This window comes from Lonchura striata, chromosome 6 (assembly GCF_050655825.1).
Source record: "Lonchura striata isolate lonStrDom1 chromosome 6, ASM5065582v1, whole genome shotgun sequence".
Lineage (NCBI taxonomy): Eukaryota > Metazoa > Chordata > Aves > Passeriformes > Estrildidae > Lonchura > Lonchura striata.
In genome coordinates this window covers 28,134,601-28,193,932 of record NC_140708.1, presented here as the reverse complement: position 1 = coordinate 28,193,932, position 59,332 = coordinate 28,134,601, and the positions used below count along the sequence as shown (strand labels likewise).

Sequence of the window (59,332 nt, the reverse complement as noted above, 5' to 3'; positions counted from 1 at the left end):
CCTGTAACAAAAACATGCTGCCCCTGTCCTTCCCTGCCCTTGGGGGTGCTGGGACCTGCCCCTGTCTGGGCCTGGGCAGGAGGCACATGGAATCATAGAGTAGTTTGGATTGGGAGGGATCTTACAGGCCATTTAGTTTCAATGCCCCTGCCATGGGCAGGGACACCTTCCACTAGACCAGGCTGCTCAGGGCCCCACCCAGCCTGGCCTTGAACATTTCCGGGGCTGGGGAGTCCACAGCTTCTCTGGGCAACCTATGCCAGTTCCTCAGCACTCTCACAAAAAATAATTTCATTCTGCTATCTGACCTAAACTTACTCTCTTTCAGTTTAAAACCATTCACCCCTTTTCTATCACTATGCGACTTGTCAAAAGTCATTCTCCAGCTCTCTTATAGACCCTTTAGGTTCTGGAACGTGCTTTAAGGTGTTCCTGGAGCCTTCTCTCCTTCAGCCTACTCTTCTTCAGGCCCAACTCTCTCAGCCTGTCTCCAGCCCTCTGAGCATCTTCATGGCCCTCCTCAGGACTCAGTCCAGCACGTCCACATCCTTCTGATGCTGGGAGCCGCAGAGCGGGACCCCGCACTCCGGCAGGGTCCCACCGAAGCAGAGCAGAGGGACAGGATCACCTCCCTCAGCCGGCCGGCCGCGCTTCCTGCGGGGCGTCCGAGGCCGGGTCGGGCCGGGGCCGTGATTAAACAGTGCCACCTCCTGGCAAAGCCACCGCCCGTGCCGGGCCCTGTGTCACTGTGCCGGGCACTGTCACTGTGCTGGGTATTGACACTGTGCTGGGTATTGACACTGTGCCGGGCACTGTCACTGTGCCGGGCACTGTCACTGTGCTGGGCATTGACACTGTGCCGGGCATTGACACTGTGCTGGGCATTGACACTGTGCTGGGCCCTGTCACTGTGCCGGGCCCTGTGTCACTGTGCTGGGCCCTGTCACTGTGCTGGGTATTGACACTGTGCCGGGCATTGACACTGTGCCGGGCACTGTCACTGTGCCGGGCACTGTCACTGTGCTGGGCCCTGTGTCACTGTGCCGGGCATTGACACTGTGCCAGGCATTGCCACTGTGCTGGGCACTGTCACTGTGCCGGGCACTGTCACTGTGCCGGGCACTGTCACTGTGCTGGGCACTGCCACTGTGTTGGGCATTGACACTGTGCCAGGCACTGCCACTGTGCTGGGCATTGACACTGTGCTGGGCCCTGTCACTGTGCCGGGCATTGACACTGTGCCGGGCATTGTCACTGTGCTGGGCATTGACACTGTGCCGGGCATTGACACTGTGCCAGGCACTGCCACTGTGCCGGGCACTGTCACTGTGTTGGGCATTGACACTGTGCCGGGCACTGTCGCTGTGCTGGGCACTCTCACTGTGTTGGGCATTGACACTGTGCCGGGCACTGTCGCTGTGCTGGGCCCTGTCACTGTGCTGGGCATTGTCACTGTGCCGGGCACTGCCACTGTGCTGGGCACTGCCACTGTACCGGGCATTGACACTGTGCTGGGCATTGACACTGTGCCGGGCACTGTCACTGTGTTGGGCACTGTCACTGTGCCAGGCACTGTCACTGTGCTGGGCACTGTCGCTGTGCTGGGCACTGTCGCTGTGCCAGCCAGCCTGTGAAGGCATGCAGGGCCCTGGGCACCCCTGGAGCACCCCAACCCACAAATCCATCCATGCCTGCTCTGTGCCCTTTCCCTGCCCTGGTGCTGGGAAGGGGCATGAGTATGAACTGTCCCTCAGGATGATCCCAGAGCTAGGGCATCCTCTCGACACTGGGTTTGGACAGCTGCTGCAGGCAGAGCTGGGATGAGGCAGAGCCTGAAGATGTTCAGCTGCAATCCTTGGGTGTCTGCGTTGAACTAAGGCTGCAAAAGGGTGAACACCCCTCATGGACACCCTGACAGTACCCCCACCCCATGGGCATCTCCCATGGGAGAACAATGGCTTCTGGCAGAGGCTCACTGAGCCTGAGCTGATCACTGGTCATGCCTGGATGGGAGCAGCATCATAACCTCTGCAAACAGGTAAACTGAGGCACAAAGCAACTATATGTGGAGAGCTCAACCAGACCTAGAGAGACCTTCACAGCAGAGTGACCAGCTACCCCCAGGACTTCTGTCCCCAGCCTGTCCCCACTCTTGCTGGGGTTGATATTTTTCCCCGTCTTCTGCACAGCACCTCTTCACCCTGCTGTAGTGGCTCAGGGAGAAAATAAAACAACAAGACGGCTTCCCTGCCTCCACCCAGCACTTATACTGCCTGATAAACAAAATGGAAATAAATCCTCCTGCGTTTGCAGCAAATAGGTCTCCATGGGGGGTTGCTTTCAATAATTCAAATGCTGTTGCAGAGCAGAGCCCACGCCAATGGGTTTTAATAAACACAGCCGTAATGTGACATGCAATTTATTATTAAGCTTAAAACAGGAAGCAAAGAGTTTAATAAAAGCACCAGGTTCCCTGTATCAGTCACAGCAAGTGGCGGGGTGCTGGCTGTGGGGGGAGGCTGGGCGAGCTGGCTGCAGGGACACGCAGAGCTTGGTTTGCTTTACTGGTGCCCCTCAATTTGGCACTGCAGTGCATGGATATGTGAGCCAGACCGGGGAAAATGGGGGTTATTGTAAGCCATGGGCTAAGGTGTGAAATGCTGCACCCTGTATGGCTGCCCAGCCATCCAGGGAAGAGCTCTGCCCTGCCATCATAGCTTGCTTGCAAGGTCAGATTGAAGCCTTGGCTCAGTCCCTCTCTGCAAAACCTTCTCACCCACATCCCTTCCTAAGTCACCTCCACCTGGGTAGCCCTTTTCTGCTCCACCCTTACCATCCCTGGGCCACCTTTAAAAGGAGGCAGAGGGGAAAGCTGAGCCTCCTGGAGACAGAGAGGCTGTGCAAAGTGAGATGATGCAAGGCATGGGGAACAGCTGGTGCTGCAGTAAGTATGTGTGCTGTGCACTGGGCTGCATGGGTGGCTCCTCCAGACATGGATTTGTTCAAGGGCTAGTGAAAAGCAAGAGCTTGTCAGGGAGGTGACTCAGCTGAGGTGGCTCGACAGGTCTAGCTATGTCTGGAGGCACCTCTGTGTAAGGGCTTCAGGTAAGGGCTGAAGAATGTTGCACCATCCCATATTCATCACCTAGCAGGATCCAGATGCTGCTTTCTCCCTGTCCTTCCTATAGACCTACCTGGACACTTGAATGCTGGCACTTCCCCCCTGTGGCTTTTTTGCCTCCTTTCCTTGATCTTGCATCCTAGCTGTGCCCTTTCTGTTTGGGAACAATCCTGCCAGCCCCAGTACCCATCCTGCAGAGAACAGCATGGCAGGTGGAAGGGATGTGAAAAGTGGTGGAGGGACTGCCCATACTGTTTCCCCATGAAAATGGGGTTTGTATGACTGCCTTGTGGGCTGGTTTGAGGAGTGGTCTCAAGGAGAAGCAGTTCCCCTGGTGCAACCTTTGCTTGTGTTGTATTAGACAACAGATTGTCCCTTCTCTACCAAGGCTGTGGGAGATGGGGAGCTTTGTCCCAGTCCAGCCAAATGACAGTCTGGGGCTGAACCAGCTCCAGGCACCTGCAGCTCCTTCCAGCAGAGCAAGCAGCCTCCTTTCTTAAGGAGGCTTTCCAGCCAGATAAAGCCATGGAAGCAGCCTCTGTCTTCCAGCCTGGCTGAAGTGCTGGCAGGCCTGTGCGTGGGGCAGCTTTTGTGGACTCTTTAGCTGGTGTTGACAGCAGAGGTTTTATGCTGGGATTGATGCAGGGTAACACCCGCTGCTTCTGCCAGCACCGGTGCCTCCTGGAGCCTGTAAAAGGTTTTAACTTGAGACTGCTTTTTTTTTTTTTTTTTTTTCTCAGCTGTGTCTGTTGAAAGCTCCACTTCCTCTGGCTTGAAAAGCCCAAGAGCTGCTGATGTAACTATAATCCATGACCATTACTGAGGCTGTGAATGGGATGTTGAATCTAGATCCAGTGAAGGGACATGGTATCTTGCCTGTCCCTTTGAGGTGATGATCCCTCTGCAGATTCATCAGGAACAGCACCAGCCCAGGGGGGGCTGGAGGGTCCCCATACTCTCCTTGCATCACAGGTGACTTTTTGACCTTCATCTGTGATCAAGTGGAGGAAAGACATATCCTTAGCAGTGTATGGGGATGGTCCTGATTGTATCTCTGCTTGTGTGCTCATCTGATGTCCTGGGCTTGCTCCTTATGGTCTGGGCTTTCCCTTTTTCATGGGCATGGAATTTGGGACTGGGGTCTGACTCCACAGAGAGAGGGGGATGAGCTGGAGCAGGCAATAATCCATGTGAGGGCACAACCTGCAGGGAGCACAGGTACCCTTCAGGGAGTGCCTGGGGTGCGTTATCTCAAAGGCAAGGAGGTGCTCAGCAGGGACCTGCCTTATCGGAGCGCTGGTTGCTGTCTCTCCTCGCAGCCCTTTCTGCCCCGGGGCTGCTCTCTGTCACTTCTCTGCTCCGTAACAGCTGGAGGCAGGCGGAAATGGGAGCCCCTGTGCCTGGTCCCTGCCAGAGCACACTGCTGCGGAAGTGGGGGGGTATCTGGTTTGCAATTACTGTGCCTTTGGCTTGGCAGGCCTGAAAGTGTGAGTGATGGGGTCTCTGCAGAGCAGCCCCTGAGCCCTGGCGGCTTGGGAAGGGCTCATACCCATCAGCAGCTTTCCCCAGCTGCCTGTGCTCTGCCAGTTTGAGAATGTGGGAGGGGAGCACAGGACAGCAACATTGGGCTACTTGTAAAAACCCCAAATATTCACCTGGCTGGATGTCCATATTCAAAACACAGCCTGAGTACTCCCATTTAATAACCTCCCTCTCCCACCTATGGCTGTGAGGAGAGGCAGAAGCTGCAACTTGCATATCCCATTCCCCCCATCCACCTTTCCCACTTTGCAGCCACATGTGCATGTATGTGGTGAAGGGCTGGGGTGGCTCTTCAGTGTCTCTCCAGGACACCTGCTGCAGCCAGTCCTTCCCTCACAGAAGAGTTCAGGTGGAAAGAATAAAATAGAACAATTCTGGGTTTGCATCTTAGCTGGTATCAGGGGGACCAAGGTCCAGGGAAGCCTGGTCTGGCATGTCCTGCAAGTACAGCTGCAGACAGTGGATTGAAGGCCTCCATGCCTGTAGATAACAAACCATCAGCCCCCAGGCTGCTGTGTTGCAGGATGGGAGTGGCAGTTTCCCTGCAAGCATTTTGGCAGGGAGGATGCTGCGTTTCCTGCCCAAGGATGGAGGAGCAGAGGAGCCAGAAATGAGTGATGCCAGCTCAACAGGGAGCTTTACACATGGAGAAGGTCCAAAAGCACTGAGCCCATGAGGCTGGCATTATCAGTTGTCCAAAGATCCAGCTCTCTCCCACTGCCAGCTTCCCCTGGCCTTGGGGAAGGAAGGGTTAAACTGCAGGGCTCAGCAAAACAAGTGCTCTCTGAAAAGTCAGCCAAGCTACCCAAATGCCGGCCTCCCCTCTGCCCCCACCCTTATCCATCTCTCTTATCTGCCCTGGGCAAGAGCAGGGCATTTCCCTTCCTCGGCTGATGAGGACCAGAGCTGGCGACAGGCGGAAGCTGGCTAAGAGCACGGGGCTCAGGGGAGGCCGTGGCCGTGGTGTCCCAGCTGTGGGGTAGCCTGTGTGGCTGCAGGGCAGAGATGGGGAGGGATGGTGTGGTCCACCATGGGGCTGGATCCACTGGTGGATTCCCTGTCCCTGGCGGTCTCACACCCTGGGTCCTCCAGCAGCACCTCACTTCTGTAGCACACACTCAGTGAGCTGCTGGGTCTCAGCCCCCCTGGAGAGCCTGGCTCACATCAAGGGGGTTATCAGCTCTGCAAGGGTTAATTCCCCTTGGGCACTGCTATCTGAGGGCACAGCAATTTGAGGTGGCTCATGCAGTCCAGGCAAGCTGGGGCACAGCTATGTCCATGCTGGGGGTGAAGAGAGAAGGAGGCAGGGGTGTTTCAGCCAGTGAGGGCTGCAGTGAGAGCAAGGTGCCCGGGCATCTCTGGCAGCGTGTGAGCCCTGCTGACACGAGGCAGGCTTGGACGGGCTGTTTAATTAAATGTGAAGAGCTCTCACACTTCACAAGCTGCAGCCTGAGCGATTCTGGGGAAGAGCCCTTTTATTAAAAGAGAGAGAGGCTCTGGCTCTGCCAGGCAGCCATCAAACGGCACATTTAATTGTCTCGGCTCGTTTAGCTGTCGCACAGGGAGGGATGTGCTCTGAGCCCTGCAGCCTTCGCTATCCAACCTCCCCGGCAGGCACGCGGGCCGCCCACATCCTGGGTGCTCCTGCTGCCCTCCAGGAGGGCTGCTGAGGAGTACATGGGAGATGAGTCTCCATCCAAGGTCAGCACGGGGCTTGTTTGGTGCTCTGATGGCCCAGCCTACGCAGGGCTGAGCACTGGGGTTCAAAAGGGCTCGGGAAAGCGCCTGGAGAGATGGAAATCTTCTGGGGCCGTGGGAGCTGCCTGATAGATAGAGGGTAACTAAATGACAGCTTTAAAGGATCTTTTGCTTATTCCCATGGCAGAACACTTCTGGCTCTGAAGAAGCATCCTACCCTGGTTTCAGCGTGACATCCTCAGTGTGTAAGTCATAGGACAGGCTGGCAGTGGGTTAGGGTAGTTGTGCTGCACCTTTCCTCTAGGAACTGAAGTCCTTAGAGATATCTTCTGGGCTCTGCATCATCCCAGCAGCAGGGACTGGCCTGTTCAGGGTGCACATGGAGGGAGGATGGACCTCTGGGTAGTTTTGCTTTGAATCTGCTGGGTGATATGGGGAGGCTGAACTTGGGTTCAGCTGCTGGTACTGAGTCCATCATCCTGGAGGAGAGACTGTTTGGCTGAGTGATGGAAGATGCCCCTGGAGGGGGAGTCACAGCCTTTCCCCTGCCTGTGAGGGAGCAGCCATGCCAAAACTAACCATTTGGAGAGGAGAGGGGGAAGAAAGATCAAGAGGGGGAGGAAATACATTCTTTTATCAAAGCCTCCTACTTCAAAGCTGTCCAGCCAAAGTGCTCCCCTTTGGTTTAATTTGAAGTGATGTTTCCTTCAGCATCTGCAGCTAAATGGTATCAAACCAGGCTGAAATGGCTGGAAAGCCTGGAAAGGAAAGGCACTGTTTGGGAATGGCTTGAGGCAGACCTTCCCAGTAGGGTCAGTCTTGAAGGCCCTTCCATAGGGATGAAAACTGCCAATGCTGGCATTTCTCATCCCCCAGCTCCTAGCATGGAATAAAATCCAAACCCTTTTGGGAACAGGAAGATTTCTCATCCTGGGTGCCTGGGGTGGCTCCATCCCTCTCAAGTGGCTGCAGTGTCTGTGCCCTTGAGCAAGGGGAAGGCAGAAGATGGAGATGTGGGTGCTGCTCTGTCCCGAGGAACCACTGCATCTCCCAGGTTTGTTTTTTCCAGCCTGGAGCCTCCCTGAAGATGCTTTGGCAGCCCCTGAACACAGGTGAGAGCTAAACCAGATTGCAGGGCTAGCAGGGGAAGGGGCATGAATCCATCTTCCTGATGAAAACCTTCAAACCCTCTTGGAGTGGAAGAGGAAGGCCACTGCTCCCAGTTCCTGGAGAATTTCTGTGTTGGGGCAGTGGCCAAAAACAGCAACAGTTGGGCAGATGCTACACTGTCACAGCATCCCTTCACTACAAAAAAACCCAAAAAAAAACCCCAACAACAAAAAAAAAAACCCAAACCACCCAAAACCCCCAAAATAAACAAACAACAACAACAACAACAAAAATCCTGATTTGGAGGCAAAGCAGCTGGCTTTTCCTGGGAAAGACCAATGTTCTCCTGTCTGCTGCATAGGAACTGATTTTCCCCAGCTGGCTGGAAAGAAGCTACTTTGAAAGCAGCTGTGCCCTGTCCCTGCTGGGGGCAGCAGGGCTGGGTACCCCCTGGGCAGCCTGTCTGGTCACTGGGAGGACAGAGGTGATCAAAACAGGCCAGCTGCTCTGTAGAGAGGAAGAGGGGCATGTCCTGGGAAACAGAAAGGTCATGGTCATCTCTTTAACCTCCAGAGGCCAAACCAAGGTTTAAATGGCAATGACTGTGCTAGCACTACAGCCACTGACCAGGAGGGAAAGGGAAGGACAGTCACCTCTTGTTGCACACAGAGAAGGGATGCTCAGAGATATCTCTGCTTGAGACTGCTTGTAACAGCATCTGCAATGCTTCCTCCACCCAAAAGACTTGAGTGTTGTTCCAGCCAGAGGCTGCTTCAGGGAACAGGACTTCAGAGACTCATGATTGTGGCAGAGCTGGGACCTCGATCCCAGTTTTTCTTAAATTAACTCTCAAAGGGGAGATGCTCAAATACATGTTTGTGTTTGCAGTGATGGGAGCTCTGTGGAGCAGAAGGCAGGTAGCCATGTGCTCTTTCTCATGCTTTCCTTGATATTTGGAAAAATATCAAGGAAATCTGAAGTTTTGAAGCTGTATGAAGAGGTGAGAAGGAAAATAAATTCCTTCCACATAAGTGGGGTGGAAGGAGCTGTAATTTCTCTTCTCCCAGTCCAGCAATCCCACGTCCCCCACTGAAAATCCATTGCAGCATTGGTATGGCTGCTGCTTTCTCGACTCTCCCTCCTCCTCACCCCCTCCTCTTCCTCCCCGCAGCTCCACTCCACGTGCTCCCAGCTGCTCTAGGATGATGCAGGCAGGCGCAGAGTTCACGGGAGCCGTACCTGTGCTTTGTCTTCATCTGTCACCCCTCCTGACAGTCAGATCCATCTTAAACTGGGAGCGAGAGGGGAAGAGAGGGAAGCAATAATTAACCTCTGTGCAGGCCGTTCCCAAAATGCTGCAGTCTGGTGATGCACGAGGAGACATCCCTGACACTTTTATTGCTACTCCAGCGCTGTTCTGTGTCTGTAGGAGGTGATTTGGCCGGGCTGGGATACCTGAGACTTTCATTAGGGTTGAAGAGCTGCTGGCACCTGCAGCTTTACTTTATGGGTGCATTAGTGAGGGCTCCCCACCACCCTTGCTGGCAAAGCTGGAGGGAAAACTCATTTGAGGGGTTTGCAGGCTGAGCAGGGGTTTTCATGGCTCAGTCCTTGGGGTGGGCACAAGGTGTGTGTTGGATTTGGGAGCTGAAGCTGTTTCTCATGTGAGTCCAATACAAGTGTGCAGAAGCAGAGCTGGTGTGTCATTCCAGCCCCAGGGTGAGCTGCCAAGATATGCCTGACATCTATGGCCAGACCCCAGGTGTTGTGGAGACTGACAGATCACTGGTGTCAACCTTGTCCCACACCTGAAAGTTTCCTTGATGGGGGAATGAAGTGGGGAGAGGGGCTGGGGATTTTTTGACCCCCTTGTGATGCTGTGCTGGACCATAATGCCATCTTGGCAAGGGATAATGCTGAACATCCCTCTGGTCCCTGCAGCCTCCTGCCATGGGTATTTGTGCCTGTCCTGGCACTCTTGGTGTCAAATGGCCTCACAGCCACCTCCCAGCAATGCTGGGACAGCAGTGACACTGCACAGCTGACAAATGTCAGCCACTCACCTGCCTGATTAGGGCCTGGTAGCAAAGGAGCCCTGCAATTAAAGCAGCATCAGTGTCCAAGCTCCACGAGATTCAAAGGCAACAGTTGTTCTTGTAAACCCAATGGAGCCCATGAACAAAAACAGCCTAACATTTCATGGAAATCAGGAAAAGCCATCCAAGTGTTGGTGTTTGGCTTGGTTCTTCTGCAGGATTGCTGTGCTGTCAGTTGGAGCAGTGACTGTGTTTCATAAGATGCTGATATCTGTTCAGGAGATGTTGCACCCTCACCTTATATGAGAGCAAGATAAAAATTAGTGCCAAAAGCACTTGGCAGTCAGACCTCGAGTTGTGCTGATCCAAAGTGGCTCATGGTCAGGCTGGTGGTGTGTTAAACTCCTGGTCCTTCATGTGGATGTGCAGAGGCTGGGGAAGGATGGGACAGCACTGACCAGAGCTGGGAGCTGGGTATAGGTCCAGATCCTGGTGTGGGATTGCTGTTGTGCAGTGCCATGTCCTGGACACGAAAGGTCCTGTGTGTGTGGAGGAGACCTGAAAGGACTCCTTGGGATGTGTCTTTGGGGTAGCGCTGGCATGTCCTGTTTGCCCATAAGATGGGTTGCAGCTGCTGTTTCTCCCCAGAAACACTCCCAGGTTGTCCCAGGATTGTGAGCAGTGGGAACCTGGTATCAGGTCCCACTACTGTTCCCAGGGTCTGCAGAAAGGTGCAGCCATCCAAGGGCTTGAGCCTGCTGGATTGGAGGGTCAATGGGACCCAAACAAAGAGAAAAACACTTAAAAATAAGATTCACTTGTTTCAGCAGTGAGAGGGGCTGAAATAAGACTTTCCAGTAAAGTTAGAGGTGGTTTAGCCAGCTCTTGGGATCTGCAGAGCAAACTGGGATCCTTTGCCATGTGCTTTTGTTATAGGGATTCTTTATGCAAACCCAGGTTAGGGCTGTCAGTGTTTGTAGACATGTTAATATGATCCATCCTGAATATTTCTGAGACAACTACAGAGGATCCTGGCATCTCTTCCAGCCTTGAATTTTCTAGTTGCAGCCTTGGTCGTGGAGTTTGCGTACTCTGAATCCTGGCACCCATGTCTTAGAAACTGTCAGCCCCATCAGTGTCCCCAGACTGTTTCTAAGGGGTCTATGCAAAGCCATCAAGAAAGACAGAGGTGGCTTCTGCCATTTGGTCCAAATTCCTAGAGGAGGACACTCTACTCTAAAGAAAAGGTAGTATTTGCATGTAGGAAGGTATTGTTTTTATCAGTTGGAAACAGGAAAATTGAGGCAAGGAGGATGAGACTGACTTTCCCAGCTGAGGGAAGGACCTGGTACCAAGCCCAGAGACAACACAGAAGTCTTGTAAGTCTTCTCTCTTCCAAAAGCATCCATTGGGAACAGGTGAGCATACTGAAGAAAACCAGTCCCAAAGTTTCCAGCTCAGCCTTCAGGGTCTAGTTTGCCAGTGGTGGAGGGGGAATATGCTTCTGAGCCCCTGACATGTCCCAACAGGCTGCAGATGAGACCGTGCCCAAGTGCTGCCAGTCCCTGGATTTTGAGAAGTGGGAAGTCTCAGCCTTTCCCTGCACAGATGGGGGTTTAATCAGGCATAGTTCAAGCACATGGGTGTTCAGCACTAATCCAATTTCCCTCCATTCATTAGGGTGGTTATTCATCACTTGGGAATCATGAAAGGCTGTGAGTCCATGTGGATGCTGGAGAGTGGCAGCGCTGCTCGATGCGGGTGTGGGACCATGAGCTCCTTCCTTGCTGCTGAGCCTGACTGTGGGTAGGGATGGCAAGAGCTGCTGGGGAGCTCAATCACTTCACAGCAAACTGCAGGGCAGGCTTGCTACACCAACTCTGGGGATCAAATCATCTCAGGCTTGTCCAGCACTCATCTGGGAAACTGGCTCACACACAGGTTAATGCATGCAGACAAGGAGCTGCTGAGCTGGGAGAGGATCTGAAGTGATGGAAACTTGTGGCCCTGCTGTGCTCCACCAGACCCATCTCCCAGTCTCGGTGATATAACAAAACAGAAGGTTTAACAAAATGGTCCCAAGCCAAGCTGGAGAAAGGCCACAGTCTGCAAGAGCAGAGCTGTGGGAAGGCGGTGAAGGAATGGCCATCCCTCCAGGCTGGTCACAGCTCAGGTACAGCACCACCTGGAATGGCCACTGGTGAGACTGCACAGAGAAGGCATCTGCCTTGGGTGCACATTTGCTTCTTCCAAGGGTCTGGCAGGTGCACTTCCACCTCTGCCAGTGGTGCCTGGGTAGACAGGGTAGGAGGCTGCCAGAGCATGTCATGACTGTGCTCTGGGACCCTGGCATCCAAGAAGATAAGACATGCATTTCCCTCTGTTTCTCTCCCCGATATGTGAAGCTCAACACCTTTGCTTTCCAGACAAGCAGCAAAATTTGCACAAATGTCTAAGATGTTCCCATTAAATTCCCAACTCCTTTCATCAGTGTGAATGTTCTGGCCATTAAAGGCAAAAAAAAGTAAATTGTCCTCCATGGTTAGTGTAAATTTTGGTGTGTTGTGAATGAAAGGGGCTGAAAACATGGAGAAATCAATGGCTGTTGACTGAATGCAAGTGTGGGTGTTTTCCTGCAGCCTTTAATTCCCAGTGAGAGTAGATGGTCCTTAAACCATGGCTCACAGGGATGAGAGTAACTGCCCTGCCCCAGGGAACTAAAGAGTAGCTACTAATTAGTAGCTGAAGAGATATTTGGTAATTCTGATTATCATGAGGTATCTGGGGACCTCTGGGTCATTGCCATAGGGCACCTGGGCTGTGAGCAGGAATTTAATCATGTTCTGGGTGAACCAAACTGGCTCTTACATCCTGGTCCTACAGACACACTTGAGGGTCTCAGCACAGACTGCTGGAGGGGCAAAGGGCAAAAGCTGCTTACCACCCATGGAGCTGATCTCCCATGCCTCTGGCCAGTCTGTCTGTCCAACCTGTGCCCTCTTTGGCTGGGAGCTGGGTATTTATGCATCTGAGATGCTGTGCTCCTCTCAGTCTAGAAGGTGAACCAAGCTTTGGGGTCCTGAAATCACCCCCAGGCTGCTTATTGGCATTGGGGCTCCTTGGCCTCTTCACTTGGCCTTTTTCTTTCCTTTCTTCTGCGGGATTTCTCCTCCAAAGCACTGACCTTCAGTCCCACCACCTAAACCCCTCATTCATTCAGTCTCCAGCTCACAGCATCTTCCAAAACCTCCCTGGCATCTCTGCGGCCCCCTGCTCTCCCTGAGCCCATCTCCCCTCCCTGTGCAGCACCCCACTCCCCAAACCCTGCTGAGCAGCAAGGCACTAACGCCGGCACCCTTCTACCTTCCGAAAGGGGCTGGTGCTGCTTTGATGGGAGTAATCCATCTCCATCATTGTAATGACCGTTCCCATTAATCGGCCATAAACTAATAAAGTAAGCACTTTCCCCTCAACACCCCCCCCCCCCCAACTTCATTAAGTCTTTAGTACATTAATATGTCTTACTTAGTGTCGGCTTTGGCCTCTGGTTTTGTGGTTGGTTTGGGGTTTTTTTGTTTGTTTTGGGGTTTGGGGTTTTTGTTTTGTTGGGGGAGGGGGTTGTGGTTGGTTTGGTTTTTTTTTTTTGCTTGTTTGTTTTTCTCTTTTTTTAGTTTTTTTTCCTGTGAGTAGCATGGGTTTACTTGCTGATGTTATTCCCTGCAGCCTTGAGGAAGCTTTGACAGCCTAGGTCATCCTTACATCAGCAGGAACATCATGTGTGCTGATGAGCTGAGAAGAAAGGGACATGGACAGGGACTGGGGCGGGGGAAGGAGGGAGGGAGGGAGGAATAAAAGATCCCGTACACCTCCAAATTAAATTTGTGATGCCTGGCATCAGATGGGCCCGCAGCCAGAGATTAATTCGACTGATCAAGTTATAAAGAGCGCTGAGGCAGGTAATCAATCTTGGAGCTGTCAGGCGAATAGGCAGCAGTATTAACCTGGCAGGACTCGCACACACGCACACACGCTGAAGCCTTTTTAATTCCTTTCACATTGACTATTATTTCCCAGACCTGTTTATTTGGAAGGGCTGGGGGGTGGGGGTAGTGGTGCTTTGCTCTCTCCTCCTCCCTCCCTGGCAGAAATAGCCCCATTCAAGCAGAGCATCGTTCTCTCCCTCATGCACCCACCACCTCTACCTGCAAAGGGGAAGTCCTTGGACACAAACTGAGAAGGTTTTAACATCAGTTTTCAAATTGCATTTTCCGCTGGATACTGAGAAGACTCAGGCTAGGTTTCCTTCTCTTTCTAGACTGTGGTGGTGGTGTTACTCTTCCACACCAGTCCTCTGGCTGTGACTGATCCCAGGCTTGTGGTGCTCTGCCCAGGACATCCCACAGTCACTCAGAGTCTCCATGTGACTCTGGAGGTTCACAGAGCAACTGTTCCACTCTGGGCCAGCTGCAAACTGGAGCTCTTTGGGGCTGAGTCAGCAGAGCCCATAGTGGATGATGGCCAGGAGCTCTCTTTGGAGGTGCTCCTTAGGAATGGGGTGTAAGCAGATTAGCTGTGGTGGGAGCTGGGCAGCTCCCTGCTTGGCCTGAGGCCTGGGAGTAACAACCCTGCTGGCAGCAGAGGGGAGTTCTATCTGTATGGGCTGGAGACCCCTGTGCTGGCCTGGTGCTGGGCAGACACCTTATCTGGTCCAGCCTCAGTGGTGGGTGGGGCAGGTCAGCACTGGGAGTCTAAAGAGTCTTGGGTCAGCTCCAAGGAAGGGAGACTTGCAGGCAAGAGCAGGGACAAGGCCTATCAGGGACACAGGAATGGGTTGTTTCAGGAGAGAGCTAAACTTGGGGCAATTGGAAAGATGACAGAAGAGAGTTTGGGGTGCTCAGCCAGCAGAGAGCACTGTGATGTGTCTGTGGATCCACCTGTGCCTCCATGGGGATTGCTGGCCATAAACATGGGCTCAGCTGATGGCTGTTCGTAGCAAGCCAGCCGTGGCATTAGGAGGCAGTGGGACCTCCTTCCATGAGGAGAGCAGGATGCAATCCCCTGCTAACTCGTCTCTGGCTGGGGGCATCTTCTTAGGTGAGGCAGTCAAGCAGCAATGTCTCCATGCAGAAGTCAACTGCTGACAGCCACCAAAAGCTGTTGGTGGGTATTTTTCACCTGGTCAAACACACAATGCCCCATCTGGCATCCTCCAGGATCTGGGAAGGGATGTAGGCAGGTAAACAAATTTGTATTGATGCTGAATGCTGAGCATTGGCTCAAATGGATGGGACTGGAATCTGTCTCTGCAGGGACTTACACCTGGTGGCTGGTGGCCCTGCAGACCCTGTATGAGTTCTTGTTTACTGGAAAGACTCAGGTGCAAGTTGTCCCCATACTGCAGCTCTGCTGGCTAACCCAGCTGGCAAAGGGACGAGCAGCTTTGCTGAGCCCCTGGGCTGGCAGTCTTTTGGCTCAGAGTCGTGCTGTCCCATGTCCAGGCAGGCTGGAATTTTGCAGTGGTCCTACAGTACTTTCTAAGTGCCAAAGCTGCAAGCTGTCAGCATGACACAAGCAGGACACGTGACTCGGGGTGCTGGGAATGCTGTGTCCTTTCTGGGATGTTCAAGTGGGTCCTTTCAGGCTGGAACAAACTGCGTGGGCAGCTGAGGGGTATGAGAAATGTTCTGTGGTGGGAGCTGGTGTCTTTGCAAGAGGAGTTTCTCTACATGCAAGGTGCCCCGGTTAAATATTTCAAAATCCTTTTGCTCCCACAGTTTTCCTGTTCATTCCCTTCAGGGCCTGTCAGTCAGGCTGCAATGGCCCTGCTGAGAGCCAGGGCATCCAGCATGGCTGCAGCTTGCAGCCAACTCCTGCATCTCTGCAACCAGCACTCATGTTTGTGCAAGGGTTGTGCGAAGGGCTGTGGGGGAGCACTTGCCTCTGGGGTGCTTGGAGTAGGTCCCCAAAAGGGACAGGGTTTGGGGAAGGATTGCTTCCCCAAAGCACTGATGATGCACCCAGCACGCATCCTCTGTGCCGCTCCCTCTCTAAAGGATGCTGTGTGCCCCAGGGGCATCCCCACCCTTCCTCATGTCCCCCATAAAGCAGAACAGGGGTGCTGGTGCTGCTCCTCTCTCTGTGCTGAGAAGGTGTGCTCTTCCCTCTGTTCAGAGAAAGTGATTGCAGCCACTCCCCCATCTCCTGTCCCAGTGGCCCCATTCCTGCCATCCTGCGGTGCTCTGATTGATGCCACGGCTCCTTCCACCAGATCCACCCACAAACACCTGTATCCTCTGCTGCCTGTGCCAACCCCACCAGCTCACAGGGCTGCAGGCGAGAGGGCTTCCTTCTGGTGCCAAACCTCTCCTGCTCAGCTCATGCCAGCAGATTTTGGAGTTGCTTGGTGCCAATGTCTTCTCCAATTAATCTTCCTCCTCCCTGGCTCCCCTCCTCACTGGACCACATCTTGGGGAGGATCCATCAATCTCAGAAGTGCCCAGGAAAGCATCTGGAGCTCAGACTAGACTCTGTTCCCCAGCACCTTCTCCAGGTTGCTGGGTAGCAGCGTGGATGTTGTCTTCATATTTGATGGTATTATTAGCATGAGGGGGGCAAGGGGGAAGTAAGCACTAATTGATCTGGTAATAAAGTTAATAGAAGCTCTTATGAGCTTGCCCATTAACAATAATTAAGGAAGGGTGAATGAGAGAAAGAGGTTGAATAGAAATCCACCAAGGCTGGGATGGGCTCACTTGGTGAGGATTTCCAGCTCTTCCACCTCACACCCTCTGCCCTTGGCCTTCACCTCTAAACCCTCCTCTATCCTTGCTTCCAAGGTCTCAGGCAGGTCTAAGTTCTCCAGCTGGAACTGGGGCAGCTGAAAGCACAAGTCACACAAGCCTTGGGAGGTGTGAGGCTGAGACCTTCCCTGTCGGTACCCAGACAAGACAGGGGCCCCATGGAAATCTAGCAGGGACCACTGGAGAGGCTGGTGGACTTCTTCCAAAGATCTCCCAGCAGAAGGTGAGCATTGCTTCTTACCAGGCTTTTCAGGGAGGCTGAACTGCTCTGGATCAGAGACTGGCTTGGCAGGAGCAGCATCCCTGTGCCAAGCTGCAGACCCTGCAGCCTCTCCAAGTCAGGAAGGACCACGGGACATCCTGGGCTGGAGACGGGATGGCTGATCTCTGGCATGGAGAAAAACTTCAACTTCCAATCCCCTAGTGAATGCAATTGCCAAAAGAATCTCAGTGAGATCAGAGGTTAACATAGACAGGGCTGCTCCTACAAATGGCAGGGAAAACAGGTGGGATTTCAGTGGCTGATAACAGGAGGCAGCAGGAACAGGTGGGGCTGTGAGTTGGCAGAGGCAGGATCAGATTGCTGTGGGACAAGGGGCTGCATGGTACCTGGGGGCAATGGAGAGTTAGTCCCCTGCACCTTGCCTACTCGTAGGACTGCAGGTAGTGTGGCACAGCTCCTGAACTCTTGGAGACACTGTTCCCTGCTTTCCCCACCCTCTGGAGCTCATTGTGTGTGCTTGGCTTGGTTGATGCTGCCAACTACCAGCACTGAGCAGGATTCCAGGGAGCTGGGCAGCATATGCCACATAAACAAGATGTTCAGAGGGAGAGTGTGGTGCTGCAGCTCAGTCTACAGCAGACAGCCAGGTATCCCAGGTTTGCTTTGCCTGTGAGCTGCCCCAAAATGGGACAAAGTATCCCTGTCTCCCAGCAACACAGTTTATTCCTGGCCTGCTCCCAGCTTGTCCATCTGCAACCAGCTGGGACATGCAACCAGAGCGGGGCTGTGGGGCAGGCGGATGTGGGGTTGCTTTGAGTGGCAGGTGGATTTTGCTGCAGGCACTGAAAAGCAGACACCAGGCAACAGGGCTGGACTGGCTCCCCATCCACCACTGCACACCACCCCTCCCCAGCACTCTGCCCCAGCCCAGACTATTACACTTTCCCCTGACCTTGGCTTTGCAGCTTGGCTCTGTCTCTCTCTGCCCATCCCTTGAGCACTCTGTGGGTGCAGAGCTGTGCCCATGGGTCTCTGGGCAGCCAAACCCACAGATGGCATTTATTTATGTCCTGCCTGTATCACATAAAGGGTGGCTTCACCCTCATGTGAACAATATGGAAGCCCTGAGACCCCTTTCCACAGGGGTAGATGGGCTGGCTTCTCCCACCACTGGGATGCAAGATGCAGCTGGTGCCCAGCTGAGGATGGGGGGCATGGCAGGAGCAGCCTGGATCACCCAAGCCAGCTCAGGGCTGGCTGCATGCCGTGTCCATGGGAGCATGACACCTGCCTGCCCTGGTGCTCCCAGGCTGACACAGCAGGCGAGGCTGGCTGTGTTTGTTTGCTCTGAGGAAAGGAGTGAAACCAGACCCAGCCGTGCTGCTGTTTGGGGCAGGGCCCCGATGCAGACACAGAACATGGTAAAGAGAGGCAGGATGCCAGTGCTCACTGGAGAGACATGTCCCTCCTGAGTGCCTGGGCCACAGGGAAGCATCTCTACACCACTTCTCAGGGCATCCATCTCTGTCCATCCTACCCACCCCCCTCAATGTCCTGGCTGGAGCAGAAAATCCCATTTTTTTGGTGGTTTTGTAGCATTGCCAAGTGATGTGTTGAGTACCAACATGGGAATGGGGACCAGGCTGGTGATGTGACCCTGCAGAGCCCCTTGGACTCCCCTGCCACTTCAGCCTCCATGACTGGCAGACAGTCCCTGTGAGGAGATCAGTGACATCTTAAAAGCTGCTGCAACACTAGCCGGGTGGAAACACCCATATGCTCTGCCAAGCCCTGGGGAGGGCACTCAGGGCCAGCAGGCTCCAAATATTGATCATGGCTAGCATGTTCACAGAACATCTTTCAAGCTCTGCCATTGTGGAGAGCCATGGCCAGATGTCCCTGGTTCAAATATCCCGTGGGAAGAAGGAAGTGGTACCTGTTCCTTGGAGCCCAAATAACTTGAAGCACCCCCCTGTGTCACCTATGGGTGACAGAGCCACTCATTGACACAGCAGGCCTGGCATGTGCCTTGTGACCATGAATCACCTGTGCACAGGGTGACACCCTTTCTCCCCTGTATATTTAATTAGCCAAATGAATATGAAAACAGGCTCTGCCCAAGAGCCTACAAATAAATTTCTGTGTTAATGGCTTGGGCTAATAAAAGTCCTCCCTGGAAGATCACTGGGCTGTGAAATAAGGGCCCAGCCAGGCTGCAGGGGGAAGTGGGGTTGGCCATACCAGAGGGCAAGGAAAGGTTTTCCTGCTCGGCAGTCTGTGACCATGGACTCTCCCCTTCTTTTCAATGGGTGCCACAGACCTGATGCTATCAAGGCTCTAAAACACGTAGTTAAAACCTCACCACATGGATACAACTCAGTGGTGGCTTTCCTGAATTTTGTGTTGCATTGATTATTAAACTTATATTTGAATAAAGAGGCATTTTGTTGTTGAAGGACATGATACAAGAGGAAGGAGTCTGGCATAGCAATAGCAGAGAGATCAAACAGCAAAAAATAGTCAGTGTGCAGAGCCAGCTCAGGACTTGGATTCAAACCCCATCACACTGGACACCTGTGATCTTGGCTACAAACCCCCAGAGCTCTCCCTTTTTGCATCCTCCAGCAGATGCAGAAGCATCTCTGTCAGGCTGCTGTTGTTGGAAATAAATCAGGTGGTGTTCATGGGCACAGGGGGAGCTTTCCTGGAAAAAAGTGCAGCCCTGGACAGGGTGAAAAAGAGCATTTGGAGTCAGCAGTTATCAAAGAAGTAAAATAACATTCAGCTTGTAACTAATTAATGTTAATAATTGTTAATCAAGTCAGATGTTGCACTTTACAAAATTTTATTTCTAAAGTAACATCTGCCACAAAGCTAGTCCACTCCCGTGGCACCAGAGGGCTGGTCTGACAAACCTGCAGACTTGTGTGTTGGATGTGACCTAAGAACTAGCTTTGATGGCTTTGCAGCAAATCACAAATGCGCTGGGATGTCAGAGGGTGCCTGACCTGTGTGTGTTTGGTTTCTCAACCTGTCAGAATCCCATTAAAACTGATTAAGGCTAATATGAGGTGGATCCACTCAGAATGTCTTAGAGTGTCTTGGGGTCTCCATTCAGTCATGTCTCTGATTTCTTGCTGTCCAGGAGCCCCCCAGCATCTGTAATTGAATGTGAGGGTTGCATGCTGCATTAATCACCTCAACCTGCTAGAGCCAGGCCAATAGATCTTCCCAGCATGTGAAATAACTCATATTAATCGTTGCTCGCAATTTATCATTTCTCTGTCTTGTACATTAATTATTCAGGATGATGCTGTGGGAAACTGAGGCAAGGAAAGCCATGAGAGAGTCCCGTGGCTGGTGCAGATGGTCTCAGTCTCCCAGCTGGGAAGGCAGGGTGGGATGCAGTGGGGTTCTGCCTCTGGGCTCAGACACATCCAGTCTGCAGGAGCTGCTTGGCTGGGGTCTTCACTCTCACAGGGGCCACTGGAAATTAATTGAACAGTTGACAGCCGAGTGTTGAACTCTCTGGGCATCTCCACCTGGACTTCTCAGGACAGGCTCTCTCCTCCCATCTGTCTTTGTGCTGGCTGCAGGGCTGTGTCCATCATTGGCGCCGCATTTGTTTTGCTGTGGGTATTTTTCTTTAGCCCCAATTACACTCAGGCTTACACCAAAACAAACAAGCCCTGGGATGTGGAGGTACCTGGCTGGCTCAGACAGGCTGGTGCCACGGCTGGCCCCAGGGCTGATAAAGGACCTGTGGTGTCGCTGCGCTGGAGTCTGGGCTTGCAAAATGTGACATGGTTTTTCTTGTCAATTAATCACTGGGGAGTGAGCAGCATCAATTAATGGGTAATTGGCCTGATTTTGGGTCAGGGTTTCCAGGTTGGACTCCTTTTGGCCCTCTCTCCACTAAAAAAAATGAGCATCTGCATCATGGCACCTGGGTGCAAAGCCCTGGGGGACAAAGTGAACAGAGGTGCGGGCTGACCCACCGGTGGTGGCAGCTAAGGTTTCCTTGGGCAGGTGGGAATACAAACAACAAACCCCAATCCAGGGTAAAGGAACACAGCTGGGATGGGGACATGACTGGCCTTGCACTCACCACTGCTGTCTGTGCCCCAGCCAGGCTGGCAGCACATGTCCGGTCTGAGCCATGGGCTGTTTCAGGACCTGGATACTTCGAGGTGTTCAGTTCCCTGTTTAGCCCTGTGTGGGGTCAGAAGCAAGGGCTGCTGACTTTGTATTTAGGGGTGAATTGAGATGCCTCTAATGCCAGGAAATGCAAATATTTCTGGTTTACTCTTGCTTTAGGAAGGACTGCAGTGAGGAGTCTGCTTGAAACACTTAGTGGGGAAACTGAGGCATCTAAGCAACTTTCATAAGACTGTAAACCCTGATAAAGCAGAAAACTTGTAGCCACTTGGGTGGCACTGGGGACAGCTCCTGGGACATCCCCAGCCCTCTCCAGCGAAGCAGACACTTTGGAGAATGGAGTCTGCCAGTGGTGAGAGCCCTTCCCTTCAGGCAGGGACACATCCCGCTGCAGCGCCCGAGCCTGCGGTGATCAGCCTGGGATGGGAGAGTAATTTGATGCTCTGAGTGTCCAGGAGAGATCCTGCTAGAAATATCCATCTGACACTGCTTGAGATAAAGCAGGGGAGGTGGGCTCACTTTAGCTTATCGGACACATTTCCTCTAGAGAGATCTCCATCAGCTTAGGGAGGAAACTACCGAGTTTTTGTCTTTTGGTGACTTGTTTCCTCCTGAAATTTTTCAAGGGGAACAAAGATGGTCAGGAAAAGAAATGTTTCACTTGGTCCTACTTTGTTGGTTAAGAAGTTTCTGGTTGGAAAGTTTCTGTCTCTGTTTTGGTTTATTACCAGGAAATCAAAATTTTTTTCCCACAATTAAGATGAACTAAGAAATGCTGCCTGGAGAAAGAGGTGGAAAAGAAATTTTTAAGCTGAAGAAGAGCAAGTGACACACTTGGAAAGCTGTATTTTTCATAATTATCCAATTGAGACAAAGTGAAGCACAAACACAACATGGGAATTTCACATGCTACTTCAAAGCTAATTTAATGGAATATCATTTTTCAGGGACAGAAGCAGCTCATCAGAAAGCATTTGCAGACACCCCCATCCTCAGGACCTGATCTTCTGCCTCTTGCTGCGACTCTGCACATGCTGGGGTGGTACAAAAGGACATTTTGGATGCCCTCATCCTGTGAAGACCCATAGGGCCTTTGCTTGGCCTCACCTGCTGTGCAAACTGCTTCATTCGTTGCATCTGCTGTCATCAGTCCTTGCTGGGCAGGATTTGGGCTCTCAGAGGTGCCCTGCACCCCCATTCTGCAGGAGAGAAATGGCTCCCAGCCTGATCCTCTTCCCCAGGGCCATCCCCAGGCACTGGGGCTCCTCGGCAGGAACCTCTCCCCCAGGCCATCTTCTCTGGGGACCCGGACCCCCTCATCTCCCCCACCTCCAGCAGCAGCCGTGCAGGCAGTGGGGCACGTGAGCAGGATGCTGCGGTGCCAGGCAGGATTTCTGCTCACCTGGCACAAGCCCAGGGAGCTGTCGTCTCTCCACTGCCATGCTGCTAAGCATCAGGCATCCAGCATCACTGCCCCAGAAGCCAGCAGCAGCTTCAGAGGATCCACCTGGCGAGCTGCAGGTGTGAGCAAATGCATCGTGGTGCACCGGCACCTCATAAAAACTCCCACAAGGCTGTGAGCACATTAAATATCAGTTTTGGTACAGCATTGTGCAGGGACCAGACCCTGGGGAGCACAGCCTCCAGGAGCTGGAAGTGCCTTCATCTATTTGACTTTTCATCTCCTTTTATCATGGATTTTGAAAACATGCCACTTGCTAGTATTTTGTAAGTGCTCTTTTGTGCCTTTTCTTTGCAAAATAAAGCCCTGGGACAATGCTCTCCCCACTGTTAAATGATAAACTACTTTAATTCATTTTCTTTTGAATTTTTCACCAATTTGCTGATCTAATTCAGTGAAGAGACACTTCTCCAGCCCACCAAGTTTTCTGTTCTTATTTTCAGCTCTGTGTTAACTTGCTCCAAACATTGCTAAATATGAGATTTTTATTTGCTGGTAGTCAGGGCTTTTCCCCATGGCCTTGGTACTGAGGACCAAGGTGGCCTCAGGGGTTCCTACGGGCAATGGGCAGGGAAAACAGGCATTGGTCAGACAGAACAGCCTGGAGGGAGGCGTCAGCACCGCAGCCATTGCTGGGGTGTGAGAAGAGCTGGGGTGTGCTGGCCAGCCTGGCAGCAGCCTTAGGTCCTTGGGAGGTGAAGTTTCCAGGGTCTCAGTGACCAGCAGTGCTGGCTGTGTGGCCGGGGTGGGCAGTGTATTAAGTAGCTGATTGGGGTGGTGATGGATGAGCAAGGTGTTTGGGGCTCATTAATTTCCTGGCAGGGATCAGCTTGTCACATCCTGTAATGCAATCAAAGTGGGAACACATCTCACTCAGGGAGCGCCAGGAGCACTCAGCTCAGAGGCAGATCACTGCCTTGCAGCATCCTCCAGCTGATAAAAAGTGCTGTGAGAGTTTAGCCCTGCTAAATGCTGGGCATGGTTCAGCCTTGGCTCAGTAACCCTCAGCAGGGGTACTGCTCCCCTCTGGCTGATTCCTCCTGGCTGCCCAGCAAAGGTGGCTGTGCAGGGGATGTTGGAGCTTAGCTTAGTGCTGCCTTGAAACCCTACCATCCCTGGGTTGCAGGTGTCTGGGAAGCCTCTTCCCTCTGGAAGTCTGGATTGTCTGAAGCACAGACCACAGCATGAGCTGCAGTCATTCTTCCCTCCCCTCCTCTCACTGCATCCAGCTTTGGGGCTTGCTGGGATCCCAAGAGCACGGTCTGGGTTGTTGGACAGGGGTAATTTCCCTGCTCCAGAGGTACTATGGTGTGGCTGGGCTTGCAGGAGCCTGTGACAGGTTATAGCCAACACTCCTGCAGCCAGAGGATGCTGTGGGACAGGGCTGCAGAGGGAGGTTGGGACAGATGAACTTGTGTTCCCTCCCAGCCTGAAACTCCCCAAATCCCCGACCTGCTCTCCAAGAAGCTCTGCTTCCGGTCATCCAAAGCACCGGAGAGCACGGAAGCCAAAAGATTTTTAAAAAGAAAAGGCCCCTGTGGTGACAAACACGATCAGCATGGCTGTGAGCCAAGGCACCGCTCACCCACCCAGGGGACAGGCTCGGGGGACACACACAGCTCCTCCAGCCGGGCCTCGGGCAGGGGGGAGGTTGTTTATCCGGCTGCAGCATTGTTCTGCAGGACCTGAATAAACACCCAGCCTGGTGCACCCAGGCAAAGGGCACACTTCCCTCCCAGTGCCTGAAGTCCTCAAGGAAACCCTTTTTGTCTCTGCTTTTGGCTGAACTTTGGAAAACACCTCCACTCCTTGCAGTCAGCAGGGTCTGCACCAGCACCACGGGTCCCTTGCTGTTGGAGAGGGTGGGAGCCAAGGCTGTATTCCAGCTCCTGTGCAGACATCTGGTCTCCTCTGAGAGAGTCCAGCTCTCTCATCTGCTTCCTCAGAGCCTAAACCCAGCACATGTGTGGGTGGGCTTTAGAAATGCTTTGATTTACCCTTTTAATATGACTGATATTCAATAGTGATGATTTGATAACCATTTAGTTATTCATGCAGCTTGTTTGCTACTATTGATTACTTTGGTTTGATGTTACTTGCAGACAGCAGGGAGCTGAGGTCAGGCTCAGCTGCACCACAGTGATCTGCAGCATCCCAAATAAGGGCAGAGCTGCTCAGTGGTGGCTGTCCCCAGGTGGGACAGGACTGGGAAAATGTCACTCTCTGGGCTCATGCAGGCAGACAAGGTTTGAGAGCTACTGGGTTTGTGGCCAGCTGCAGCTGGGGAACTGTATCTGACCTACTGATTTGTACCTCTCTGCTTCCAGGGAATTTTCTGTCTCTGAGTCCACCCATTAGCCATCCTGGGCTGCCCAGGACACGACTGGAATCCATCAGGCTCTCTTGTCCTGGGCATGCCCTAACAGCAGAGAGGGTGCTGGCAGCAGGGAGCTGGCTGCTTGTGCTGGGCATGGAGCCTGGAGCTGGCACATTCCCCAGCTCAGCACGGGACACTGGCTTTACCTGATGAAGCTCTCAAAAGGTGCAGCAGCATCTGGTGGGCTCGGGACAGGACCTGAGTCACTCCAAGAGGGAAATGGCACCAGGATACTGCAGTGTCCAGGGACAATGCTGTTCTACAGGGCAGTAAAGACCAGCTCTAGAGACACCACCACACAGGAACTGCCAGGATGGGTGTGATGTCAGGGATATAATTGTCCTGTGCCATTCATGACCTTCAGCCTAGGCATGTCAGAGCTTGGAAGAATGCATGCCCCTCATTTCATCCTGTGCTGAATCAGATCTCGCCCCTTTGTAGGAAAGAGCTGCTGCCTGCCCAGCCTGCTTTGCTGTGTGGCACTGGTATCACCCAGAAAAGGCAACACACTTCTCCAGGGCACGGGAGTTGAGGACTGCAGGCTCATGGCCAGAGAGCAGCTTAGCAGCCCATTTTGTGCCTATTATCCAAGGCACTGAGAGGGCTGCAGATGAACTAAGTGAGGGACTAAGTAAATAAAGGATTGACCTTCCACCCCAGGGGCCAGAGGGCAGCTACAAACTAGTGCTAATGTGAAATAGAGAGCCCAAACTTTGCAGACTCTGGAGGAATTTACCCTGGAAGCATCAAAGAAGGAAAAGGACTCAAGTATCACCCTGTCTATATCAACATGGGGATGATGGCCTTGCCACCCAGAGGACCAAGCTCTGGCCAGTGACTCTGGGAGGGACTCTGTGTCAGTTCAAGGGCTGAAGCAGAAAATATCTACAGGGAAATCCTGCTGGGCAGCTCAGCACAGGTGTTTTGTTGTGTCCCCCAGTGTCCCAAAGACACTGTGGGGCTGCTGGGTACTGTGCAGGTGATGGACCTGGCAGCTGGTGGTTTTATGATAACCTGTGGGTGCTGGGACTGGGGACCACTGAGAAAGCTTGGGCTTTGCAGTACAGAGTTTTTAAAGGACTTCCTAAATAGGGGTCACACCTAAATGTCTCAGGGTGGGCAGCCATCATCCCCAGTTACTTTTGACCATATGCAAAGGGACACACAGACAGTCATATGAGAGAGGCAGAAGACCACAAGGGATGGATGGGTCAATAGGAGTTGGCAGATGGACATGGCCACTGGAGAAAAGGAAAAACAATTAGATAAAGGTGATAGTTGGAGATGACCACAGGAGAGCTTTGATATTTCAGGATATTTCGATGGAGTTATTCCAGATGAGGGAAGTTGAACCAAGGGGTGGATTTGTTATTGCTTTTCTTGCTCTTGTCTTGTCTTAGAGAGAGGTGATGACTGTTATTAATAGTTTGAGATGTGTGGGCTGGCACAGAGCACTTCTGATAAACCTACAGGGTCCCCAAATACTCCTAGTCAGGCACTAATTCATTCAAAGGACCGTGGCAATGTGCACAAACCTCTCTAAGGCCTGTTGCATTATGAAAATCTGTGAGAGATTTACACCCTGTTAGTAGGACCCCTAACCAGTCCATGTGTTATCTACAGAACAACTGGACCTTCCAGGCTACTTTCAGCTCCACTTGCTATTTTAATTGGTGCCCAGAATTGCTCTTCCTTACAATTGATGCTATGGTACTGTGCTTGCCTTTCCCATGGTAAAAAAAAAATCCACCAAAGCACCCTGTTAAGAACTTCCACATCTCATTGAGTTGTTATTAATAGGGGGATTGTCTGGTGTCACAGCACAGGCATAAAATACATTATCACATAATCTTATTTAGCAAACACTTGCGTTGCTTCACCCTTGGTAATTGCATTTGGGAGATGCAATATTTATGAAAGGGGAGAAGGAAATGTCTTGGCTCATCTCCTAGGAGCAGTAAAAGTCCTGGGAAAAAGGGGGGAAATGTGCTGGGAGGATGAAGGGGATGTCAAAACTGCTGTTTCCTTTGCAGCAGATTCAGTGCCCTGTCAAAACTTCAGCTTTGCCTCAGAGCTGCTCCTGGAACTGAGCAAGGCTGGGGAATGGATGTGGGTTTTGCACTAGGCTGTGTCAGACCCCAGAGCTCCCCCAGCATCTCTCTGCAAACCCTGCTGCAAGCTCACTTGCTGCCTTGCCTTAGTTCTTATTTCTGGTTGCACCTGCCAGGCTCTTTTGTGAGACTGCACTCAGGGCTCAGTTCCAAGGATACTCCCCTCTTAATGGGAAGATGGATCAGGATTTCTCCTAGGACAGAAATCCCACAACCAGCCCCGTATTTCTGTGTGGGACCTCACAGTCTGAGAGCAGGAGCTGAGGAGTTTTGCCCGGGGTACAGCATCTCGATTCTGGGAGCTCAGATCTGTGTGGGCACCTTCCCTCCATCTCTGAAGCCTCAGCTCCTGCCACTTGAAGATTTGGGGAAAATTTGCAGCGGAGGATGAACTGCTGGAAGTTGTCCCTGTTTCGCAGGGCATGCTTTAGAGAAAGGAGAAAGCTGTCTTGCAAGATTATAGAATGCCTCGGCTAGCTCAATTCCATCCGAATGCTGAAGCATTTGTCCCCAGAAGTCACAGCTCATTTCCCCACCTACAAAAACCCACGTCGCTTTGTACCCCCGGTGTCCGTGGGTGACGTTGATCGGTCAGCGAGGCACTGTGGACTCTTTTGGGGTCCCGGGAGCTCCCGCTCCGGAAATTCGTGGAGGGAGCAATGACAGAACAGCGAGCTTTGCAAGCCCCGATCCCGTCGGCACTGGCAATACAAAGCTGTTGGCGATGTGCACGGAACTGAGAAACTGGTGTCACCGACTCTCCTTCCCGATTTATGTTGACACACCGTGTTTAATGTTTGTTTTCTGTCGTGCTCTCTCTAAACTGATTTTCGGCATTCCACTTGGGCAGTCAGAAACATCCGCAAAACCTTTGGGGTGGAGTCGGCTGACTTCTCCCCGTGGTCTCTAGGTGAATAGAGAGGCTGTAGCACTGGCTATTACAACGAATTACAGGTGGAAAATACACTTAATGTGAAAGTGAAAACTGGAAAGAATTTATTAAATTTACAAGTGTGCAGATGACTCTTTGCGTCAGCGGCCAATCTTGTTTAAATACAGATAATCCTTTGCTTTCCCCATCCCCGGGCATCGGTCTAAGGCGGAACTCGCTGGGCGTTTTACCCGCGGGGGGCAGGTGGTGCCACGAGGGGAGACTCGGGCTTTGGAAACCCCCATGATTTCCTATTTCTAGATCGCTTTCCCGATTTTATGTCATGGCTAATACCTGTGCTGCAAATGACAAGCGCTGCGGCAAATTTTTAAGTGCCCTGATAGAAACTGAATGTGTTCTTAAACGTCAGCAATGAGTACAAAAATTACTTAAATGGTGAGCAGGGTAGTCTTTTGCTGCCAACTGTTAATTCCAAAAATCACGTTTCAAAATGTCATCAAATAAAATGTATAAAAACTTCACAAATGTTAACTTCGATTACATACAGTACGTAGATGGCAAGAAAAAATTCCTTAGGTCAAAAATTACTGTAAGTCATAATCTGTGGTGTTGGAGTTAGTCGGTACTTTTCTTAGGTACAAAAATATTTTCTGTTTATTTACAGATCAGATATTTCAGCCCATATACGAATCACTTGTAAAAAGACAAGCGCAAATAAGGAAAAGCGCCTGAACCCATGTGAGTCTCTTGACTTTCAGGGACAGAAGGGACTCGCGGGCAGGGCAAGGACTCGTCCCCGCAGCCACCCACCTGTACGGCAGCTGCCTGGGGGGAACGGGGCAGCCCCCCTGCCCGGCCCTCCTCTCCAAAGGCTAATGCAAACAGCAGCAAATTAGATTTAAGTTTACCCATTGGTTCTGCCATAATTTGTATTTGCTTTTTGCGTACTAATTGACCTCGGGGAGGGGAATAGAGGGAGGAAATAAACAAATAAACGCGAGGATTTACCGAGGAGGGTTTTGAGGTTTTTAGAGCTAAGCCCGTAACAATGTTTGCAATAATTAAGACCATTATTATCGGATCTTCTCATTCATTAGTGAAAGCTACTCTGTTAGCGGAGCCGGCAGGGCGGGCCGCTTCCCGCCTGCCCGGCGTTGGGAGCTGCCTGCGCCCCTGCCCCCGAGGGCGGCTTTTAAGATGGGGGGGCCCGGGACGGGAGAGACAAAAGTCTGTTGGCAAAACAGGACTTTGTGTGATGGGGAAAAGGCCTAAGGCTCGGGGCGGGGGGAGACAAAGAGGCCGCCGCTTCCCCGGCGAGCGAGCAAACAGGGCAGCTGCCGGCAGCCGGGGCCGGCGGCGGTGAGCAGCCCCCGTGGGTGAGGGGCGCCCGCACGATCGGGCCATATCCCGGTTGCCGTCCTCTATGTCGCGGAGGGCCTGGCTGTCGCCGTGGTCAGAGTTCCTCGGAGCGGGGAAGACCCAGGGGGAGGCGGCGGAGGGACGCGGGTGACAAGCCCACGTCTGCTCCCTTGCTGCCACGGAGAGTGTAATTAAACTGTGAGTTAATAACGGGGCAGAGCCCCCGGTGTCCCCCACTGCCGTCGATGCCCTCGGGGGTGGCGGCCAGACGCCGTTCATTACAGAGGGGCTGGTGCGGGGCGGGTGGCCAAGGGGACGGGGCTAATGGGATTACACGCATTTCTACACGGTGAAGAGAGGGGCTGGTGCCGCAGGACCAATAATTTATTGGCAGATGCTCCTCCGGCAACCGGCGACACTGAATATTCATGGAGCGCCGCCGGGCACGGCGGGTCCCATCGGCCACCACCCCATTTCCTCCCCACCGCTGGTACCTCCGCCTGGGGAGGACCCGCAAGGACGAGAGACCCCCGGCCTGTTGCGTGGAGCTGGTCAGTCCCGGGGCAGCGAGAGGCGGGCGGCAGAGGGAAGGTGCGGGTCCCTCCTGCTTGCGCCCACGGGTGCGATGAGTCGCGACCTTGCACTTCCCGCTGCTGAACCCTTTTTCTTTAAGAAGCCAGGGGCTACACGAGGATGAAGGGGCAGACCGCTCTAAATACTTATTTTTGGTAGAAAACTACTGCCCCGGGAGATGTCGTTGACAGAGCGGGGAGCCGGCCCCGCCGCTCATTCCCCGCCGTATTAACTCGTAGCCCCTCGGTCGTTTGTAACCATAAAGGGGAGAAATATCGTTGCGGGCGAAGTTCGTGCTATGCTGCGGCTCCCGCTGCGCCGGGCACTTTATACTCATTAAGTGCAGCGGCGCTAAGTCATTACTGTAATAAGGAGTTATGCTGAATGCACCGGACCACGTTTCCAAAGCCATAAATTACAACTGTCAGTGCGTATTCGAGGGATCAACAGAGCTGGGAGTAATTATTTACAGCGTGCTTTATAGAGCAATTAAAAATTCCCCAAATGGTGTTAATTGCTTTTAAGGCTCTGGAAGCACAGGCCGCCCTTCCCGCGGACCGTGAGCCCGGGAAAAGGCGCCGCCGTCCGTGCGGGCTCGGGCACGGTGGGAGCTGCGGAAAACGAGATTTCCCGTTGGGAAGCCGGCGCACCCGCGGGAACCCGGCTGGTTGGTGCGGGGGTCGTCCTGCTTCGCTATGGGCGTCTGTCGCGACACTTGGGGTATAACTTAGTGCGGGCGGCAGTGCTGAGGGATAGAGCCCCGACGGCAGCGGAGACCGCGCCTTCCGCTCCAGGGAGAGGCGAGGGACGCCCGGCGGGGCCGTCTTGGCCCCGGAGCTCTCCCGCCAGCCCCCGTGCGCAGCCCGAGCCCGCACCGGAGCCTTCGCCTTAATGCATTTCACAGGGGCCGCGACGGGAGAGAAAGAGCTGCGGGAAGAGATGGACGTGCGGAAAGCTGGATAATACCCGAGCTGGGGAGGCCCCGGCGCAATGAAGCGAGGGAGGAATGGAGTCGGGGTGCACCCTTCTGCTGGGGGGTGTTTGTCACCTCGCACCTGCCCGTGATCTCTCTCACTCTCCTTTCAGCAATATAGAGGATTTTATAGGTTCTGGAAAGCACTGCTGGAAGTGCAGTTTTCGGACCGAGCCCTATGGGCTTTGCTGGGATCTTGCCAAGGTCCCAGACACACCACTTTTGTCCCCGGTCCCCTCAGGAGGGCTTGTATTTCGCAGCGGTGTCCCGGCCAGCAGCTGCGAGGCAGAGAGGCAGCTTGCGATGCCAAACTCCCGGGAGCCCCGAGCTGCAAAGGAGCTCAGGGGCCAAGAGGAGCCCCGGCAAGCCGGCAAGCCAGAAGAAAAGGGGAGTGGAGGGTGGAGGTCAGGCCCTGGCTGGGCTGCTTCTCTCTGCTAGCAGGAGGCAGATGCACACGATCAATGAGAGAACCTGAGAAAGGATCCCTGGGCACTTCGTGGGGAGGGAGAGACTTATCCATTAGGAAGAACCCTCATCTCAATTGTTATTTCTTAGCATGAATAAACTGGGCCCTCAATCCTCATCTGAGACAGGATTAAAACAACAGTTTGGAAATTAACTTGTCCCAGAGCTGTTTGGGGTAGATGAAGTGGGACAAAAGTTTCAAGGCTTGCAGGAATATGGATAGTGGCTGTGGATACCTGAAGGAGGTGAGATGGTCTGGAGAAGTGGAAACCAAGGACACTGGGCTTCCTTAATGTATGAATTTTGCAGCAACTTAGTGCATATGTCAGCTCCTACATTGGAGGCTTTTGTCTACCTCCAAGGAGGTCTGACCCACCTTATTGGTGTTTTCCACAAAATAGGATTTCTCTGTACAGAAGAACTAAGAACTAAAGCAGCAGTTTGGGCAAACATCTGGGAATGTCTGTCTCCCTGGGCTCTGCCTGAAGTGTGATATCCGAATTATTTTTTGCAGGGCCTGGCATTTAAAGTCCTAGCAAAGAGTGACAAATCCAGCCCTCAGCAAATGGAAGCATACTGACTGCAGATCCAGACAGAGACAGCTGGGCTGGGGTGCCTCTGGCCCTCATCCCAGATATCCATTTGTGGGCTCATTGGATGCATCCCAAAGTGGGTGCTGCTCCTTGTAGACTCTCCTGTTGGGATGTGAACCTGAAATCAAGACTGACCCTGACATGTCTTAGTGTGTGAGCTTGCAGCACAGCCTCTTCAGCCGCAGAATTAGGGAGGCAAAACCTGTATATTAATTGACAGGACATTTCCAGAGCCTTGTGCTCTACAGTACTGCTAAAGCCACAGCCCTGGAGAGTCTAAGGGGAAACTGAGGCCAGGAGCAATTTGAAATGGAACATCTCAACTGGGTGTTGTCCTGGAGCTTAGATGTGCAGTGCCCACACTTCCAATGCCAGGAGCTGTGTGGCTCTCTCAAGGATGCAAGTGAAGTCTGGCTTGTGCAGAGAATAAATCCTAGGGCTTCATATAATCCTCAAACTCATCAACAATTCCCATTGATTTCCAGAAATTTTGAATCCCTGTCAGGATCTAGCCCTGCCTGCTCTTCTCCTTTATCCTCACTGGGTGCTGGACAGAAGGAATTCTGACTTACCTGTTATCTGTCTCCTGGCAAATTTTATTACCCCAAAGCCTCTACCTTGGGCTCAGCAGCTGAGGGCTGTGACCCTCACTAGCCAGACTGGATCACTGGTGGTGACCTTGTGATTTCTTGAGGCCAGTCCCTCTGGGGCCTTTGGCATCTGCTCAGCCTGGGGGATCCCTGGCACAGGGGAGGCCAATGCTTTTCCTGGCATCAACTAGGGCCTTTGGGATGTGCAAGTGGCATCAGGAAGCTGTGTTATTTACTGGAGAGGGGGCATCTCCTGGGTCTCAGGATTTGGCATCAGATCTGCATCCCTCTGGATGTCAGAGCTCACTGGCAGGGGACTTTGTGGCACTATACAGGACTGGTATGGCATTTTTATTGCTTCCCTGTGGAGACAACCTGACGTGCTCAGGGCAGATGAGCAAGCACTGCCCCACATCTCCTGTGTGACAAGGGGCAGGAGAAGAAGCTCAGGAATATCCTAAAGAAGGAGAAGGGCAGCTGCAGTCCTGTGGGACAAGAAGGCCCCCTGCCCGAGGGCAGCCTCCTGGCCCCGGCTGGCCCCAGCCCTCACTCCCTCCCTCCTCTCCCAGCTCCTCCTAACCACAAGGACTTTGGTTGATGGAGCTGGCGCCAGCGAGTTCCCTGAAGAGTTCAGAAGTCAAGAACTGAGGCAGGTACTGGGAGGGGGGGAAATCCGACCCCAGCGGGCAGGCAGGGCTGGGTGGTGGTGGGGGCAGGCTGGCTGGGCACCGGCCGGGCACGGGCCGAGGGACGGCTGTGGGTTGCTGCTGCCGCCCACTGTCTCCACAGCCTTCCCGTGTGCGGCTGTGGTGCTGAGTGTGGTGATAGTGACAGGTCTTGGGGTACCACAGCAAGGCTGTGGCTTGGGTGAGGGTGGCAGGAGCCCACAAGGACTGCTGTGTGCGTGTCTGGGGGTGTCTGAATGCACAGGAACTGGGGTGTGTTACTGCCTATTATGGGAGATAGAGTTGTGAAGGTGTGAATGAGAACGTGTGTCAGAAGCTGCGTGTGTGCAAGGGCGTTGTAACTGTGAGTGTGTGGGATGTTTGAGTAAGTGCACAAACATAAGTGTGTGTGCAAAAGAATGTGTGGGACTGGGAGCATGGGTGCCTGTGAGCTCATGAGTGTGTTTGTGTGCAACGCTGGGAGTGTGAGGATGAGGATGGGATGATATAGCTGCTGTAAATGAGGAGGTGTACCTGAGTGCACAGGCACGATTTTCCATGCCTGCACCATTTGTTTTGTATGGGGGATATCCCAGAGCAGGCTGCCCTGTGGGGTCCCCACGGTCCCTTGTGGGCACTAAACCACGAGCACGCTGAAGACGTGAAGGGCAGCCTTTGCCCCAGCCAGGGAGGAGGGGGCCTGGAGGGCCGGTCCCAGCCCGTAGCGGGAGGAATACGGCCGGCAGAGCGCCGGGCAAAGCCCGGACGCTGCGGCCGGGAGCGCGGGGTCGCGCAGTGCAGCGCCGGTCGGCAGCAGCGGGAGGCCGGGCTCAAGGAGCCGGCAGCGCCCGCTCCCATCGGCGGCTCTGCCCCCGGCCCGGCTGGGCGGAGCAGGCACCGACGGGCCAGGGCCACAAAAAGTTTTACAGAAATTGCAATAACGTCTTTCATTTTCGTGTTGTTTTACACTTTAAAAATAATTTAGTATCTTTTAATTTTTTTTTTTTTAAACGGGAACGCTCATCTCCCCGCGGACAGGAGCGGGAGGGGACGGCGGCAGCAGACGGTGGGGCCAGCAGTGGCGAGTGCCCCGTCAGCGGAGTCCGCTGCCCGCGGGGCGCAGCTGGGGCCTGCCATGGCCCCGGGGAAATGAGCCCCGCCGCGGTTCCCTGTGCTTCAGGAGCCCCTCGCCTTCTCCGATCACACCACTTCCATGGGTCCGGGCACTTGTGGGGTGCCCTTCTCAACGTCCCCGTGTCCTGCTCTGGAGTCTTGTGGTGGGAGAGCCGCCTCCTCCGCGGCTTTTTGAAAAGTGCTGACTTTTGAAATTGAGAACACCCTTCAGGAACAAAGGGGCACGGCGGGTTTAGGACCCCACAGAAGGGGATTCTCCGGCTTCAGCCCTCGCTCGGGATCAGCGGCAGCCCTTGGATATCGCAGCCTAGGCTTGATTCTCCTACGGGGGCCTGGCAGCCAAGATCCCCCTTCCCAGCAGTCCACGGCCACAAACTCCGAGACCAAACGACCCCGCTCTGCTGCCCAGTATCAGCTACTATTCCACCCCCCAGTGCCCTGCGCTCACCCAGGGCTCACTTTATAAGGCCAAGAAGGGCGGTGATTTTTTTTTTTTTTTTTTTTTTTTTTTTTTTTGGTGGGGTGGGGGTGCGAGAGGGGGCTGGGGAAGAAGCAACTCCTCTTGTGTGCTCTTCTCTGCTGTCATTCACTGGGCTGCTCTCAGCATCCAACCAATGGAGAGTGAGGGCCTGCAGCAGTAGGCCCTGGGTAGGGTGATTGATGGGCAAGCGGGGCGGCGGGCGATCGCACTCACAATCCGCCGCGCTCCGCTCCGCGGGGCTCCCGGCTCCCCACCGCCCGCCGCGGCGAGGGGTCCCCGGGGCACCCTTGTGTGTTTGTGTGTCCGCGCGTACGTCTGTGTGTCCTGGGTGAGAGGCTCCTGACGTGTCTTGGTACCCGAGGGTGCTGGGTCTCATCGGAGCGGAGCCAGTGTGCGTGGCTGGGGTGTCGCATCTCCGCTCCTGGAAGCTGTCGGGCGTGTTTGGCGCGGTTGTGCCTCCAGTGTCTGTGTCCTGCGCCGCGCTGGGCACGGCTGTCGCGTCCCGGCCCGAGGGGGTGTTTCACTCTTGTACCTGGGCTGCGCATGGCTGTGCTGCTGTGTCTTCGTGCTGAGCGTGTGGCTGCCGTGTCCTGGCCTTGCGTGGCTCTGCTGCCGTTTCTTGGGGTGCTCTGCCGTCGTGCTATGGGACTGAGCGCGTAGCCGGCGTTCCCCGGCTCTGCGCGGCCCCGTTGCCGGTTTCGGGGCGGTGCGGGGCTGCGCTGCCCTGCCCGGGGCGGAGGTCCGGCCCCGGTGCCCGAGCAGCGGCATGGAGCACCTCGGGGCTCACCATCTGCACCAAGGGCAAGCCGAGCCCATCAGCTTCGGCATCGACCAGATCCTCAACACGTCGGAGCCGGGCAGCTGCATGGTGTCGCACCCGCGGCTGCAGGACTCGGCGGACTACGGGCTGGGCTGCATCGTGGGCAGCGCCTATAACACGGTCACGGGTGGCTACGGGGCGAGCGGCGGCGCGGCCGGCGCCTACAGCGGCACCTCCTGCAGCATGGGCGGCCTGCCCGGCTCCTACAACGTGAACATGGCGGTGAGCATGAACGGCAACACCTTGAGCTCGGCCGGCGGGGTGATCCGCGTCCCGGCCCATCGTCCCGTGGCCGGCGGCGTCCACCAGCCCCTCTCCGCCGCCGTGCCGGCAGTGAACGGCATGAACAGCCTCACGGGGCTCACCTTTCCCTGGATGGAGAGCAACAGGCGATACACAAAAGACAGGTTCACAGGTGAGTTGTGCCACCGGGACCCCCCTTCTGCCTCTGCTCCTGCCGCCCCGCTTCCTCCCCCGCCGCCCGGCCTCGGCACGACAACCGGTGCCCACGGGGGCAGGATCCAGCCGGGGATCTCTCCGGCCGGGTGGAGCAAGCAGCCGCGATAGTCCTGAGAAGTTGGTCCGGTAGCAGGCCAGAAGCAAGACGGGGTGGGAAATGAGGCGTATCCAGTCCCCCTTAAATGAGTTGTGTTTCCATTTGTTTGTTTGTTTTGATACTTTGGTTGGTTTGAGTGATTGTATATATGGGGTTTTTGTTATTGTTTTAGTTCCTTTTTATTTATTTAGTTATCAGTTTGCTGTAGTTTTTTACATTTTTTTTCCCGCGATATGGGTCGGCAAAGGCGAGCAAAGAGGAAAAGGGATGGTAAGCTCCGCACACGACCTCCCGCGAGCCCTGGGCACGGCTGCCCAATCTCTGCCGCCCGAGCCTACACCCGGGGAAACTTTCCTTCAAAACCGAGAGTTGTTTGGGAAGCACGGCCCGGCGGGCGGGAAGGCAGACAGGCAGCCCCGGCCCCGGCCTGCCCGGGAAGGCCGTCCCGTTGCCTTCCCTTAACCGGGCTGGCTTTCTCCGGCTGCGAGTTTCGGCTCAGCCTTTTTCCCCATCAAAAGGGACCTTTTGCAGAGCGGGGCTCGGGCTAGAGCCGATTCCCGGCCTCGCCACTGTTTCCAGGTGTAGCTGGGCTCGTCTTTCGGCACTAACGGAGCAAAAACTCGAAAAGAAATAAATAAAAAAGACGCAAACAAACAAAAGGAACGAAATTACAACGGGGAAAATTTAGCGCCGCTCACCGAGGGCGGAAACCGAGGCCCGATTTTTGAAAGTTCCCCTTTAATTTCGAGCCGATGGCGCTGGGTTCGGGCACGGCCGCGGGTGGACGAATGGGCTCTTCCCTTGGCAAGCACCTGACCGAATTTTGCTCAATTTGTTCCTGGCTTAGACACAATGTGAATTTTCTTTTTTTTTTTTTCTTTTTTTCTTTTTTTTTTTTTTTTTGTGGGGTTGGGGAAGAAAAAAAAAAAAAAACACCAAACCAACAAACCCAGAAAAAATCATATATATTTAAAACAAAACAAAACAAAACAAAAAAAACCCAAACAAACAGAACAATAAATCTCAACTCCGGTTTTCAGTCCGGGACTGAACTTACGGTGTACTGGGGCCGGGGGCGAGGAATTTACCGCCACGCCTGAACGAAATTATCCCGAACCCGCCTGGCACGGGGCGCGGAGCCCCGGCCCGGCGCCAGGACCGGCTACAGACCCCCAGTTCCCCGGCGGGCACTTGGCTGAGCAAGCGGCCATCGTCCCTTCGCCGGAGCCGAGCGGTGCCCGGCGGGTGCCCGCAGCACCGAGGAAAGGCCGCCGGGCCTTCCCGGTACGCGGGCCGCCGCCGCCGCGGTTTTGCAGCTCGTCCGTGGGTGCCAGCGGGGAAGCCGCGGCTTCGGAGCGGTGGGGGGGTGGTCCCCAGCCCAGCGGCCGGGAGCCGGAGCCCCTCTGCTGATGTGTCGCTGCTTGCTTCTTTGCCTCTCATCCCCCCTCCTCCCGTGTCCCCCCCAGTGGCCCTCTCACCCTTCACTGTAACACGCCGTATAGGTCACCCCTACCAGAACCGCACGCCCCCCAAGAAGAAGAAGCCGCGCACCTCCTTCACCCGCCTGCAGATTTGCGAGCTGGAGAAGCGCTTCCATCGGCAGAAATACTTGGCCTCGGCCGAGCGCGCTGCCCTGGCCAAGGCCCTCAAGATGACGGACGCTCAAGTAAAAACCTGGTTCCAGAACCGGCGCACCAAGTGGAGGTGAGAGACCGCGGGTCTCGGCGGACCGGGGTGGGGCAGTCCGAGGGGACGGACCTTGCTGCCAGCAGCTCTGCCAGGAGCATTGATGGCAGCGCAGAGGTGTGCAAGCCCCGTGTGCGTGTGAATGTGACTGTGTGTGTACACGTGCGTGTGCATGCACAGCGGTGTGTGTGTGTGCGTGCATGCGGTGTGTGCACACCTGTGAGCGTGTGTGCAAGCAGGACACACGTGTAACTGCACGGTCAGTGTGAAGGCCACGCATGCCCGTGTGTACCCGCACACAGTATGTGCGTGTGTGTGCGTGTGAGTGTGTACGGGGGTGTGAGTGCAAAGCACAGCCCCGCGAGTGTGGTGTGGTGCGGGCCGTGTATTACCTGGTGTGAGCACACCGGACCCGCGTGCAAAAACGTGTGCGGGTATGCCACGGGGATGAACGTGTGTGGGCACACGCGTGTGCAGGGGGTGCAATCAGTGTCACCAGAGGCTGCGGAGGCTCTCCCGCCCCTGTCCGCGGCAGCGGCGTGTGGGAGCCCCCGGCCTGGGGCTGTCGGAGTACCGGGCTTTGCACAGCGCGGATTTTCGTCCCCGCGGGGCTCGCAGCGCCTCTTTGCCCAAACGCTTTCTTTTTGTTCTGCCGTCGGGCGTGCCGGTAAAGCCGTAGAGGAAGAGAAGGCTGGGTTCACAGGGAGCCTCCAGGGCTCCGTCGCAGTGACCCTGCCCCTCCCAAGCTGCACGTTCCCGGGATGGTCCCGAGGGAGACACCCCAGCCCTGAGAACATCTCCTGCCCTGGGCTGGGTGCTGAGCACTGGGTGCTGGAGGGCAGGCATGTAGGCAGCTTCTTCAGAATGGGGGGGAAGGACTTCCCCAGAGTCTTCCCAAGGGTTAACAGGACAGCGATTGTCTGAGTTTGCTGGGGTTGAGTAAGAAATGGGTCTCAAGGAGCTTGAAACCAAGGGAGGATGTGAATCCTCAACCCCAGTGAGTTCTTCCCTAGAGAATCCATGGTAGCCCAACTCTCCAGCTATTAGGAAGTCTCTAGCTGGAGTGATCTCTGTTGGCCAGAAAAAGAATCCTGGAGGAGAAACAGTCCTGCAAAATGGGGTCAGCTGTGTCTTCTTACCAGGTTTCCTAAGGAAGTGAGGCAAATCCATCTGTCAATACTCTTTGCGTCTGTTGGCTAAATTCAGCCTCTTCTGGCAGAGGTGCAGAGGATACAAACGTATTCAAGTGTTTTACAAAAAATAGCTGGGTAAAGAGAAACTAAATCCTGCTTCTGCCTAAGGGAGAGGCTGCAGTCAGACCTCAGCTGTAATATTAGACATGGGAGAATCTCTGGCCTGAGCCAGAGGGACACAGGCATGTAAGCTCTGCTTGTATGCATCTGTGCCTGCCAGGTGTTGCGATGGAGAAGTGGGTGCCCCTGGCTGATTGCACACCCAACTTCATGCCACAGGACCCTGCAGTGGGCTCTGAGTGGTTCCTGGAGCACTGGGAGCTGGAAGGAGCCTCTGTAGGCTCGGCCTGAATGAGGTAGTGGGAAGTATCCAAGAAAATAGAGTCACTATAAACCCTCTGAGCTGTTTACATGATTGAATACAAGCTGGGGGGAAGAGTCATGCCCCTGCCCCTTGTCTTGTTGTTTGCTGGAGGGAGGTGACCCCCTCCTTAGATTTGGGCTCTTGCTTTAGACACAGCTCTTTCCAGGCAGATATGAACCTGGAAATCCCATTCTGGTGAGAATCCATGACTGGACCAGCTTGCAGCAGGGAGATACTTGGGAGCAAGGTGCTCACAGCCATGGTACTCCTGATCACTGGACTTGGGGCTTCCTCCCTCCTCCTGGAGCACCTCCTTGTTGTGCAGGGAGTCATTAAATATTCATTGAGGCAGAGACTGAACTGCTCCCCAGGCAGGTGCAGCTCTGAGCCTGCTCTTCCCAGGATGTCTGATGTGAGATGTTGACACAGTGATTCGAACAGGGACTGAGCCCTGAACTACCTGCTCTCAGGAGGGAGCACTGGCCACATGTCTGGAGGCTTGGGTCCCAGAGGCCCATTGCTGGCATCCAAGTCCCAGCCTGCTTCCCCACTGGGAGCCAGGAACCCTTGCCCTGTGCTCTGAGATGCCACTGTGGAGATCAGAGCTGCCACTTCAATTCCCGTGGCCAAAGGGGATGAGACATCTCACATCCCCCTGAGCTGCTAAATTAAAAAGCTGCCATTTCCTGTGTCAGTGGTCCACTGAAGCTGCTGAGAGGATGTCAGCTGAGCCTGGGGGTATAATGGAGGGAGAGGATGCTTTGGGAATAATCCTGGGACCAGCACTGTGAGTTGCTCCCAGGTTTTCCTAGCAGCATCAATAGAGGTGCCAGGTGAAGTAGAGGTGAGTGCAAGCTGCAGACTTTAGACTGATCTGTCATCCAAGCAAACAGGAGTGGGGTTTCCATTGTGGATATGATTCAGGCTATTTCTACCTATCTCATTCTCTGCTCCTAGGCAGTCCAGAGCCAGGGCCCAACCAACACTGGGAAGAGCCCCTTCTGACCCCCTAACACCCCCTCCTTGGGGATCACCTCTGCTGGTGTCATACCAGGCAGACACATGTCCAAACTGTTTTGAAAAACACTGTCATTCACCCTTTCCAGATAATATATCCTGTGCTTTGATTTTTGTTACTGCTAAAAAATGTGTTTCTAGTGTTTAGCTGAAATTTTGCTGCCTGCCATGGGAAAGTTTTTGCCTTCATCCAAGGTCTCAACAGCTGGTCACCACAGCGTGTCAGACAATGTGGCAAACCTGGATACTGGAAGGGGATGTCCAGGGTGACACTGCCCATCTCCCAGCTGTGTGGCACTGCCAAGTCACAGTCTCACCCCACCCTGCTCCATGCTTCGTCCTAGGGCTTTGCGTGCTTGGCTCTTGCTGTCAGACCAGAGCATGTTTTCAGGGGATTGCAACTTTTGCAATGCTGTTGTGTGACACTTTGGGTGTTTTTTTCTCTGACTGTTTTTTTCCTGTAGGCAGGGAGTAGTCCAGAACTGTGGGCTGCTCTCTTTGATCAGAGCAGGTTTTGCCGAGGCCAGTAAGACAGACAGACCCAGTCCCCTGTTTATGGGATGTACTGGCCATTTGTGTAGGGGATGTGGGACCACGCCATGGCAAAGCACTCTCTTTTCCTACCGCTGCCCTTCCACATCATGAGCACCCAGCACTGCTTAATCTCTCTGGAGACAGCCTTCCTTTGCTTCCCCAGGCCCCCCTAATGGCTCCCTCTCTCCTAGGAGGCAGACAGCAGAGGAGCGGGAGGCCGAGCGGCAGCAAGCAAACCGCATCCTCATGCAGTTGCAGCAGGAAGCCTTCCAAAAAACCATCAACCAGCCCATCCAAGCCGACCCCATCTGTGTCCACAACTCCTCTCTCTTCGCCCTTCAGAATCTCCAGCCGTGGTCTGATGACTCCACCAAGATCACCAGTGTCACCACTGTTGCCTCTGCTTGTGAATAAGTCTGGCACCCACTGGTGGCACCTACACCTTCTACTGGCGGGGCTGTCCTCAGGGGGACACGAGGCATCCTTGGTGGGACATGTAGCAACTCTGTTTCTCCCCAAGGAGGGCTGGAACACCCTGATCCTCTGGCCACGTGCATCCTATGTATCCAGCTGGGGAAGCCCTCCACAAAGAAAAAAAAGAAGGAAAGCCACCCCAAAAACTCTCCCCAGCCATAGAGCTGCTGGAGCAGCAATGCTGTCTCACCTCCCCCCAACCCCTTTGTTCTCTTGAAAGTCTCTACTGTCGACCCTGAACTTGCTGACGTGCTGCCAGACAAAAGCCCAGCCCTGACAGACACAGCCGCTGGTGTTCATCCAGCGGGGGGAGAGGAAAACTTCCTAGGATTCTACTGGCGGCAGTGCACCATATATATATATGTATATCTATATATATCTATATATAGATATATATAGATATGTTTTGAACTGTTGGCTTGAAGGAAAAGGAGAAGGCTCCCTGGGAAGCACATCTCTGCTGTGAGCCTTCTTGGGTTGTCCGCACCGGAGACGTTCGGGGATGCAACAAATGGAGGAAACAGCAGCAATTTCTGCTTGTGCCAGATGGGAACCCTTCAGATCTCACCTCGCTGTCTCTCCTCCCCTTTTTCATTAATTTTTTCTTGCTTGGGGGGAACAAGAGAAGGATCTGACAGACTCCTGAGGACGGTAAATATGATATCTCAATTGTATGAAGAGCCCAAACAGTCCCTGGCTGCCACGGACTCTGTGCCCATCAGCGAGTATTTTAATAATGAGAAGACCTGGGTGGCAGTTTGTGGGGGTAATGCAGTTTCTTTCTGTGGAATATTTCCATATAATTTGCAAAATGTTGTCCAATGTTTTATTTTATCAGTTTCCCATTAGAAGGCAGTTCCTGATAACAAAAAAACCAACTTCACTCTCAGCTGTTTAACTTAGGTGTTCTTTTAATTGTACCAAGAGAATGAGATAAAATTTAAAAAAGCACTTCTAGCAAATGCCAGGAATATATAGCTATATATATATATAAACAGTATATATTTTTCAGTTACTTATAATCTAAAACAGCACTGCCAATTTAAGCAGTTAGTACAAACAAACAACCAGAAAACCTATTTTCAGTGAGATTTTTAAAGGCATTCGTTTGTTTGCGCTTTTTTGTTGTTTTGGTTTTTTTTAAGTTATGCACTTACAAGGTGTTTTATGTGTATTCATTTTATAAAGTGCTTGTGTAATTTATGTGGAAATGAAAAAGAAAATAAAAAATCTCCAGGGTACTGAATAAATCATTTAAAGCCTTGCTGTTCCCTGTCTATTAGTTCCCCAAGAGGAGACAGCATATCACAACTACTGCTGAAGCCTATGCTATTTTTTTTTTTTTTTAATAAAAATAGAGTTAACATTTCCATTTGACTTTGCTCAGGTTCACTTGGCTTTGGTAGCTCCGGATGCAATAGGATGTGTTTTAATCCTGGTCCTATAAACATTTTCAGGCTTCAACCTGGCAGTGCATTTAGTGTGGGCTTTAATCAAAGCCTTTCTGAGGGGCTTGCTGGGGGTGGCAGGGACTGTGCAGGGGCTTAGCCTTAAACTCATGTGGAATAATTTATTGAATAAGACCTTGGAATGAGGTCTCACCTGGACTGAGGCAGATCTACAGATATTTGTGTCTGAAACTGAATATGGAGAGTATGGAGAGGGGTATTTGAGTATAGAGAAATGTGCGAGAGTACATTTTAGAGACAATCTTGCAGGGGATTATTCTGGGGACAGTTTTCCATTTGTACTCCGCCTTGGTGCAGGACATTGTCCCCAGCTTGGCAAGCCCTTCTCAGAGGAAAATCAAACGGGTGGGAAAACTCTCATCAGCTTCCTTGGGGGAGACTCCCAGCCCCATGGCTGGCTTCAGCCTGGTGTTTCCTTCCAGCACTGGGAGTTACTGAGTAAAGGATGCTGGAGGATACGGCTGAAAAGGGCAGGCAGCCACGAGCAGTGGCAGGGACCCCCTGACGTGGGACATCTACACCAAAATATCCCAAGCCTCTGATACCTGGAGGGTGACACTGCTCTGTGAGGCTGGGTCCTCTTCGTGCAACCTTGCTGGGGGGCTTGTTAAAGCAGTATAGGAATAGCCTGCTTCATCCAAAATCTAATATTGTAGGACTGAGCTGAGAATTTACGGTGCTACAGGATTTTCCCGTTCTGCAGTCCAATGTGTATGAGAGCACAGAGAAACATCTGCAGCAATGGAGAGAAAAGAAGCCAAAAAAAAAAAAAAAAGTACAAAACACGGGAAAATATGAAACTTGGAGAACATGCATTTTTGGAAATATCTTTAAAAGATGTTGATTACTGCCAGAAAAATACTAAAATAAAATAATTTGTATTTTTTCCAATGTAAATTTCAGGGAAGTCTTTTGTTTGAATTATGTTCCATTCTACAGTCAGATTTTTCAATTCTGATTAAGCTTATTATTTAATATGCACCCAACTTTGTCTACAAAGTTAAACTTCTCCAGGAGGCATGGCTGTGTAGAAACCTTTAATGATTTACTGTTTGTTTCAGTGTATATTTTTGTTTTTAGGGTTTCTGCATAGGAAAAACCATCAACCACAAAATAATAATAATAATAACAATAACAATAACAATAATAATAGTCACTTTGATATTAAAACTGTTTTCTATTTTATTATTATGACACATCTATATTGTAAATTTAATTCTAAGACAACCATTTTATAGTACCCACTTTTTTCAGTTCATAATCCAAAATTCTCCCTAGTGAAGTTGAAGATATGATAATGCACATTCAAGGGAATATGTTTAGATAGAATATTTAGCGATACCTTGTTTTCAATTAAAAAAAAATATGATAAAAAATAAAAAAGGAATCTAAATATGAAATGAGAATATATGTTACATTGTAACCAGAAAAACAGTTGCCTGGCCTTTCTTGTCCCTGGAAAAATTGCTTCTGGAGGAGTTTTCTCTTAAAATATTTCTCTTGCATTCATTTAAAAAAATTGGTTTAGTGGCAGAAGGTGTTTTTGATATCTGCATATGTGCTTCCAGTTATTAATATGATGATTTGTACCTAGACAATAAAAGTTGTCTGAAATATGATGGAATTAAATCAATAAGTAATGACATGAAATAATGACACAATGTTATGTTTTGTAGACTGACATCACCTCAGCTGTATCCTGGGGCCATCCATATCACATTGAAAGCTGATTTAATTTTTTGTATTATACTTATTTGGGAGCAGGAATAAAATTGCATTAAGATGCCTTGAAAGTCATTTCTCCCTACCTTCGCTCTCAAAATAAAGCAAATCCCAAACATGAAATGGGAGTCAGGGAGAAATGTTTTTCTACTGTTTGCCTGTATCTAGGAAATACAGACCAAGGCAGAGTGACTTTGGTCTGTGTCCTGCCTGAAGCTGAAGGCTCAGGGTGTCACAGGGGACCATGCTGTGGTTGTTCTCATCTCTCTCACCCACAACACTGCCAGAGATCCAGAGCTATCATTCATTTGGGCTGGATGTGCTGAGCTTTTGAAGGTGAAATCTGGAGGAGGGGAAACACTGCCTTTGCACAAGCAACCGGAGTATTAAACATCTGTGTGGAGCTGGAGGAGACGAAGCCCTGTGGGATGGGCTGTGGTTGTCTGGGTTTGGTCCCAGCTCAGCAAACTATGAGGGCAGGAGGGAACCAGAGGTCTGGCCCCCATTTAGCCAATTAGTTGAGCACATGAGTCATCCAAACAAGGACCAGTTGGTTTTTCCCTGCTGAGGGATGGCCCAGGAAAAGGCTGAAGGGTCTTTGCTGGAGCTTTCCACCCTGAGCAGAGCCTGCAGTTGTGCTCGGCACGGACCAGCCCATTTGATCCCTGCAGTACATGCACACCCCAGTTTCTACCTGAGTACCACACGCAGCTTTTCTTGGGCTGCATTACCCCATCTGCGGGTCATTTATTATATCTTTTAAGTTTTTATTTCTGCAGCAGCAGCAGCAGCAGCAGCAGTGAGAGCCACGTGTGTGTGGCATTCGCTGGAGAAAGACTGAGGCGAGTGTACATGTCCTCATATTAATATGGTTTGTATAATTGATAATGAAAGGAGGCATTGACCCCACAAATACCCATATGCAGGATTATTTTCATTATCTCACTGAGACTGTTGACTGGTGTTTTTGAATGTGCTCCTGATTAACAAGCACACTAAAAAAAAAAGAGTAAAACCGGGGCTGCTGCCTCAGCACGGCGGCAGCAGGAGCCCAGCCCCTCCTCGCCGCCAAGGCCGGCTCACAGGCACTCGGGCTACATGGGGTAAAAAACCCCAACCAACTTACCGAGAAAACTGAAAATGGCTTTGCTGAAAACTGTTTGGGTTACAGTAAAAAGCCATTCCTCTCTGGGGTTCTGGGACAGCTGGAACTTTTTGAATTAGTGTTTTTTTTTCCCTTGCCAGAAGCAGACTGGCTGAGTGACACTGATTTCTTTGTGCAGCGGTCAGCTTTGATGGCCACTTGTTTAAAAACTGTTTGTGGAATAACATGTGGAGTTATCAAATTATGCTGGTTGAAAATTTTCTAAATGAGAACACCTAAAATTTGAGGGAAAAATGTAGGGTTTTTTTAACAAATATTAAGGGTAGAAAAAAACACACAAAGCTATAGATTATCAGGAAAAACTTCTGTTGGAGTCACAACATCACACCAGTTTGGTTTTTTTCAACTCTTTTGTTTACACAGCAAACTGTGATTTTGATATTCCTTAAATTATTGTTTTGATATTCCTTAAATTATTGTTTTTGTCTCTGTTACAGTAGGAAATTTATTTGATGGATCAGCACTTATCCAAGATTAGGATAGAGGTCTTTCCCCCTGTTCCTTTCCCTTAATCAGAAACTCTTTGTTACTGGTAGTTTTAAATTAATTCTATTTATTCCAGTCACACATAAAACTGTATTCAAAGAGTTATGTCAGGTTGTTTTTCTGACAGCACCAGAATAATCTTGATTTTTCCAAAAATAGAAAATTATTTTTGCCTTCCTTCTGTTTTTGTTTGGGTTTGCTTTAGTGTTTTTTTTTTTTTTTTTTTTTTTTGTGAGTTTGTTTTGTTTTGTTTTTGTTTTGTTTTGTTTTGTTTTGTTTTGTTATGGTTTTTTCTGTTTGTTTGTTTTTTCTTTTTTGGTTACAGCTAGCTGTGGTAAGCACAGGGCTGGCCTCAGCAGCTTTCAGAGCTTTCAGGCCTGTAAGTCCAGGTCACACACCAAACCTCTGTGTGCTGAACGTGTGCAATCCCCTGTTGCAGAGAGCTGGAATCCCTTGCCCTGTGCTTCCCTGGGGCTGGAAGTTCAGTACTTACCCTCAGCTCAGCCGTTCTTTGCCTTTCTGCTTTCAAGACAAAAATAAAATGCGCAGAACTGAGGAGCTCATGCTCTGGTTTTCGAGCAGGAGGGAGCAAAGCTTGGGAAAACTCGTTCTCTCGTTGCCTGTAAAGAATGTGAACCCGCTGGTCTGAGCGCTGCGGTTAACTGTCTGTCTTTCCTAGACTGCAACTGTCTCAAAATAACAAAGCAGTGATTAAAAAGTATCAATCAATATATACTTTTTTAAACTACAGTTAGGAAGTGGTACTAAGACTGGGATAGATGAAAACATGGAGAAAAGCTTTGTTTTCCAGGGTCTTCCCTGTCTCAGCCAGAGGAAATTTTTGGAAAATCATTATGTTTAGCTATTTTTACTTGCTGTTGTGAGGTTTTAGGCACATGCCAGGGATCACCAGACTCTTCCTCTCTAGGCATCCATCTGGAATGTGTCTAGTTTGTGATGCCAGTGCTCAGTGGGGGTTAGACTAAGCCTGGGCTATCAGGTGTGTTGGACATAAATGTGCCTTTCAGCAGAAAGATAGGGCTTGAGCCCAGATCTCCCCATGTAAGGTGACAAAGGGGAAGAAAGAGGTGCAGGTGGGGATGGGCTTGCTCAGGCTCATGGTGAGGAGGTGATCACAAGAGCACTGAGTTGTGGCCAGGCCTCTGTGTGCTCTCCCTCTCCCAGCTGATCTGGCTGTTTCCACAGGAGAGCCTGGGGAAGAGGTGGGGGTGTCCTCTGAGGTCAGGCTGGGGGAGGAGAGGGTAAAGGCCAGCAGGTCCTGGGGAGCCATGGTGTATCACAAGGGTGTTCTTTTGAGAACTGCAGAGAAAAGGCACCAAGTCTGCAGGCCAGTGGGGTTTGAGGGTGAGCAGTGAGGAGCACCTTGGGGTCCTGGTCCAGCAGGAGCCTGGCTTGGGCAGAGGAGGGCAGTTCTCACACAGGGGCTATACCCAACTTGCCTGGCCCTGCACCAGTGGCAGGCACTGGAGGGTCTTGCAGGGCCTGGAGATGTCACAGCATGGGGCTGCTGCTGAAATGGCAGTCCCATGGCATCCCTCGGTAGCACAGTTGTGGAGCACGGCGGGAGCTGTTGGGCTGTGTTCAGAGCATTTCCTTCCTTCCAGGATTAGGCTCCAGGAGGTTTTATATGCATTTATAGCACTGTTGGGCTGTGCTCCACTGCCTTTGGAGGGACACCTGCAGCCACAGAGGAACGTGTCCCAGGCACTCTGTCCACTTACTTAGCCACTGGCAGGGGCAAGTGAGGGAGCTGTGGCAGGGGCATTTCCCACTCACCCCCCATTCACACAGAAATGTTTAAAAATGTCTGGCTTTCACTTTGGGGTGGAGTGATAACAAATGTTGTAACCTTATCAGTTGTTATGACAGGTCTGAAACCTGCCTGTGCTGTGGCTCATACCACCGCATCCAGGGGCAGGAGGTGGGATGTAGAGCACAGTATGCTCCCTGTGGAACAAGGCACCAGACATCTGTTGTTGTTCCCACCTCTGTCCCCATGCAATCTCCCTCCAGACCTGGTCCTTTGAAGATCCGAGGATCTGAGCAGGGCCATCTCACACACCACAGGCAGAAGCCAGACCTGTAGCAGTCAGGAGAGGGATTGCAGATCCCCTGCTGGGACCCCAGGGTGCACATGTGTGTGCCAGTCCTGGGGAAACACACCACAGCCGTGGCAGGGAAAGTGCAGAGACAGGCAGAGACACACGTGTAATGTCATCCAGAAGAAAGGATTTCCTAAGGGACCTTGTGGCCACAGGCACTGCCAAAAGAAGTGAGGAGTGAGGAACTATATCCTGTTGCTGAACATCTGCGTCTCAGGAGCCGGTTTCTCTCCCTTTCCTGCGAAAAATGGCATTGCAGGAGGTTACTCCAGCCTCACTCCCTTTCCTGGACAAAACTCCAACTGCTGCTAATGGCTTGGCCTAAACTGGCTCTGGTGGGACAAGAGGAGTGGAGATCCCCTCACACAAGAGATGGGGTGGGGTTGACAGGGTGAGTATTGCTTGGCACTTCTAGAGATGCTGCCTTGCATGGAACTCACCCCACAGCCCTTTTTTGCTTCCTTGTGTCCTGTCCCTCCCTTCAGTCTCAGAAACCTCCCTTAATTTGCCTTTATTTTAAAGCCCTACGGGTGTTTCCTGGATGGGACCCAAAGAACCTCAAACCTCCCTGCCGCAGACGGAGAAGGACGCTTGGCTGTCTGGTTTCCCCCATAGGATGGAGTCTAGGACAAGACAACCCTTATCACAAGTGCTCACAGGTGTCAAAGCTATGAGTATTTCTCCTAAAATGCATGGCACTGCTCCTTCAGGCGACCCTGGTGAACGGTGACCCACAGAGCTGGCCAGAGCAGCACGACGTGAAACACTGTCCTGGTGGCAACCTCTCAGGCCAGAGGCCAGCACCCACGGGGAGTGAGACAAGCAGGACTGGGTTGCACACCCTGCCCCTCTCCCGCCCCGCGCCGTGCGGGGGAAGCCGCGGGGACGTCCCTGCCCGCCCCGGGGCCGGCCGGGAGCGATCGGCGGGCACCGAGCTCCATCTAGGGGTCAGGGAGCGCCCGGCTCGTCCCCGCCGCCCCGGCCACAGGCCGGGCCCAGGGCACAGGGAGGGAGCGACCGCGGGCAGCTGAGCCCCAGGCAAGCCAGCGAATGGCTCACTGGGAGCACTGGGTGCTGAGGATGAAGGGTAGCCAAGCCCAGCCCCGAGCGCATCCTCGGAGTCACAGCCTGCCCCTGAAGCAGACATACAGTCAGAAAAATGTGGGTTGGAAAAGACTTCACAGATCATGGAGTCCAATTGTTAACCTAACAGTGCCAGGTCCACCGCTAACCATGTCCACCGCTAACCATGTCCCTAAGCACCACAGCTACACGCTTTTTTCTTAAAAAAATAAAACCCCAGCCCTGAGAAATTCAAGCGATGGACTCCCCTCTATTTAGTATTCCCCACCGGGATTAGGAAGCGAGACTTCCCATAGGATCTCCCATGTGCTGAAATTTCATGGGCTGGGTGAATTCTGGGATGTTTGAGTGCACGGGGCAGTGCCAGGATGGGGAGTGTGATGTGGGCAGGGCCACTGCGGGGGGTTGCAGCCACACCAAGAGGCCCTCAACTCTCTGAGCTCCAGCAAGGTGTGGAGGAAGGGGTCTGGCTCCATCCCTCTCCTGGCTACACACCTCTACTTCCAGGCTTAGGAGTGCAGTAAGTACTGAGGACAAGCAGCTGGGATTTTTAAGCAGAGGGATGAGCTTTGATCAAAACAGGTGTCTGCAATAGCTCTCTCGGACAGCCAAGAGGCTGCTTGCATTCATCAAAAGAAAAAATAAAAAACCTGTGAAACACTCAAGCAGATAAATAATGAAGCAATGATTTCTGTGACAAACAAAGTCAATAAAGCTCAATAAACCACCTGTATTTTATTATCACATATTCATATGTTTAATGCTATTAAAACAAGAGTCTGGGGTGAGCTGCAGGAACTCAAAGCACTTAATGGTGCAGACACAAACCTTCTCTCCTCCCTCCCCAAAGGTGATTTGAACCAGTTTGAGCAAATGTCTTTGTCTCTTAAAATAATTATGTGATTTAGAGGCACTTTTTCCTGGCTTGCATCAAATGACTTTAATGGGGTCTGCTTGTGTGTGTTTGTGTGTGTCAGTTTAACAAGTTATTGCCTTTAAAGCTGCATTTATAGCTCAGTATTCACCAGAAAAGTAATTCTTTATGAGGAGGGATTATTTGTGTTTCAACGTCACTTGGCATTTGTTCCACAGAGCATTTACTAGTGAAATTGTGCCCAGAGGGCAGAGGCCAAAATTATCTAAAAAGATATGTTGAAATTTGAGATAAACATTCTCTGGATCGTCTACCAGCTGTGAACTGTCTCTTCTTTGCCCAATAGCTTTTGTCATCTTTGGTCCAATCTTGGTCACTCTCTTGGCCCTCCTCTAGGTCAGGCTGACCTTTGTTCTCCATGCCTGTGTTCTCCTCATGGCCCCAAGTGGGATTTCCCTGGGGCAGAGCAGAGCTGACGGCAGGCCCAGCCAGACTGGGATGGGGATCTGAAGGTGGATTTCACACTGGCCAGCACTTGAGTGATGGGTGTCCTGGATGGGTCGTCACAGGTGACCCTTCTCTCTCTGACCAACCCAGACCTGCCAGTGCTGGGGAGAAAAGGGCTATTTTGGGGGCTAGGTGAGCATGCAGGGAGCCAGACTCCATTTCCACCCCCTACCCCAGCCATGGCTGGGCCAGACATTTTGGGTGATGCTGAGACTGCTCGCTGATGTACAAAATAGAAAAGCTGTGAAGAGTCAGAAACAGCTTGATTTTGGCAGGAAAGAGGGAAGGTGGATGGACAGCCAACCTGCTATAGTGCCTTGTTTCCTACAGTGAGCAGAAATCATTAACACTGTGGGACAAAACCCTGGTGAGCCCTGCTTGGCACAGTCTCAGTTCTGGTGGGGTTGCAGCGGAGCAGAGCAGTGAGCCATGCTCCTTGGGGAGGACAATTGCTGAGTGAGCTGCCTCATTTAGTTCTTTTTCCTGGAGGCACTGGGAATCTCCTAAGCAACTGAGCTGTGCCACTGAAGCAGCTAATTTCTCCTCACAGGTGTATTTGGCTGCTTCAGGTAAGGGTAAAATGTAGTCTCTCATGAATTATCAGTGCAGTTGGAGGATGAAGAAGGACAGTGCAGCTCAGTAGAGCAGCCAGCCTTATTTCTTGAAGAAAAATACCACCAGCACAGACAATGAGAGGTGAAAGAGAGAGGGCTCAGCAGTTAAAGAATTGGGCTGTTCATGGCACAAAACAGGCTATAGAGATGATCTTTATCAGGGGAAATCAGCCCCTCTGGCTGATACAAGGGAAGAGATGGGCACTACCAAGTGGGGAGTGAGGAGGATGGGTGAGAAGGTGCTGCCTGCAGGGTGTCTTTGTCTAGCTACATCCTGCACCAGGCCATGGGATCATGGAGCTGAGCAGCTCCCAGCAGCAGGACAACCTCCTCTACAGGACACTAGTGCAAAGACTAGTGGCTCTCTGATGCTCTGCTGGCTGCTGCAGCTCATGGGAGCTCCCTCATGTGCCTGCAAAAGAAGTCCAGGGAACATTACTCCTGCAGTAGGATCGAGTCACCCTATCAAAGCAGGCAGCAACATTGCAAGGAAATGTTCAGGGATACAATCAAGAAAGTCTGGGTTTCTTGTCTATGCTAGGGCACTGGCTTTGGTATGCAGGTCTCATCTTCCAGAACCACATGGCTTGGAGCCAGGCTTTGCTAGGTCTGCCCAGGTGGCTAAGTCATCCAGAAATGGAGGTAGGGATATGAAATGTTCCAGTGACTCATGTGGTTGAGAGATTAATATGTTTTGTGACCACAGCAGATAATTCTAACTATTCATCTGACCTAGTGGATCTCCCAGGCATAACATGTTTGACCCTTAGTTTGTGCTTCAGACTCCTCCTTCTTGACTTGTAGCAAATGTCCTACAGGGATATCAATATTTGGCTAAAGGGGTCCTGTGATGGACAACCTATCCATAAATTCCAGCCCTACAAGGCTTCTGGCATGTTAAAAGTTGCAACTTTAACCCCAAATTGTTTTGTGTCAAATCCTAAACTCATTGAGCCTTTTGTGTCTTTTCAAGGTTAAAGCAACAGCTTTCAGTGGAAGTAGGTTTTCTTACCATGTATCTTAAATCTTTTCTGGAGGAAGAAATCAGATCAATTCTCACATCCTTTGTGTCTGCAATAGCTGTGATTGCAAACATCCTGCAGTATGTCCTGATATAAACCCACCAAGAAGGGTTATTGCCTTCTGTTGACCTTTCATCTCTTTACAAAATCAGAGGGAACCACTCCAGCTCCTGGCCTGTTGCTTGCTCATCCAACACTCTGACAGGACCATGTCTTCGCCCTTAAGTGGTTATGAGGGAGCTGAACACGTAGGTTTCCCAGGAGAGGGAGAGACTCGGCTCCTTTGCTGCTGGGGTTATTAATTGACACTGGACTAGCAAACTGAACTTTTGGGAATCATGGATAGTCCAGGTCTGCAACAGTACAGTGATGGAAATGTAAATATAATGGGCCCATTAAGGCATTTTCACTGGAATGGGTACCCTGAGACACATTGCTGTAGGCTGGTTGCTGTAGGAAAGTGAGTTAGCAGACTGGGTCCATCCAGTCCTTTTCCCTGGGATTCCATTCCTCAGGTGGTTGTTCACTTACCTTTTTCACAATTGAAGATTAATTCCTCAGTTTTCCCATCTAGGGACACAGCTCAGTCACCCAGGCACTCCCTGTCACCTGCAGCGGGGGAGTGCAGGCTGAGGGATGAGCCCTTCCCATGGAAGCTCTGACACCAAGGTGCAAATTATTAATTTTGCTTGTTTAAGCTGGGTTTTCTGAACCAATCAGCCTGGTTTAGAGAACCCACCTGCATGGCAAGCCTGGCATGGACACAAGCACCTGATCATCTTGAAGCATCACAGTAAATGGGACATGGCATTAAACCTGGCCTCAGTTTTTTTCTAGAGTTGGTTTTTCTGGAGAAATGGCATTTGGCCATTTCCGTGTCACAGTAAGAAGCTTGTTCTGAGGCCCTGATGGTACCTACCTGAATGGGATAAATGACTGCACAGATCTGATACGCCTTCACCCATCTCTTGGCCAGAGGGGGGAATGTTGTGGGATATACAGGTGGGGAAGGAACACTTGGACTGCAGCAATCCCAAATCAGGAAGCAATACCCAAATTTACAGCAGAAGAAAGCCTCTGTCCCCACATTACATGGTGGCCTGCAAACTGCTTGTCATGAAGATTTCCCAGGAGAGTTCTGCTACAGCTTTCCAGGGAATTGAGTGATGAGCAACAGCTAAGGTTCTCCTCATGCTCCAGCCTGAGGAATACCCCAGCAGGGAGGGTCTGACCCTGTCTTTGGAGCACTAACCTTGTCCCCTGCTCCTTCTTTGCCCTCTTATAACACATCCTTTTGGCAAAGTGGTGAGTTACCTTAATTTTGCAGACAGCAGCACTCAGGGATAAGGTAACTAATTTGGGAAATTATCCTGGCTGTCAGTTCCCTGAGTGATTGGTGGGAGAGACTTTGAAGCCTCACGCATGCTCCCTGCCATTCACTTGGACTCGAATTACTCTTTTATTTTACTCCCTCCTTGTTCTCATTGCCACACCACTCAAACCAAAATTATTCGCCTACAACCACAAACGCAGGGATATATCACCGGGAGTGCTGTAGGGCTGTCGCCATATATAATTCTCTGAGCTCAATATTTATAGAGCTACACAGGGCACAAATCATACCCAGAAAGCCCATCGAGCTGGAGAGCTAGGTATAAACTCCAGAAATATCGCAAGCCATCGCTCACAGGAGACTGCCCGGCAGACCCGCTGGCTGTACATCAAGCTGTAATGCCATCTGAGTCCGCGCTTGGTGCTGGAGTGGATCAGAGGTCACTTCCAAGCTTTTCTTCCATAAATCCTGGGTGCTGGCTCTCAGCAAGGTTAGGGGATGGGAGAACCCTGCTCTGAGTGCTCCCTCCTTCTACTTGCTGCTGCTGACACTGAGTTGTCCCAGCACTCTGTGGGGATTTTTATCTTTGGGGTCTTGTCCTCCCTTGCTCCTCCGCTATAGAAACCAGAGATGAGAGGGAGGAGGGGTGTGCTGGATCTTACAGCTCCACTGTACAAGCTACAGGAGCTGACAGCTCCTCTGAAATGTCCTTTTGCTGGGCTTTGGGGGAGTCTGAGGCCCTCTTCTTCTCACCCCTTGGGTCACATTCTCCCTCATGCCCCAGTCCTGTGCAAGCCTGTGAATTTTCTCTAAATGCCCAGGTGGTTACAGGCAAGCAGCAGCCTGCTTGCCCACATAGCCAAGCCATGGTCATCAGTCCTAGGATATTTCAGGTCCCTCTGTCACTGTCTTCTCTCCTCTTTCCCCCCTTTTCAAAGCTTCTCCCTGTCTTGAGTGGAGCTGATGGCTCACTGGGGATGAAGGAGTGACTCCTGACCAGGACAGGCCCCAATGCATCTTAGGGTTTTTGCATTGCATTTAAAAGCAATCTAAAGAGTGAAGAGCGGGTGAAATGAGTACTCTGCAGATGCAGACTAATCCTTCCCCAGCTCTTCCCACCCCAGCAGCTTCCACCCTCATGTGCTGGTGATCCAAAGGGTGCTGCAGCAGGTGAAGAAGATCCAGATGAGACCCAATGCAATGAGCAGGTGAAGCCTCTCAGAAGCAGGGCAGCAGTGTCATGGTGGTTTCTAGGCAAAGAAGTGATGGGGGCTTGCCTGAGAGACCAGCCAGACAATTAATTTTATTTCTAATCTACATATGATGGACTTGAGCTAACCAGTCTCTGGTTCTTCCCTTTCTCCCAGCAGCATGGCAGACAAACGCTGACATTTAAGCAAAATAAAATCCAACCCTAAGCATTAAGTAAAACTCCCAGTGTGATGGGTTCATGGCTTGCAGCAACATCTCAGCAGGGACGTGTTAAAGCTGGTCTTCAGCAAGAGGAAGAATAAAGCTTTGCAAAACCCTGACGAGGCAAAGCTCCTAAAATAACAATTGAATTAAACTTAATTCATTTTCACTTAATATCCTTATAGTGCCTTTAGCAAATGAGGCTTATTATTTTGAGGAGGGAAATGGGGAGGTGCAGTCTGGATGGAACTCATTTCTCCTTACTGAAAGAAAGAAAACTTGGTGGAAATAAAAAAAGCCATGGGAAGAAATGCAGAAAGTTCAAATTCTCCACTTTGGATTAAACACCCCCAAACCCATCCTGTCTCATGTTCTTCAAGATATGGCCAAGACTCAAGAGTGTGCAAACCCACTTTTTTTGGTTGGTGCCAGATGCTGGAGGTTTGCTGGCTTTGCCGGGGTTACATACCTGGTCACATGCAGCATCTGTGAGTGGTTGGCCAGGTCTTTCCTTCTCTCTTCTCTTGCAGTTTTTGAGCTTTTCTGCAACAAAATGGCCCCTGCTTGCCCTGCCCCTCACTAGCCTAGTCTGTAGTGTTTAAAGCACTGTTCTCACTCTTGTTCCCATGATGTGTCTGTACGAGCCTTTCCCTGAGTAACGCTGAACTAACCTCATGACTCTGTGGGGCAGGCAAGCACAAGATCAGGGTAGCAGCCCTGGACACTCCCTATTCAGGATAACCTTTGTCCACATGCCTTATTTCCAGCTATGTCTTCTCTTTGCTTGTGCCCACCCTTATTTCTGCTGTAGGCAGGATTTGGCAAGCCCCTCACCACCAAGATTGTCTTTCTCTGGTGGGGTTGCAGAACAGCATCCTAGAAAGCATCCTGCAGCTCTTCCCTTCAGACATCCTAGCAAAGAGGGAATATCTCATGATCCCACACTCCAGAGGGGGATGGTCAACTGAAGCAAGGAGCAAATGAACCCAAAGAGCCATCCCAACCTTGCCCCACAAAATTCCTTTCTCTCAAACCTCAGGTGGCTAACCAGAGGGAGCAAAGGCTGCTCTGAAATGGCTATGCAGGCATGGAACTACACTTCCCAGTAGGCCACACAGCAAGGGCCCTCCTGGTATGAAAAAGCTTCCATTTGACTTGCTCATGCTCCCTAGGGCTGGGGACAGCTGGGGGATTTTAGGATTTCAAGGCTAGACAGCCGTTGTTCATTGCTGCATAAGCAGCAGCAACAGCAGGCATTGCAGCAAAATTAATTTCCACTCTGAATGCAGCTCTCCTGTGTCACTACTGCCTTTACAGTCTTCTTCCTAGAGAAAAAGGCCCAGACAAGCTTTGCAAGGTCGCCTCGCCCTCTGTCTTGCTTGGAGGCAGTCTCTGCTCCAACTAATCCTCTTCTGACACACTTTTTTGTCTCTTACTCACGTCACCATGAAACCTTTTTCCACCTGCCTTGGTTAGGGCAGCAGCTTATTAACTCTAAGAAAAAGGAGAATAAACTTTCTTAATAAGACACAGCTTCTCAAACTCTCTGTTCTTCCCATTAATTAAAACTGGATAATTTTAGGCTTATGGAAGAAAATGTAGTGAGAAGATTCCGTGGGACAGTGAGCACCCATCTCTCATGGCTGAATCCCCTCTGCTGCCAACAGATGCTGCTGCTGCTCTCTCTTGCTGCCAGGCAAAGACAAGCAATATTCAGAGTCTGTGTCTGCAGCAGGGACAAGATAACTTCACTGGGATATTTTCCAATAATCTGAAAAGTTAGCACATACCCATAATCTATTTTTCTGCACCTTCCTGCTGCTAGCAAGGCACATCTCTTGACCCTGATAGATTTGCAGCACTATTCCAACAAAATCCAGCTTTACTTTCAAAAGCAAGGACTAATGGCAAAAAAATTAGCAGTCATGGTGGAGTACTTCATCAAAATCAGAACATCAGGGTTTTGGTTTTTTTTGAGCTTTGCAGATGAAGAAGAATATGAGATGAACTCCACCATCTCTGGGGCTGGTATTTGAGCTATTTTCTTTCTGTATTACTGGCTAAGAAATTGATTTTTTTGTTTGTTTGGTTTTTTTGAGTACTATTCCTTTGAAGGGAGATTCCTGCCTTGGTTGAGAGCCAAGGCCTGGAAAAAAATGAAGATCTAGGTAGGTATTTGTCAGTGCTTGTGAATGGAGTCCTGTGCCCAGCATGTGCCAGACCCACACCCATCAGGAAACTGTGTGGAAAGCCCCTGGTCCTGTCCTGGCAGGGTGAGCACCCGAAGGGCTGCTCAGGCACAGAGCTCACATTGCATGCTGTGCCTGAGCAGGGCTCCTTCTCACCCAGTCCTGGGGGCTCTCACAGCCAGCCAAAGACACCGAGAGGGCCTCACATGCCTCAGGGACACTGAGGGCCTCAGGACACTGAGCAGGACACCTTTCAGGAAGTATTGCTGAGCTCTTGTGCTTTGCTTTGGGGACACCAACTAAGAGGAACAAGACTCAGCCTATGCTGTGCACACAGGTTTCAGCCATGTTTGCAGATAGTGGAATAACTGCCCTATTTTGCCCTTGAAAATCTCCTGTCCAAACCCTTTCTTTCTAGCCATGTCTCTGGAACATAATTCTCATCCTCCCTGCTGTAAAGGGGAGACTAGAAAAGGTACCAAAATCAAGGCTCTAACACAGTAGAAAGAGGGTAAAAAGGCTGGGAAGTTTCCCCCAGAGACCTTACCACTCCTTCAACTTTTTTACCACCAAAGCCATTGCAAGAGGGTTTTGATGAGGGAAACTTGTCACTACTCCAGAGTGAAGTGCTCCAGAGCCCAGCCCTAAATGTCTCACCCAGGCACATCAGTTAATGAAATAGGAGATAGGAGGTCCTGGTGTCAGAACCAAGATATCAGTTGATTATTATTTCTTCTCACTTTGGGGTGATTTTGTCTGTGTCTTTACATCTTGCAGTGTTAGTTATATTTTTGCTTTCCCTGGAAGTGCTCATGGATCAAATAGGGCAGATTGCCTCTCCTCTTGCCTGTGTTTCTGCACCCTGGGCTGGACAGAGCACAAAGAATGAGGGCAGAAGTTGTTTTGCAGCCTTGTTCATGGGCTGATTTTCTCCTAAAGGGAAAAAAAAAAAAAAAAAAAAAAAAAAAAAAAAAAAATTAAAGTTATTAGTATCAAACAGTTAAGGGCTGTGGTTGAATAAGGTGAAAAGTAAATGGGACTAATTGGGAAATGCATTAGCAGAGCATAAAATAATAGCTTTTTAAGAAACAAGAAATAGAAGCTAATTACAGGCTGTGTGACATTGGCTTTATGTTGGTATTTGTGCTGATGGACTTGGAAGTTGCTTGACTGCTCCAGTTCATTTTGGTGTGCAAGAAAGCACTGATGTATGAGGGGGATGCAGGAGTAGCAGTCGGGGATTCTTTTGCTTCATCATTGAATAATAACATAATTCATGTTGGAAGACCTCAGGAAGTCTCTGATTGAGCTCTCTCTCTGAGGAGCAGGGCTCACTGCTGCTAGGGCAGGTTTCTCTGTTCAGTAAACCTTTGAATGTTGACATGGTTAGTGACTTCAAAGTTGGATCTCTGGTCCAGTATCTTGGTATCCTTCATGTGGAAAGTTTCTTTATCTTATAGTTAATTAATAATTAATTAATGTTTGATGCAACATGTCTGTCACTCCTTGTGTCAATTGGCCTTTTGTCTTTCCCAATACCCCAAGAAGAGTCTGGCTCCATCTCCTCTAACACTCCACCAAGCATTCCCGGCATGGATAAGGAAGTCTGTGCAAAAGATGTGCAAGCACAGGACACCGGGGGGAGCTGTCAGCATGAGCATAAAGGAACGAGACCTGTGATACTCCCTACTCTCCAGGCGTAAATAAACAAACAACAATAATAAAAACAAACAAACAACCTGCTGTGAAGCATTATATTTTCCTTCAAATTATTATTAGTTTTCTGAAAATACTCATGGGACTGTAATACTCATTTGTGTGCTCTAGAGGCAGGGCTAATACCTGGACAGTGATTGCTGCCCATGAAAGTGAGAGCAGAAAATAATGTGGGAAGTGCCCACCAGTACATTTGTAGTACTTTATGCTGCCAGCTCTGCCAGCCTCAGAGCTGGGCACAGAACATCCTGTGAGCAGTGAAGGAGGGACACTGTCTCAAGCAGCTGGGAAGTTGGGACAGGACATATACAAAAGAAGCCTCATTCCATATGTGAAGCTTGTCAGTTGACAGGCAGTGACCTGGGAACTCTGCAGCCCTCTCAGTTCTGGGGGTGAAGCAGGAGGCAGGAGAGTTTCTACCAGAGGTGACCCTGGCTATAAAGGAACTGTATACACAGCAGGGAGTGCTCCAAATATCAGTTCCTGATGGCAGCAGGATTTGAATTTACTTGTCCTGTCCCTAGTCCAGTTTTAGCTGAAATTCAATGAGACATTTAAATTTGGGAGGAGAGGGGCTCAGGGGCATTCACTGGATCACCTAGGAAGACC

At 51.6% G+C, this 59,332-nt stretch overlaps 1 protein-coding gene across 2 annotated transcripts; it reads left to right on the top strand.

The window, feature by feature from the left end:
* The first annotated feature begins 32,876 nt into the window (after nt 1-32,876).
* On the top strand, nt 32,877-51,964 carry TLX1 (T cell leukemia homeobox 1). Of its 2 annotated transcripts, none has more exons than XM_021536235.4 (3): nt 32,877-35,598; nt 37,242-37,443; nt 40,725-51,964. In XM_021536235.4, exons 1-3 carry the CDS (start codon nt 35,130-35,132, stop codon nt 40,945-40,947), a joined length of 894 nt encoding a protein of 297 aa, XP_021391910.1. In that variant the 5' UTR covers nt 32,877-35,129; the 3' UTR covers nt 40,948-51,964. The 2 variants fall into 2 exon arrangements, with proteins under 2 accessions (XP_021391910.1, XP_085438826.1); XM_085582700.1 differs by having other exon boundaries at nt 37,206-37,443.
* The last annotated feature ends 7,368 nt before the right edge of the window (nt 51,965-59,332 follow it).

What these genes read in the sequence shown, in the direction of transcription:
- TLX1 (XM_085582700.1), top strand. Translation starts at nt 35,130, where the DNA reads ATGGAGCACCTCGGGGCTCACCATCTGCACCAAGGGCAAGCCGAGCCC. An exon ending in CACAAAAGACAGGTTCACAG is followed by an intron (nt 35,599 to 37,205) that starts GTGAGTTGTGCC and finishes TGTCCCCCCCAG; the next exon opens with TGGCCCTCTCACCCTTCACT. An exon ending in AACCGGCGCACCAAGTGGAG is followed by an intron (nt 37,444 to 40,724) that starts GTGAGAGACCGC and finishes CCTCTCTCCTAG; the next exon opens with GAGGCAGACAGCAGAGGAGC.